At 51.6% G+C, this 69,368-nt stretch overlaps 2 protein-coding genes and 1 long non-coding RNA gene across 5 annotated transcripts; 1 reads left to right on the top strand and 2 right to left on the bottom strand.

Moving 5' to 3' along the window:
* Window positions 1-14,207: 14,207 nt before the first annotated feature.
* Window positions 14,208-17,927, bottom strand: RAN (RAN, member RAS oncogene family). Its single transcript, XM_080821561.1, has 8 exons — window positions 17,911-17,927; window positions 16,982-17,016; window positions 16,380-16,425; window positions 16,150-16,234; window positions 15,951-16,076; window positions 15,062-15,249; window positions 14,707-14,877; window positions 14,208-14,609 (listed from the first exon to the last, which is right to left on the bottom strand). The coding sequence occupies exons 3-8, from the start codon at window positions 16,413-16,415 to the stop codon at window positions 14,565-14,567; spliced, it is 651 nt and encodes a 216-aa protein (XP_080677687.1). The 5' UTR covers window positions 16,416-16,425; window positions 16,982-17,016; window positions 17,911-17,927; the 3' UTR covers window positions 14,208-14,564.
* Window positions 17,928-28,373: 10,446 nt separating this feature from the next.
* Window positions 28,374-29,835, bottom strand: LOC308354396. Its single transcript, XR_013967859.1, has 3 exons — window positions 29,792-29,835; window positions 29,080-29,567; window positions 28,374-28,848 (listed from the first exon to the last, which is right to left on the bottom strand). It is a non-coding gene; the product is annotated as an uncharacterized lncRNA (long non-coding RNA).
* A 328-nt stretch (window positions 29,836-30,163) lies between these two features.
* On the top strand, window positions 30,164-62,178 carry STX2 (syntaxin 2). Of its 3 annotated transcripts, none has more exons than XM_080821816.1 (10): window positions 30,164-30,317; window positions 39,489-39,563; window positions 43,089-43,188; window positions 49,121-49,195; window positions 50,658-50,731; window positions 51,324-51,432; window positions 53,063-53,136; window positions 53,247-53,384; window positions 55,412-55,522; window positions 60,140-62,178. In XM_080821816.1, exons 1-10 carry the CDS (start codon window positions 30,288-30,290, stop codon window positions 60,233-60,235), a joined length of 882 nt encoding a protein of 293 aa, XP_080677942.1. In that variant the 5' UTR covers window positions 30,164-30,287; the 3' UTR covers window positions 60,236-62,178. The 3 variants fall into 3 exon arrangements, with proteins under 3 accessions (XP_080677942.1, XP_080677943.1, XP_080677944.1); XM_080821817.1 differs by having other exon boundaries at window positions 60,079-62,178; XM_080821818.1 differs by lacking the exon at window positions 60,140-62,178 and adding an exon at window positions 57,137-57,312.
* Window positions 62,179-69,368: the final 7,190 nt, after the last annotated feature.

Below are 69,368 nucleotides of genomic sequence, written 5' to 3'. Positions count from 1 at the left end.
AGAACAGTAAGAGAATGTTCAAGTGTAGAATAAATGATGAAGGAAAATTAATCGCAGAAAGAAAATTAAATTGGAGAGGATAATTTGCTTCAATGTGTGGAAGTAAAGCAGATCTCAGTGAAGTATTTATTTTTCAAAGGAAATGGAATTTAACAAAACTGCTTTCCTGAGCAGTGACTATGGGTCGGGCAACGAGGACATCCCAGCATGACCCAACGGGACAAATGCTTCTCCCAGGCAGGTGCAAATGTAGAAGGGAGTGACCTCTTTGCAAAAGAGTTTGGTGGTTTCTCACAGAACTAAACATACCCTTAGTACAGGATCCAGCAATTGTGGTCCTTGGTATTTACAACAAAGGAGTTACAACTTTGGTCCACAGAAAACCCACACATGGATGTTTATAGCAGATTTATTCATAATGGCCCAAACTTGGAAGCAACAAAGTTGCCTTTTGGTGGTGCATGCCTACACAAGATGTGGTCCATCCTGCCCACGTGTCATTCCAGCGTAAGTGAGGAGTGGTTCATTCTCACAAACGCAAAATTAAAGCCATGCTGAATTGCCACTTTCCGCTTATCATAATGGCAAACTTACCAAAGTTTAATGGCGCACGCTGTTATCGAAGCCATGGGAGAATGGGAGCTCTCCCACCCGTCAGCTGTACGTCAGCCATGGAAGACCAGCAAGGAGCAGCCATCCACTCATCTGTGACCCAACAACCCAGGCTAACAGCGGCCCACGGGTAGGTCTGCACACACACAAAGTGATACATGTCCAAGGATATACCGGTAGCAATGTCTGTAATGGAAAATACTGTAAACAACCCAAGGACCCCAGGAGGGGACCCGTCACACAAATGCCAGCTCACCCACGCGGCTGTGATGCTGTGCAATTATGTAGAGAAAAATCTCAACATACAGAACGAAAAGATTTGCAGGCTACACTGCTGTGTGCAAAAAGCAAAAGGGATAATGTCTAAACAAGCTAACGTTCGTGTTTCCTAAATGGTAGTAAAACAGAGTGTATATTTCATTGATACATAAACAAGCAGGGTGGGTTACATAAGTAGCTGATAAAGGTCATTACCTACTGGGGAGAGGCCAGAGCTGCACAGAGGGGGTGACTTTTCACCAGTCTGCCTTGGAGTGCTCCTTCATTTTACGTATTATGCACGCTCTGATCAAATAAAGGTATTAAAAACTCATTAAATTTGAGTTAAACTAAATACATGTACACAATACATTAAAATGGAGAAAGCTATGGAGTGACAACCTATCAGTCTGTTGCCACTGGTTACCTGGGTGGGAAGAGGATGGAAGGGAAATAAAGCAATAAAATTTAAAAGTGCACGCAGAGAAGAGCACGGGTGAGGGCCAGAACCACGAGGCCACTCAAGGTGCTTCTCCCACAGTATATGACTGATTGTACATGGCCTTCATATTTGTATATACGGTCTAGATTTCTTAAAAAAAAAAAACTAACACCTACTGCTGCATAACCAAAACATGGTTATTTTCATTTTTTTTAAAGATTTTATTTATTTATTTGACAGAGAGAGATCACAAGTAGGCAGAGAGGCAGGCAGAGAGAGAGGGGAGGAAGCAGGCTCCCCGCCGAGCAGAGAGCCGGATGTGGGGCTCGATCCCAGGACCCTGGGATCATGACCTGAGGCGAAGGCAGAGGCTTTAACCCACTGAGCCACCCAGGTGCCCCAGTTATTTTCATTTTTAAGAAATTTCTCAGCAAGTCAAAAATACTATTTATTTTTCAAAGAGAAAAACCAAATGGATTTTATATCATGAAAATAAAACAACCTCCATTAGGGAAAAAAAAAGTATCAGAAAAATCAGAAAAATGAGTATCCTCTTTTTAAAAGGGATTTTTTTTTCTTACTGAAACAACATAATATGTTTTTAGGTGAAAATAACAAGTTTTGATTCAGTGGCATTGTTTATTCACCCTGAAATTTTTTAGTCTCCTAAAAACTTCTTGACACTCAATAGAATGCTCCTATTTTAGAGCAATAAGGAAATGCTCAGGGCGATCAGGCCTGAGATACAGTTTCAGGGCTTGTGAAAGGTCCCCTGGGAGCGTCAGAGGTTTAGAAACGTATTTGCTGTCGACACTTGTCAACACTAGATGGCGCTAGACAGGGCTCCTTACAGGGGATCTTGACCGTATTAACCCTACGTCATTATACCAACTGTACTAGTCGCTTAACATTTTCCATAACAGAAAGTTTTAAATGTTATAATACCAACTGGCTGTGAATGATTCAAAAGGAAAGGGTGCTGAGCATTTCCTTAAGACCGTTAAAGCTCCAAGTCACATGGGATCAAGGGACAAATTCATTGTTGTCTTATTACCAGTTCTCTGAAAAGTGATTTCTGACGGTTTTTCTGGATCCAAAAAGACATATAATTCTTGTGCCATCTCCCATCATAAAATTGTAAAATGGGAGATTGATAAACGTGTCGGTCCTGGTCACTGTGGTACCCACACCGGCATCAGGTGGTTTCCCGGGGTAGGGGATGGGGGGTGACCTCGCTCAGCCCCACAGGACCGCGTCCACCTGCACGGCCGGCAGATACTGCAGGAAAAGGTCACTCCTTACAGAGGGAAGTGTCCGGGCTCGCGGACGTCATGTGGCCTTGAAACCACGTCTTTCTGTATTTGAATTAGTGTCTCTTTCCTCCTTCCCCAAATTACCTTATACATAAAATGATTTATGGGAAAATCCTGTGGAATCAGTAAATGACGTAAATGGGCAATGGCTGGGACTGGTGGCCCAGTGGAGAACGCTCGTCGTGCATCCTGGCTGAAAACCCAGCCGGTACCGGAGTGGAAATCCTGACTCTCTGCTGTGTGGCTTGGCCAAGCTGCCGACTGTCTAACGTCCAGTTTTCATCTCTGAAATGGGGAAAGTGACAGCCTGAATCATGGCGCTCCTTCATTTTTGGACCAGGTGAACGTGAAAATGTTAAGCGACTAGTACAGTTGGTATAATAATGTAGGGTTAATACGGTCAAGATCCCCTGTAAGGAGCCCTGTCTAGCGCCATCTAGAATCATGACAGCCTGAATTATGTATCCGAGAGAGCGCGCATGAGCAGGGGAGGAGCAGAGAGAGAAGCAGATTCTCCGAGGAGCAGGGAGCCCCACACAGGGCTCAAGTCCAGGACCCTGAGACCACAGCCGGAGCCAAAGGCAGGAGCCCAACTAACTGAGCCACCCAGGTGCCCCGTCAAGTTCTTAACTGGGTTTGTCCCAGTATGCTGCACGCTCGGGGCCTTTTCTGGGAGCTTTCTCTATTTGCTTGAGTTTGGTGAAAGAAAAGAGTCAGTACAAGATACAGCCATTTGAATCCTTCGAATAAAATTCACACTGAAGACCATTGTTGGTAGAGCAAACGTCTTGGTCTTTCCAATGTCAGAAGGCAGGGCCAGGGGCGGGTCAGTGCTCCCTGGTGCCCTGTCCGCGCAGCTAAGCCTCGGCCGCTCCGGGGCTGCCCTGAGAACCACAGGCAGCATGGGAGGCCCTCAGCGTCCAATCCTCCCAGCCGAGCTTGCGATTGGAGGCAAACGTCACCCAAACACAGGATTGTTCCTTGAAGATCATTTGCAAAATGACTGTCCCGCTCGCCCCCCAGCCGTGTGCCTGGGAGCATCAGTGGCCAAGTCATGAGCCTGGCATCCATGGTGCTTGTGCCTCTGGCCCTCGGGGATGAACACAGCTGCAGCAGAAACCAGTTAATAAAGTTCAAGCGCGAAAAGAGACACAAGACTTGACAAACTGTATATCGGGCAGATGTGGACCAGCTGAAACCAAAGAGAAATCACAAGGATGGTCAGCGTTCCAGAGGGGATGATCTGAATACGAAAACACAAACAAAGGCCTCAGATGTGTTTATGTAAAAAAAAATAAGATTATGCTGTGAAAATCAACTGTGTGCCGAAGAACTTACTATAATTTCACCATGTAAACTGTGTTCTGCCCCAATTCACGCAAATCACTTTTGGTTTGTTCTAAGAATCAGCAAAGAATTTCAATTACGAGCTCAGTGACACTAAATACAAAACTAGCCATGATTTTTAGTTTCATTTCTCAAAACATTTTTCACTCTTCACTTGGAAATTTTGATGCTTATTTTAAACAGTTTATTTCAAGTGACTACTTTTAATACCAATTATCCTCAGACAACAAGGAGATGCATTGAAGAGCTCTATTATAAACTAGAGTATCGTTAAGGATTTAATACTCCAAATATTTGGTGATTTAATTTTCAGAGTATTGCCAACCAGCAAGATCTACCTCTTGTCAGCATCTTTCTCTCTCTTTTTTTTTTAAGATTTTATTTTTATTTATTTATTTGACAGAGAGAGAGAGGTCACAAGTAGGCAGGTGGGGGGGAAGCAGGCTCCCCGCTGAGCAGAAAGCCCGATGCAGGGCTCGATCCCAGGACCCTGAGATCATGACCTGAACCAAAGGCAGAGACTCTCACCCACTGAGCCACCTGGGTGCCCCAGTATCTTGTCAGCATCTCAGTGGTACTACTGTGACCAAAAACACCACTCCAGGCCTGTCCTCCAGACTCCTGGGGTCATTCTCAGTTGTTTGATATAAAATCTAGATTCTTCATTTGGATTTCAAGGTTAGGCCCAGGCCTGACACCTGCTTTAACCTACACAAATACCTCACTCTCCGTGCTGGCTTCTTATGAAAAGTAAAAGACCTAAAACAAAAGTAATGGTCACACTGTTTCAAACCCTACTCAATTTCTGCGCAGCAGAAAGTGAAAGAAAAAACCTCAGAGATAGATGTACAGGTTCAATAGCAGGTTGATTCCTACAGCTCTGCCCGGGCCCTGTCTGCACACCCACGTACACCCACATGCACACACGCACACACTCCCAGAAATGGACTTACAGTTTCTGTCTCACTCACGGCCAATGAAAATTTGAACCGTCAAGTTCAACTTGTAACAAGAATTCGCAGACTCAAACACCTACAGACCGACCTCTGGGCAGGGTGTAAGCAAACAGGCCTAAGGTTCTCAGACACAGGAGTCATGACAACCCGGAGAAGCCATCCCATTCCCGTAGGACTGGGGTGTCCCCAGGTCTCTCGGTGTCTCCAGAGAAAATGGAAATCTAAATTTTACATGACGTTTTCTTACGAGGTGTCATTTCTCTAAGAAAATTACTGCAGTCTACACAGAATACATTGCTAGGGTGAATGAAGATTTGCGACCCTTTGGAAAGGAAGATTTGTAGATTTGCAACCCTTTGGAAAGGAATTTGGTGAGATCCAGCAAAAGTGACCCTTGTACTTTCTCCTTCGACCCCCAGTCCCACTTCTGCAAAGATGCTACACAACACTATGAAATTCCATATGCTCAAGACTTTCTTTCTAGAGACTGTCCGTCAAGAGGGTCTGTGTGACTATAGCCTGGAATGGACGTCACAAAATAGACACCCACTGCAGTTGTAAAAACAAACGTGAGACATCTGACGTTGTTACGGAGTGTGTCCAGGATACGTGTCCCTTACAACGCAAAACATTCACAGTAGAAAAACTTCTGTGTAAGAAACAGAGAACAGAAATATATTCAAATACAGCCCCCCACACACCGGCTGACGTTATCAAAATAGATTTAAATGTCCATTTTTGTTCTCCAGAAGGCACAGTGGAAGGATAAACCAAAAAAACCTAGTGAAACTGTTTCCTATCGGGAGGGGAAGCAACAGAAATAAAATCTTGACCCCTCTAACCCATCCTCTGGTTGTGGTTTTAGAGTCACAAATGTTTCTCTCCCTTTAAAGCAAAAAGTAAGTTAAAAAGAAAAAAAAATCCTTTAGAAAAGCTGAAGTAAATGAACCTAACTCAGTACCAAGTCAATGGTATAACCACAGGGCATTATTTCAAGGGATTTTAAAGCGCCCCATTTGGACTGCATACAGTTTGTGGGAAAGAAAACACACACAGAGAGAAATCATCAACTACACTGTGTTCATCTCAAGTGGGACAATTCGTACTGTTATCCCAGATCTATGTTGTACAGTAGATAAAGCAACTACATGATTATATTAACATTGTCAAAAACCAGGATTTCAGCATTAAAAAAAAGATGTAACTATGAAGTCAAAGAAGTAAAGTGCATATTCTTAATTTTTAACCGAAAATAACAGGGTGGACTGATTTAATTTTTCCAACCAAATACCAAAATAGGTATTTCCTATCTCTGTCGACCACAAGTCTAGACACAAGGACCAGCTGGTAAGGACAAATACCCCAACACCCAGATTCTGACCTCGAAATAGCAACCTTCTGGGGCTTCCTGGGGAAATCTTTGCTGCTGGGTCTAAAGCAGGAATGATAGAATGATAAAGGGTGACCCCAGTACATTGTCATGTCCGTCAGCAAAAATGTGATTAAAAGAGAAAAGGGTCTGGGGACGTCTCGGGGGCTCAGTCAGTTAAGCGTCTGCCTTCAGCTCAGGTCATGATCTCAGGGTACTGGGACGGAGTCCAGCATCGGGCTCCCTGCTCAGCAGGGAGCCTGCTTCTCCCTCTGCCTGCTGCTCCCCCTGCTTGTGCGCTACCTCTCTATCAAACAAATATTTTTTTAAAAAAGAGAGAGAGAGAAAAGGGTCCTATTCAAATGATATGAAACTCCCCTGGTGAGCTCCCCACTGGCCAGAAAGAGCACGATTTGACCACCGACGAAGGCAACGGCGACCGTGGGGAGAGCACCGAGGGCCTCACGACACCACGAAGACAATCTCGCTGGTGATTCTGGAAGGCATGAAGTCTCCGCCCAGAAAACTGATCAAGGACAAGAATCAAGCATTTATTCTGTCTTTCCCTAGAGACCACTTTTAGGGCCACCAAACGGGTGACAAAGAGCAGTCATGCTTCGTGAAAGAGTCGCAGCCGGCCGACGTAGGAGGGGTGACAGGCTGGGACACTGCCGCCTTGCAGTCCCTCCCGGGACCGTGGAGCTGGCGGCCCTCCCGGGGCCAACGCCGAGCCTGGCGGGGCAAGGACGATGGGGAGTCTGTGTCTTTTGGGACACAAATGTCCACCTGCCGACAAAGCCGACTCATGGAAACCGTGTCGCACCAAGGCACATGGTCAGCACTCCTCCGTGTTGCCACACGTGGGCTCCAGGCTCCTCTGTTAGTGTCCCACAGCTGCGTTCAGACGATCAGAATCGGCATCTAACAGGTGCACGGATGGCTTCCACTCCGTGTTCCTCTCAGGCCTCTAAGTTCTAGGCCCGAACTTCCCCCTTGTTCTTCTTCCCCACACCAGGAGGACGTCAGTTGTTTCCGGTGTTTCCCATCTTCTGGGCTTTGCTGACGTATCTGGACTGTGGGATCTGGCGTATTCCTCCGATCTCGAACGTCCACAAATCGGTGGTTAAGTTTAAGAGCTGCCTCCCATTCAGGGTCCGTGTTTCGGCGGTCACGTTTCACAGGCTGGCAGCGGTGGCATATTTTCGTCCTGCCAGGACACCCGCCCCCCCCACCCCCGCCGCCACGGAGTAGAAAAACAAAAAAATCTTGTCGTCTAACCAAACCAAACCCAGGGACGAACCATGACGCCCAGAAGTCCCTCTCGGTACCGGCTTCTCTGAAGGGAAGGGGGCAAGAAGCCACGTGGGGGCCCACTGGAGGGTCTAAAATACAGAATGGCAACAGGGTCAGTGAGCTCCTCCCCGGGGCGCAGAGGGCGGCCGATCTGAGGACGCGCTGGGAGCCAGGGCTCCCGCACACCGGGGGGTGGTCGCCAGTGGGGCTCAAGGACCATCTGCTCCTTGTCAACCCACGAAACTAACGAGCCATGGGAACTGGATGTCTGGGTCCCTCAGAATCCCAGGTGGAAAGCCCTCCCCACCAGGGTGGCTGTTTCTGGAGCCCAGGCCTGCAGGGAGGTCACGGGGCTGGAGCTCTTGCAGGTTGGGACTGGTGGCCTGAGACCTAGCCAGCGCTCCCCTCCAGCGCGCTCAGAGGGAAGACCATGTGAGGACACAGGGCTGGCTGCAAACCAGTGAGAGTCCCCAGCAGAAAGGAAACCCTGCGGAACCTTGACCTTGGACTCCTGACCTTCTGGACTGGGAGAAAACCAATGTGGCTCATCTGAGCCGCCCCGTCTGGGCCCTGGTAGGCAGCCCCGCAGACACAGCCCGGAAGCTCCTCCTAGGGCGAGCCCCACATGGAGAAGTTTCTAGCAACAGATTCCCAAGTAGATGGGACGGGGAAGAAAGAAGCAACAGAAACCCCGAGCCCAGATAAAAGGAGAGAAGGGTAAGAACCGGGAATTTCCAAGTAAGGAGATGCTTCTTAAACATCATGCATACAACATTAAAGCAAAGGGAAGGGGAATTCCCGAAAACAAGCAGCAGGAAGGGGTTAGGATTCGGTCTAGAGAACATTTCGGGGAGATAGGACAGGGGACATAAGAGACAGAATGCAGACCACGAGCTGATGCCGAGATGTGTCCTCTTTAAAAGATCACAACAATAAGCTTACTATTTCAAAATAAGCTAAGAGAAATTATTAAAATAATCTAAGATATTAAAAAAATAAATCAGGTCCCCAAAGCATAGTTTGAGGAGACGCCTTTTGAAACACAATGCTTTCATAAACTCTGACCAAATAATATCCATTCCAATGTCTTGGAAAGAAAACATTGTTCATGCCATAAACACGGAAACACTCATTTACGTAAAAAATGTTCACAGTTAAGTGGTTTATTAACAATTATCTGAAAAATCCATAATCATTTGTAATCCAACGTGTGCCGGCTCAGTACTCATGGCCTCCCTGCTCGGGTGGAGCCCCCCGTCTGTGGGGCAGCCACGTGCCTGGAGCGGGAATCATGAGGGACTCGGGGGGTCAGCTCCCCTCCTGACCGCCACAGCCGGGAGTGTGAGACCCTGCCTCCCAGCCTCACCCAGCCCAGTCAGGAGCTACCGCGGAGGGACAGTGTTCTGGATCTCGGCAAGCGTGGGGACTGGACACAGAGACACCAGTGGTAGAGGGTCTGGCCCAATGTGAGCCTCCTGGTGGAGGAAGTGACACCCGGGTTGGGAACGAGGGTGTGAAGCCATCGGCATGCTCACGGTTCTGAGTTATGACAAAGTTTACCTTGTTACACAGCCTCCTAACCGCAGGACTCCGGTCACAGACACTCAGGTGACAAGACCCCAGGCTTAGTGCTTACCTGCCCCCGGTCTATTCTGGTGGGATGGCAGCAGTCGGGGTGAGCCCTGTCCTACGGGGGGACCGGCAATCTTGGCCACTCACACAGGGGCCGCAGCTACAGGCTCTGCGTGGGGCAGCTGGGGAGCTCAGTCCGCTGGGAGACCAACTCCTGGTTTCAGCTCAAGTCGTGATCTCGGGGTCCCAAAGGCGAGCCCCGGGTCAGGCTCTGCGCTCAGCAGGGCGTCTGCTTGAGATTCTCTCCCTCTCCCTTGCCCCCCCGCCCTCCAGTCACCCTCTAAAAAGAGCACGCGGCACGTGGAAACCCCGCTGAACAAGGGGCTGGTCAGCTCCTTCCTATTAACGCAGTGTTTTCGGGGATCTGCGCCGTTACCTGTTTTTTTTAGTTTTTAATTTAAGCTCTTAATTTCCACTGTATCGCCGCAGGTTTTCTGGTTGGCCCTGCTTTCCCCCCAGATCGTCTCCCTTTAAATCCAACCCCAACATCGCCAGTCAGTATCTTCCGAGCTCCGACGGGGGCGCAATCCAACAGCAGAACCCGCGGAGGGGTGAGCGTGCCTACACCCCACACCTTGTGTGGCTCGGAAACGCAAACTACACAGAGTCCGCGGCACCCGGGTGATTTGGGAGGACTGACTCGGCGTGTACTGCTGGCCGCATCTCGCACCGCGTCACCCACTGGGGACACGCAGAACTCCTTAGAAAGTAATTTCAAGTTTCCATCTGTGAGGATTTGGTAAAGCAGAACACGTCTTCAGAAGTTAAAATTAAAAACACGGCTGTCTGCGGGCGCCTGGTGGCTCTGAGGGCTGAGCACTCAACTCGGTTTCAGCTGAGGTCACGGTCTCAGGGTCCTGGGATCGAGCCCCGCGCTCGTCTCCATGCTCAGCAGGGAGTCTGCTTGAGATTCTCTGTCTGCCCCTCCCCCTTGGCGTTCTCTAAAATCAATCTTTAAAAAAAAACCGAAAATCAAAACGGGCGCCTGGGTGGCTCAGTCGGTTAAGCGTCTGCCTTCAGCTCTTGTCTTGATCCCGTGGACTTGGGATAGAGCCCGGGGCAGGGCTTCCTGCTCAGCCGGGAGCCTGCTTCTCCCTCCGCCCCTCCCTCTGCTCCTGATCTGATAAAATCTTAAAAAAAAAAAAAGAAAGAAAAGTCTACCTCAGTAGCACATGGAGGTGAAAGAGCATGGCGGTTCCAAGCATTTGGGAATATATTCCCCTTCTCTTGCTAAATCCACTCTGAGAGGTGCAGCGAGGGGCTGGTCACAGAAACCCGATCAGGCCAGGGCGTCCCCCGACACAACAGCCCCACACCCGACGGGCTCCTAGCAACTGTCGGAAGTGGTGTAAAGCTGCCTGGCATAGAAATGCCCATAATAAAAGGTGAACAATGATCCCCAAACAGTACTATGGCATAATCCTGCTTTTGGGGGGAAATGCCTCAAAGCGTATGTGACCGAACGTCCTCAACAATTCCCTCTCAACAGGAGGGAAAGGTGGTGAGTCTGTGTTTTAACTGTCCAAATCCCTTCACTTTCGATGTAACTTTTTTCACTTTGGTGGAGAACGTGGTCCGATGTCAGGAAACAAGCAGCAGAAAGCCAAGGCTCATCCAGACCTGCCCAGCAGCTCCCCTCGCCGGGCTGGCGTCGGGGCTGGGACTCAAGGGTGTTCCTCCCAGCGGTGTCGTTTCCCAGCTACCTGGCGCGGCATTCGCGTGTAACCGCGCGGGCAGCGTGGCTCGCGGGTCGGCCCCACGTCCAGGAAGCTTGGCCCGCGGCCCTCCTAAATGGCAAACCTGCGGGCAGCAGCCAGGACGTGCGGTCGGCCTCAGGGTGCACTGGCCGGTGAAAGGATGAGGAAAATGAGGTGTATGCGTACAGGGAATATTACTCAGCCTCCAAAAGGGAAATCCTACTGTGGATTAAGCTGGCGGAGGACACCATGCTCAGTGAAATAAGCCAGACGGACGAGTAGCCCGTGGTGGTAATTACATGGGATCTAAGCACGTCCAACTCCGAGAAGCAGAGAGGGTGCCGACTGTGGGGGACCAGGGAACGGGAAAGAGCTGGTCGCAGGGCACAGTCTCTGCTGTGCACAAGAATGGGCTCTGGAGACCAAACACAGAGCATGGAGACTCCAGTTACTACAGCCACGTACGCTGGGGTGTGCGGAGAACCGATCTGCAATGTTCTTACTGCACACAGACAACAGAGGTGGACACGGCGGACAGCCTGGTCGTGGAAACCAGTGCACTGGTATCAAGTATCGTGTTGCACGCCGTCAACATAAACTGGGGTTGCCCATCACTTCCAAGACGAGAGGAAACGGAACCATTCCATGATGGTGCCTGGCTCATTCGTTTCTGCTGCGCATTTGTTGGACATGTGGCTGCATAACCACATCGGCCTCCCCTTCCCTGCGATACTGTGCCGCAGAGAGGATCTCCATGGGCCAGCACGGGACGGCCACGGGTCCCTGAGTGCCAGCGCCTGCTCCCAGAACAAGCTTTAACATGCTCCTGACCCTTCAGGTGCACTGACCCATCGTGCACTGGACACTGGATCCGCCCCCAGCCTGCCACACCACAGGGCTCTGCTCTCTTGTCTCAGACCCTTCTCTGCTCCACCCCCCTCCCAGACGGGCGTGACTCGGGCTTCCCGAGCTGTCCAGTTCTGCAAATCAGCTCACTACAGTCCTAGCACTCCTTTCTGCAACTCCTGGACCGCCCATCTCTCCATGGGGACCGAGCATCCCCGAGCACGCAGCTCAGGATGTAAGCAATCCTCTACCCATGTCATAAAACACTTACCTGCCATGGTTTTCTACTCTGCTTCTCAATGGAGGGTGACTGAAAACCCACCAAGTCCAACGTTCCCCTTCCACCTCCTGTGGCTGAACAGACAGCACCACAGACCCTACCACTTTAATTCTGTGAATCCCACCAGGTAACGTTCCTCACTATGCACACAAGGAACCTGCAGCCCAACATGGTGAACGGGGTCACCAGAACACCTGAAGTTGGTCCCACGTGCGCAACCAGCAAGTCAAATGGAACTTGAGCCACATGCTCACCTCATTTCTTCAGACTGAGGTTTTCACAGAAGCCAGAAATTCTTGAGTTTGCTTCAGTTACACATGCACTTCTGAGCCAAAAAATCGGTTCTCTGGCAGTTTAATGTATTTTTGCAAACCGCTGCCCTTCCCCAGATGTGCTGCTAGGACAGAAAACCCACTCTGCACATTTCAGTGGGATCAGAACCCCATCGGACTCTGCGGACACCCTGCCCTTCCCACATCCTACCGGCCCTTCCCACTGTGACAGGTCACCGACCAGGACGAACACTGTCCAAAGGAACCACTGCCCCACACTGGATGTGTGAGCCAACCATGCTCGTTCCTATGGCCGGTGCTCTAACAGACCCTTACTCGCCTGGATTAACTCTAGGGCACAGGCTTCCAACACAAGGCTTCCCCTTAACCCATCAGATTTCAAAAAACTGAGGGAAAACATCCCCCCAGTGTCTAACCTGCATAGAAATGTACCCTCACAGGGAGGTGATGCATGCTGAACATTTCCCAGACTACTACAGAGGATCCAGAAAATCCAGACAAAAAGAAACAATATATTTTGCAGCAAATTTTTCAGTAAGACTTGTAAATTCTCTCCCACCCCATAATAAACAGGTAAGTGAAGCAACTTCCATGTGTAATTGGTTACATTCCAGATTCTGAGTAGTCATGTCACGCTTGCATTCCACACAGGTCACAAACACATATGCCTTCTATTAAGTATCTGAAAAAGGTTTCATCCCAATTATGGGAAGACTCTCTTTAAGTCCCAGACTTCATCTGGTTTCGAACAGAATATAGTGTAGCATGTAGAGCAATTCAAATCTGTGAGTCAGTCTAGGGATACACTTACTGAATGCTGAAATCTATTCACTTCTATCCTTTTTATTTCATTTTTCCCATATATTTAAGCAATTCCTACATTCTTTTTAGGTAGGAAAGTAATCATTTAAAGAGAAATGGACTTGTAAGAACTTTGGTAAGCTGAACTATAGCAGTGCCTGTATCAGCAAGATAGTTAAGGCTGACGCCCAGCTGCTACAGAGCATAGCATCGATGGGGTCAAACTCAAGCCAGACAGACCCAACTCATTTTTAAATGTGGAAATCATACAGACTTAAACGGTTTCATCCAATGAAGCTTCTGCAGTGTTTCACATTTACTGAGAAACCATTCTAAGGTCTACTTTTCTGTTTAGAACTTATTTAGTCTGTGCCGTTGAACTGGCCACAAAAATCCTTCAGAAAAAAGCATCAAAGCTGTGAGGTGTCCAACTTAATCTTCGGCATCTTTAAAGCTTGGGAATACTTGAAAGCAGCAGGTAAACATGGAACATCATTCTAGAATACCAATTTTACATTAAACATGTAACATTAAAACAAAAGCAAATAAATGAATAACTTACACTCATTTTTAACAAATACTTCATATTTGAGACTTCTGTCAAGTTCCTGCCATCATTTGTATGGTTCAAGTGGATTGTGAAAATCTCTATAGATAAAAGCATGGTTACTTCTGCCACGAATTAACCACAACTGTAATTCTTAAAATGCCTAGCAAAAGTCTAAAAACACACACTGATTTGTCCTGACAGGTCACAGAAGTCTCAAGCTCTTCCTCAGGTGACACCACCTAGTCAAAAGGCAGGTGGTAGGACTGACATTTCAGCGTAACTGCACTGACGCTCACACCTCATCGACAACTTACCAAACAGAATACTGCGGACACCAGCCTATCGCTTTCGTGAGAGGATTCAAACGTACAAGAAATAGACATAAAAGAGTTTAACTCGCAAGGCTTCAAATTAAGTGAGAAGAGCAAAGGCAATTTAAACAGTAACACTGTTAAAAGCACAACTTTCCCTGTTAGTGGTTTTAAAATTCTTTCCAAACAAGGGAGGAGTTCACTTGCTTAGATATTTGAAATACAACTTTATTCTGGTTCTAAACGAAAAGGAATGGGAATGACAGTGACAAACAAGATTTCACCACTGGATATTGTGACGGGACTATAGCAGTCTCATATCTGAAACTCAGGAAGGAAACAACTGCGTTCCAAAACAGCTAAATATGCAGGTCCAAAAAATGAAGGTACTTTTTAAACTGCCACATTCACTCCGAAGCCCATTCATCTCCTTCAGCATCCCAAAGATTAAGCACATGTTCTGCTCAGCTATATAATAAAGTGGCAAACACGCTGCACCACTGACATCACAGGACAGTTGCCTATAAAACTAGACTTCTGACGCTGGCCTCCAGCTGCACGTTCTCACAGGTCATCATCCTCATCCGGGAGAGCAGTTGTCTGAGCAACCTAGAAAAAGACACAGTGTGGTAGTACTCTGGACTGGAGCCATCAGCAACATAAGACCCCGAAAAGGACCACATGGTTGGACACTGGCACACCCTACCTCTAGATCGTGTTCATACTGTGCTGCCAAAGCTGGGTCCATGACAACCTCTGGCGGGGCGAGAGCGGGCATGGCGACAAACTCCAAGTTAGGGTCTCCGATTAGTTTTCTAGCAAGCCACAGGAAGGGCTTTTCAAAGTTGTAGTTACTTTTGGCAGAAATGTCATAGTACTGTTTAAAAAAAAGAAAGTTAGTTTTTAAAAATGTACTTCTTGCTTATTAGGATGTTCCAAACTAAAGAAATTCTCTCAATCCACACCATAGATGTTTATGAATCCCTTTAACGGATCTGTTCATTGTAATTTCACTTTTGACACAGCAATAATGCCGTAAACAACAAGCTTTATAAACATACCTGAAGATTCTTCTTTCGGTGGAAGACAATAGATTTTGCCTTAACTTTCCTGTCCTTAATGTCCACTTTGTTGCCACACAGCACAATGGGGATGTTCTCACACACTCGTACCAGATCTCTATGCCAGTTAGGCACATTCTTGTAAGTAACCCTTGACGTGACATCGAACATTATAATGGCACACTGGGCTGAAGAAAAATTCAGGAGAAGAGTTACACACCTAGGATTTCCCGCACACACAAGGAATGCCGAGGAGATCGGACCAGTCTTCAGGCTATCTCCGTTCCTTAACTCATTCCCAAGGTCTCTTCCAAATTGAAAAATCTTAGATCACTGGAATACACAGCGAGATCTGAAATTCCACCACGTGTGAATGACCAGCTGGCTGTATCGAATCTCTCTCCTGTACTGCATTAGCTCTGCCACATCCCAAAACCTCAAGTAGGTGAACGACACACCACCGTTCTAGACAACTTGCCTCCTCCGTTCTGAAGATCTAAGAACCTATTCTGTAAAAGATCCTACAAGGACGGAATAAGCTACTCTCTTGCTTAAGAACACTTAGGTCTCCGTCTTGACCCGTGAAAACCGTAAAACTCAGTGAACCACGAAGTAAGTACGACCTAACGCTAGTTTTCTAGCTCCACATCTATCTGTTATTCGCAGAAATGACCAAAGAAAGGACTCCCAGACGTTTTCGATCACAGAAGTGAGCTTCCAGATTTTTTTTTAAGAAACTTCATTTCCAATTTTGAGATCCTTTTGGGAAAAAAAAACCCAAAACCCCCAACTACTGCTGAAGCGACAGCGCGCGGCCCCCCGCGGTCCGCGCTCCGCGGCTCTCGATCATGACACAGCACGGAGGCCGGGGCGGCCGCCCGCCGCCTACCTTGAATGTAGTAGCCGTCCCGCAGCCCGCCGAACTTCTCCTGGCCGGCCGTGTCCCACACGTTGAACTTGATGGGTCCCCTGTTGGTGTGGAACACGAGCGGGTGGACCTCCACGCCCAAGGTGGCTGCAACACAAGCACGGCCGTGAGCCCGGGTCGGCGCCCGCACCCCGGCCCCGCCGCCTGGCCCCCCACGTACCTACATACTTCTTCTCGAACTCCCCCGTCAGGTGACGCTTCACGAACGTCGTCTTCCCGGTGCCGCCGTCGCCAACCAGCACCAGCTACGGGACAGCACACGCTGGCGAGGGGCCCCGGCGCCCGCGCGCCTCCCGCGCCGCCCGCATCCGCTCCCCGCGGACCCCGCGGCCCGCAGACCCCGCTCCCCCCAGACCCCGCGCGCGGCGCCCACCCCCGCCGACCACGTACTTTGAACTGGACTTGGGGCTCTCCCTGGGCAGCCATGGCGCTGGTGCTGCGGAGCGAAAAGAAAGACGTGGGGCCGGCGGCGCGGCCCGGGAGCCACATGGCCGGGCCCGCCCCACGTGCCCGGGCCCACAAAGGGGCGCCGGGCGGCCGGGCCCCACGCGCGCACACCACGGCCGGGGCGGGGGCCGCGGCGCGCTCACGGAGGCGGCGCTGCTCCGTCCGCGGGGCCTGGCGGCGCGCCCGCGGCGAGGGAGGCCGGGAGGCCGGGGCGCGGGGCGGAGGCCGGGAGGCCGGGCGGAGACCGGGGCCGCGTAGCGCCCGATCGCGCCCCGCTTCTCCGCCCCGGTCCCGCCGTCCGCCCCGGGGCCGCCCGCCGCCGCCCGCCCCGGGCCCAGCGCGGCTCGAGTCCCGACGCCGGCCTGCGGCCTCCACCGCGGGGGGAAGGGGAGAGCCCGCCGCCGCCACCCGGGCCCGCGCAACGGCCGCCGCCCCTGCCCCCGCCAACGCCCGCCCCGGCTTCCCAGTCCCCCGGAGTCCCCGGTACCCCCGGCCCCCGCGGCCCCGCGGCCCCCGCGGCCCCCGGTCCGGCCCCGCCGCACTACCTTCCAGAAGCGTCTCCGGCCCGTCTGACTGAGAGCTGGAAAGATGGCGGAAGCGCAATTCAAATGCCCGGAGACGCAGCCGACGCCGGCGCGCGCCGAGGGAGGGCGGGGCAACGGCGCCGCGGCGCTCCCACGTGGCCCGGCGCGCGCGCGCACGCACGCCGCGGGCTTGGGCGGCCACACCCGTCGGCCTGGCGCGGAGGGAAAGACTCGAGGGGCGGCGGGCGCAGGCGGGCGCGGGACTCAGGGCGCGCGCGCGCACGCACGCCGGCCCGCGGGGCCACGTGCACCGGCTCAGAGGGCGGGTTCCCGCGCGCGCATGCGCCGACGGCGACACGGCGCGCCCTGCTGCGGCCGCGCCACAGAGCTAGGAGGAGAGAGCAGGCACCTTGGGCGGGAAACTCGTGGGGCGCGGCGCACACAAAGCCCCTGGGCCTCCCGGGCGGGGGACTAGCCGAGCGAACGGGGCACAGCAGTACCCGGGCGGGCCCCACTTTGGGCTGCGAGCCACGCCTGCGCCCCCAGCCCCCTCCACATCCCCCTCTCCGGGCCACACACGGCCTCTGCCCTGCGCCCCCAGCCCCTCTTCTCTCCCGCTGCAACCCCAGGCCCTTCCTCCCACAGTCTCCTCCCCAAGCTCCCCGTCCCGCCCACTACCCACCTCCCCTAGGCTCCCGTTACCCTCCCGGTCCTTCGCCTGGGTCCTCGGCCTGGCCCCTTCCGTTCTCGCCGCACCCAGTCCCTTCCTCCCACACCCCAGTTCCCGAGCTCGCTCTAGGTCCCCTTCCCTGCGGCACCTATCGTCCCCCAGTCCCAGACCCCTTTCATTCAATGTCCCTTTTCCCCTCTGACCTCGACCCCTGGCCACTTCCCTACGTTCCCGGTCCCACTCCCGCCCCCTGGCGTCCCTGGCGTCAACCGGAACCTACTTGGGGGTAAAGGACGGATGCTTTTTCCCACCCTGAAGAGCCAGCCACCCTTTTCTTCAAGCATCTAATTGGTCAGCAGGCCTTGCGACCCTATCCTGCAAACAGGATGATGAAATCGTGTTTTCAGACTTGGCAGCTCTTCTCATCCCAGTTACAAACATGGATGCAGTCGATGAGTGTTTAGATTCCAGACTCTGGAGGGGATAAAGCTGTCAACAGTCCAGACGGGACTGCGCTCAGAAACCCGTCTGAGGGTCAGTGTAGGTAGAAAAGAAAATGAGCCTCAAGCTCAAAATGTTGATGGTTGTTACCATCCCCTGGCATTTAGCCAGGATGTGGGCCAGGTGGAACCCTCCAACCTCTAACCCTAAATCTAAGGCCAGTTTTTGGCATTTGTGTGGACAGCCACAGGTTCTCCTCTAACCCAGATCTTCTTAGTCCCCTCCGCAACCAAGCGTCCACACTCAGAGCAAGAGCAGGCTGCTAATGACCTGGTCAGAATAGTCAGGTTGCTCAGAAAGGATTCCACCATGGGGACTCCTCCTAGAGCAAAGAAAACCCAAATGACCAAGAAGTTAGCCATTTCGTCCTGAGTGCGCTTTGCAACCAAGCCTGTTGGGAACACAAGTGACGCAAATTGGGCACAACGTTTCTGTGAAGCTGCCTGCTGGGAGCTCACGTCTGAGCACCCCCAGAGGACCCTCAAGAAGACACCAAAGCAGCTCTCTATGCTGCTGGTGGGAGTGCACATGGCTTTGGCCTCTCTGGAGAGCAGAAGTTGACAAAACATCAGTACCGAGAGCTGGCGAGCCTGTACTTTCACTTCTAGAGAGAGTGCCTGGAGTTAAACTCCCACATACGCACAGGGAGACAGTATTGCCAGCGCTCACTACAACACGATAGCAACAAGAAATGGAACTTCCAGAAATATCCATTGATAGGCAAATGTACACACATACTTAGCTGGATTCCGGTATGGCATCTAAAAGGAAGCAAGTTCATCTGTATCAACAGGGTTAGGTGTCAAAGGGTAATGTTGAGAAAAGAAGGAAGTTCAAGAAAAATGTGATGATAGCTTTATACAGTCCACAGGATATACAATGTTTTACAGAGACGGTATAGTATAATGCCATCTATGGACATTTTTATAGGCACAAAACCATATTGTCTTAAGTGTATGTAGATAATTTTTTTTAATTGACTACAGTGATATAGGCTGAATTCGGAGGCTGTTGTTTCGAGAGGCAGTAGGGAGTGGTGTGATGGGGATGGGCAGAATGGTCAAAGAAGGCTTTCTGCAAGGTTCCCTTTCTTCTGTTAAAAGAAGGTGATTGAAGCAAATAGGACAACATATTAGCCACTGTATAACTCTAGGATGGTGAGAACACCAGTGTTTCTACCTTTTGGCATTTTTTAAAATACTTCTTCCCGCAAGAAAAGCCAAGGGGAAAGACGTCGAACCAAGGGTATCTGTTGTTCTCACACAGCGTTCCAGGACCTCCTGGTGGCTTGGTTTCTTCGTTAGTTGCAGATGGTGTTCCCTGGCTCTGTCCCAGAACTTCCAAAGAGGATCATCTCAAAGAACGCAGATTGAAAATGGGAAAACGTACCCTGGTTGGCACAGATAACATGTTTCCCCAGCGAGACTGCCCAAGCTCTTCCAGTCACCAGTGGCTTTGCAGGGTACCGGGGTACTTCCTTGTCTTCCCCACCCAGCATGGATGGCAAACCCATGCTTGCCCTGTGGTTTCAAACATGGCAGTCACGTGCTGGGAGAGGCAACAGAATTACAAAAAGTTTGTAGCAACAGTACAAGGAATTTCAGCTGTTGCCTCTAATTTCCTCAAACATCAGCACTCCTCATTTCATAGGTCCTCCTCTCCTTCCCTCAGTATAGATCTCACTATATATATGATTTTAAAATATATATAGGATTTTTGTCCTCTGGGATGTTTGAGAGTAAGCAGCAAGCGGGACGTCCCACGGTACGTATTTCTTGAAACCAAGGACATTACGTTACGTAACCACTGCTCAGTTACCCAGATCAGGAAATGAACCCGGCTGCAGTCCGATGGTCTCATCTACAGACCGGAAAGCTACGGGTCTCACTGCCGTCCTATAGCTGGTGCGGGATCCGTTCAGGATGACGTGTTACCTTCAGCTGTTTGGTCTGTGTAGTCACACTCCTAGATCCAGAGCAGTAACTTCATCTTTCATGACCTTGACGCTTGTGCAGCAGACTTTGCAGGACTGGTCTTCTGTGGATTTGTCTGATATTTCTTCTGGATGGGATTTGGGTTACACAGTTTGGGTTGGGATACCTCAGAAATGGTGATGTCCTTCTCGGTGCATCTTTTTTTTAGGAGTATAAACTGACCTTCGTAGAATATTTCAGACCCTCCTTGGGCTGTCTAACGCTGCAGCGGTTTGCCAGCTCACTTACATACATGACATCTGTGGCTCGCCAGGCCCCACGTGAGCTAAGTTGTGTCTCCTTTTCCACCCCATCTCCAGGTTCTTTCCCTGTAACTGTGTAGCCACATGAGCCTTTCTGAATCGTACCTCTGCCAAATTTGTCCCTGCCTGAGGGCCTTTGCACTTACTGGTCCCTCCGCCTAAAATGCTTTCCTCCACATTCTTGCCTGACTGCCTCCTTCTCACCCTTCAGATCGCAGCTCAAATGTCACCTCCTCAGGAAAGCCCACCCTGACTGCCCTCTCTACAATGGTGTCACCGGACCAGCCCATTTTCCATCTCAGCCCCCACTTGATTTTCTCCAAAGCACTAGCCACTAACTGAATATAGCTTGCTTAATAATTTATATGTTTACCTTTCTGTCTTTCTTTCTCTCACTAGAATAAAGAAAGCACATTGCCTGGCATGATACTCAAGGTGTCCACAGTGCCCGGCTCGTAATGGGTGCTCAGTAAATACATGTTGAATCATTGAGTGAGTTACTCTTATACCCATCTGAATACAGTAACAGCACCATCATATGCTAATAAAATAACAGTGACTTACATATGGAAGCTTATTAGAATTTTAATATGCTATTTCTCATCAAAAACTAATCATCAGGGGCACCTGAGTGGCTCAGTTGATTAAGCTTCTGCCTTTGGCTCAGGTCATGATCCCAGGATCTTGGGATCAAGTCCCACATGTGGCTCCTTGCTCAGCGGGAGCCTGCTTCTCACCCTCCCTCTGCTGCTCCCCCTGCTTATGCGCTCGCACGCGCGCTCTCTCTCTCTCTCTCAAATAAATAAATAAATAAAATCTTAAAAAAAAAAACAAACTAATCATTAAGCAAATAAACATTTAGCAAAAACGTTGCCAATCTTTCCTATTTGTGCACTTTCCATCAACTTCCTTGACTTTGCAAACCAGTAAGGAAGGAATTCTTCAAGATTCCATGATCTACTTCATTCATTGATCCAGCTGGCTATCAATAATTTGTCAAATGAAATATTTCCTTTATTGGACACTCAGTTTTGTACACCGGGAGCACGCCCATGCACAGATTACATGTTTCTCCTTAGCATTAGCACAGAAATTGTTTTCCCTGACTGCAAAATCAAGAGCCTCGTCACGTATTCATGCCCGAGATCCATCCGATCTCCTCCATGCGATGATCAGGCAGTGAATGAACTCAGTCCCACCCTCCGTGGTATTTGTCCTCTCCTGGGGTGGATCACCACATGATTTGTATCTAAACCAGTTCCAGCACTTTAAAATGTGGCGGCTTTTAAAGTGAGTCCACCAGTCCCTTGAAACTTCTCTCTTGAGAAAGGCTGAGCCTCCTTCTTGTGTGTGGGAGGGGCGGAGTGACTCACTTCCAGCAATGGGAGTGTGTCCGAAGGGACAGCATGTGATCTTTGAGACTGAAGTCCTGGAGGTTCTAGTGACTTCCACCATGCTTTCTCTGGTCACTTGCTGGTGAGGACAGTCAGCGTACTGCAGGGACAAGCACAGCCCCATGGACAGGTTCCAGTGAAGAGGAGTTGAGAGGCCTGTAAAGAGCCCAGGGGGACTTGCTGGCCTGTGAGGGAGCCTTCTAGAAAGTCATCTTGCAGTCCCCGTCCTGCCCCCCTGGCTGTGGTCTCCTGCACGCATCTTACCTGCAGTTTCCAGAGACCGAGTCACAGCCTCCCAGTGAAGCCAGTCCTGGATCCTGACTCCTGGAAAGCACGTGAGATTTATTATTTGCTGTTGTTTCAAACACTTTTTTTTTTTAAGATTTTTTTTTTTTTTAATTTGACAGACCGAGATCACAAGTAGGCAGACAGGCAGGCAGAGAGAGAGGGGGAAGCAGGCTCCCCGCCGAGCAGAGAGCCCAACACAGGGCCCGATCCCAGGACCCCGGGATCATGACCCGAGCCGAAGGCAGAGGCTCTAACCCACTGAGCCACCCAGGTGCCCCTCAAACACTAACTTTTGACGTGATCTGTCCTACAGAGTGGTAGGTCTACAGCACAAAGAACAAGGGTAGTTCACATAAAAATCCAAGCATCTGGTTTCTTTTGAGAATCAAGATTGACAGTCACTGGGCCTGCTTTCTTGTGTGGCCACCAGCACCTGGATTCGCCCCTGCCTCCCAGGGATGGGCGAACACTGCCATTGGCCTCAGGCTCTGCCAGTCCCTACTATGTCTCAGACCTGAGGCCTGCCGTTGGCCCTTGTCACCTGGCACTGATCCTGCTCTGCTCACTCACCTCCCTGAGCCCTGCAGGTCACCTGCACTCACAACCTCTGGTTTCGTGAGTCTGAGATGAAAAAATACACACATTCATTCATTCATTCATTCAGCGAATACTTAGTGAACATCTACCGTGTACCAGCCATTCCCTAAGGACTGGAGTAGTTAACGAAACAAACCCCAGAGGTCTTGGACTCCTAGAGCTTTCATCCTAGAAAGAAGAAACAGGGGTGAGACTTGGTAAGGAAGTAATACATATATAACATAGTGATGATTGCTAAGTGAAAAATAAAGCAGGTAAAGAAGATATGGAAGGTCAGAGGAAAGGGTGAGGGACCAACGGGCCTTCCTTAAGATAGGGACATGTGAGCCAAGGCCTGTAGAAGGTGAGGGACAAGTCACACAGATATTGGAGGAAAGATAATTCTGGGGACAGGGAATGGCCAGTGCAAAGGCCCTGAGGTGGAAGGCTGCCTGGAGCTGTCAGGGACAGCATGGAGGCTTGTGGCTGGAACGGAGGAGCAGCGGTGACGTGGGATCCCTGTGCTGACCGTGTTTCTGCGTGAACTCGGGTCTCAGAACTCGAGCAAGGAGCCTCTTGTCTTAAGAACAATGATTCTTTCTTTATCGCAAGAGGAACCTTTGAAATAGGCCGTTGACAGTCCGTGGTAGGACAGGATGCTCTCTGTGAAAGAAACTTTCATTCTGTGTCCCATGTCACTTTAGGGGAGTCTGGTCCAAGAAAGAAGCTAAAAAGGGCCTTAAAAAAACACAGACATGGGGCACCTGGGTGGCCCAGTCATTAAGTGTTTGCCTTCAGCTCCAATCATGATCCCAGCTTCCTGGGAGTGAGCCCCGTATGGCACCCTGCTCAGCGGGGAGCCTGCTTCTCCCTCTGCCTGCTGCTCCCCCTTGTGTTCCCTCTCTTGCGGTGTCTCTCTGTCATAAATAAATAAAATCTTTGAAAAATTAAAAAAAAAGCCTCACAGGTATGTAACAGAAGAAAACAGTTCTAAGAGGCTGACACAGGCCTGGGACCCTCCAGCCCACCGTAGACCTACACAACTGCATCTCCGTCTAGACATCAGCCATCTACACTCCACATGTTTTCATTTGCCTTCAGATGGTGAGACTGAGATCTAGCATCTACGTACCTGGTGGCCTAGCAGCTAAGCAGCATCTCTGTCCATATAGAGACAGTACCTGGTACCTATATCCGTAAGATATATCGGTATTTATATATGGATGCCTATACCTGCACCTTTTAAAGTATATACATGAAAAATTCCAGTATAGATTTGTCGCAGCGTATCTTTAAATGTATACCTCTATTTAAATTTTCGGTATATATGTTTGTCAGGGTTTCAAAAATTGTGGCACATTTTAAATGCTGACTTTGAACAAACCGGCTTTTCTAAGACGTGGAAATCTCCTGACACATAACGGTGCTATTTATAAAGTAATGACAGGTTGTACTGGGTTCTGGGGCTCCCGTAACAAAAGACCAGAAACGAGGTGCCTTGAAATCACAGAATCAGATTCTCTCACACTTATGGAAGCCTGAAATCGGGGTGTGGGCTGGGCCATGCTCCTTTAAAGGGTCTAGGGGCGAGTTTATTCCAGGCTTTTCTCTTAGCTTCTGATACTGGTGGCGATCCCTGGCCGTCCTTGGCTTTTGATGCCATCAGCCTGTGGTCCCCCGGGCTATCACACAGCTTCCTACAGTCTTCCCTCTGTGGGTCTGTGTCTTAATCTCCTCCTCCTCCTCCTCTTCTTCTTCTTCTTCTTCTTCTTCTTCTTCTTTTCTTAAAGATTACTTATTTACTTATTAGAGAGAGAGAGAGAGAGCGAGAGAGAGCATGAGCAGGGAGGGGGGATGAAGCAGACTCCAGGATCCTGACCGGAGCTGCAGGCAGTCCCCTAATCAACTGAGCCACCCAGGTGCCCCGTGTCCTAATCTATTCTGATGCCTCCCCCACCAACAACCCCCCCTTCACTTGCTGATGTCTGTAAAGACCGGTTTCCAAATAAGTTCCCAGGTACGGGGGTGAGGACTTCCGTGTATTTTTCTGGGGGACACAATTTAACCCTAACGCAGGGCTTATAAAAATTTTGTAGAATCACAGTCCGCTTCGGTAGAATGCTCAGAACTGGGGCACAATCCTCAGTTGCGTGATGTTTTCTTCGCTGGAGTCTTGACAGCGTGTCTTAGAGCTACCCGGGTGTATCAGGTCACTTACACGAAGGCTGGGTGTCTTCCCGAATTACTGTCTGATTCACATAATAAGTAACCTTCCAGCCTTGATAGATGTTGAGGTGTGTTTCAGCTTTTTTTTTTTTTTTAAGATTTTATTTATTTATCTGACAGGCAGAGATCACACGTAGGCAGAGAGGCAGGCAGAGAGAGAGAGGGGGAAGCAGGCTCTCCACTCAGGGCTTGATCCCAGGACTCTGGGATCATGACCTGAGCCGAAGGCAGAGGCTTTAACCCACTGAGCCACCCAGGTACCCCATGTGTTTTAGCTTTTTTTTGCCACTAAAACCACGCGGCGGTTACTATCTATCTATTCATCTATGCATCCTGGGGCTTTTATAGCAAGTTTAGATTTCTCAAGAGGAATCAGTAGGTCAGGGATGCCTGGGTGGCTCAGTTGTTAAGCGTCTACCTTTGGCTCAGCTCATGATCCTGGAGTCCTGGCTCAGGTCATGGTCCCGGGGTCCCAGGATCGAGCCCCGCATCAGGCTCCTTGCTCATCGGGGAGCCTGCTTCTCCCTCACCCACTCCCCCTGCTTGTGTTCTCTCTCTCTGTCAAATAAATAAATAAAAATATTTTTTTATAAAAGAGGAATTAGTAGGTCAAACGGATGTGTATCTCTGTTTCTGCTTTCCCTAGGCATTGGGAAAATAGTGTCACACAGTAGTTTTTTTTGGTGCGGTTTTCTTTAAAAGATTTTATTTTTCAGTTGTCTCTCCCTGCAAGGTGGGGCTTGAACTCACAACCCTGAGATCAAGAGTTGTTGGCTCTTCCGACCCAGCCCACCAGGCGCCCGTCGTCGCATTGCAGTTTTCATCAGTGTTTCCTGGTGATCAGGGATATGTGCATCTTTTCCTCCCCGTGGGCTGATGTTTCAGCCCACAGGTCAGAAGGGACTGGTCTGGTGATAGTAGCCCTTCTCTCAGATGACATCGGTACCAAACAAAGTCACTAGTCACCAGCGAGGAGGCATTTCATCCTGTTTCCTTTCCATTCACAGAAAGGAATGCATCAAATAGTTCTCTGAAAAATGGGCCAAGTGTAAGTCACGAGGGGCACAGTCACGGCCCCCAGGGATGTCTGCACTCCAGCCCCCTCACCTGTGACTCAGAGTCCCCAAAAGGGGCCTTGCAGAGGTGACCAGCACCACAGACCCTGAGAGGAGACACTGTCCGGGACATGAGGGGAGAACTGACCGTGGGCAAAACGTGGAAGGGTGGGAGAGGAATGAGTGCCACGTGGAAGGGGAAGGAGCTGCCCCCCACCCCCGCCTCAGGGGAGTGGTGACCCCAGGAGGCAGGAAAGGGGCTGAAACAGACCCTCTCCCAGAGCCCCCAGGAATGTCCAAATTGAGCCCAGAGAGACATTTGGACCCACAAAAGTAAGATAATAAATGTGGTGCTTTTTTTTTTTTTAAAAGATTTTATTTATTTGACTGAGAGAGCGATCACAAGCAGACAAGAGAGGCAGGCAGAGAGAGAGGGAGGAGCAGGCTCCCTGCCCAGCAGAGAGCCCGATGTGGGGCTCGATCCCAGAACCCTGAGATCACGAGCCAAACCAAAGGCAGAGGACCAACTCACTGAGCCACCCAGGCACCCAAGGATAGCCTATTCTAAGTTTAGCGTAATGATCAATTAAACAAGGCAACTGCATTTCCAAATACCTAAAAGCCTATCCTTGTTTCCAGTGACATTGCATTTGTAGGATCAAGTGGAGACAGTGAATTCTTCAACGTATGACCAGAGCAAGCACTCCAGGGTCAACAGACAGTCCTTCTTCAGGAATCTGACTTGGAATAGATTTTTAAAATTTCCCCTCGTCGGTCATTAAGTCCAATAAGGCACATTAATTTAGAATCACAGAATTTTAAAACAGGCAGGAACCTTGCTGGGTTCAAATCCAGACTCTTTGGCCTGAAGTTAGGTACCCTGTACTTTGCCATAACTTGCCCACCACAGTAATGAAGTTTACAATGGGTATGTGCACTAAGCAAATTTTGTGGCATAATTTTTTCATTTACTTAACAAATATTTATTTAACAACTCATATGTGCTGGGCCCCATTCTTGGTGTTGGAGATAATTAGGGGGTAGCAGACAAAAATCCCTGACCTCAGTGGAGTGGACATTCCAGAGGAAAGAGACAGTTAATAAACAGCAAACAAAATACATATGCACAAGATGTACCTCATTAGAGGGTTGTAGGTGTTACGGGGGGGAAGAAAGGGCAAGGGGGTTGGAGTGTGAGATGGGGGGTGCAGTTTTTAACAGGGTCATTGAAAAGATGTCATTGGATCAAAGTCTTGAAGGAAGTGAGGGACCAAGCTCCACAGATACCTAAGGAGAGAGCATTCAGACGGGAACAGCCAGTGCAAAGGCCCTGAGTTGAATGGGGCTGGCTGGGAGTGAGTGGAGGAAAAGGCACTGGAAAATGAGACCCTGGAGGTACTGCGGATGGTCAGATGGTGCAGGGCCTCCCAGGCCACTGGGAGGACTCTGGCTTTTACTCCAAGTGAGTCGATAATTTACATATAAAAATTATAAACTGTCCCATGAATCTGTTGTTACTGATGTACTGATGTACTGTAACCTCCTGAGCGTTGGCTTAAATTTCAGTGTACTGAAAAATCAGACATGCTGCAAGCAACTGTTTTTTTTTTAAGATTTTTTTAAAAATTTTTTTAAATTTTATTTATTTATTTGACAGAGAGGGAGACCACAAGTAGGCAGACAGGCAGGCAGAGAGAGAGGGGGAAGCAGGCTCCCCGCTGAGCAGAGAGCCCGATGCGGGGCTCCATCCTCTGAGATCATGACCTGAGCTGAAGGCAGAGGCTCAAACCACTGAGCCACCCAGGCGCCCCTTTTTTTAAAGATTTTTATTTACTTACTTGACAGACAGAGATCACAAGTAGGCAGAGAGGCAGGCAGAGAGAGAGGAAAGGAAGCAGGTTCCCCGCTGAGCAGACACCTCAACGCGGGGCTTGGGACCCCGGGACCAGGGCCTGAGCCCAAGACAGAGGCTTTACCCCACTGAGCCACCCAGGCGCCCCCAGGCAACCGTTTCTAACGGAGAAGTGAGTCATGAAAAATAAAAGCAGTGGCATAGAGGAAATTTCTAGGCTACAGAGAAGAAAGTTGGAGACAGTGTGTTAGGCTGTATTATATTGCCCTTACTGGGAGTCTGTGGTCTCTAGGGTTCCTACCTTCATTTCAGGAGGCACTGAGTTCTGTTCTGGCTCTACGAAGACACTTCTCACTCCCTGGGGACTAAGCAGATTGATTCACTCAGTTCCCGTAAACCAGGGACACGTGGGTAGGGGAGAGAGGATACGAAGATCGGCAGTCGGCAAAGTTGTCCTACTCATTTTTTCATTCATTACCCGTGACATTCCTTGAAAAGGGACACGTGATACAGCATAGATGCCCCTTCCAACAAGGGCTAAAGTCCTGATTTTAGGCAATCACTATTAGTTTCCTACCGTTGCCATGACAAATTATAAAAATCTAGAGCTTCTTTCAACAATACGTATTTATTGGCTTGCAGTTCTGGGAGTCAGAGGTCTGGGCTGCTTTCTCTGCTTTGGGGTTCAGAAGGCTGAAATCAAAGTGTCAGGGGTCACCTGTCATTAGGGGGCACCAGGAAGAATCTGCCACCAACCTCAAGCAGCGTGTTGACACAGCACAGGTCCCTATAGCTCAAGACCGAAGTCCCCGTTTGCTTGATGGCTGTCAGGGGGCAGCTGGCATCCTCCCTTAGCTCCTAGAAGTACTGTCTTCAGTCCTTGTATGTGAACCCTACATTTCAGAGCCATCGATGGAGTACGGACTCCATCCCACGGTGGGGGACTCTCTGTCGTCCTCTCTGCCGCATCTCCTCTTCCCGCTGGAGAAAAGCCCTCCACTTGCGAGGGGTCAGGTGGTGAGACTAGGTCCACCCCCATAATCTGGTAAAGTCCATAACCGGTCACCATGAGGTACCGTGGCCATGCTGCCTATATACGTACATGACAGAGAAAACGATGACGGAGTATGTACTATCCACACTTCATTCTTTCCCAGTCAGGGAAGAAAGCTCTGGTCGACAATTCAACATTATCCCATGAGTTGCTGCCCATGTTATGTGTTTAGGAGTAATAGAGGGCGGGGAGGAGACAGCAGGCAGGGCCAGCCCTGGCTGGAGAGAGCGGTTACCCCCAGAGCCTGAGAGAGTAGTGCTGACTCACCTGCAGGCCCCGGAGGCGGTGGTCCCGGAGGCGGTGGTCCCGGAGGGGTGCAGAGACCACGGGGTTCTGGGAACCGCAGGGCATGAGACACGGAGCACGGGAAACCATACAAAGAGGATTTTAAGAGTGATGCTGTGGACGCCTTTTACTGTTCTTTGGGATGCCTTGATCAGGATTGACCGTGGGCCTGCGTGTTTCTGCCGCAGCGCGCACGCCGGACGCTCGGGTGCCGCACCCGGGACCCAGGGGCGCCCGTGGTGGACATCAGCAGGTTTCCATGGAGGAGGTGCTTCCAGAAGAGCCTTTGTTAGGGTCATTCGGGGCCCGGAGCCTGTGCGCATCACCGCCCCACGGGGCCCTCCTCCAGCGCCGCGTACATCCCCGGTGTGCGTCCTGGAGGAGACAGCCCCTCCCGGGTGCGCGCGTCCGAAGCTGCACCCAGCGCTCTTCCACGGCCTCGCTGAAATGCTCGCCAAAACGTTCGCGATCTTTAAAAATAATGAGTGTGAAAGCACAGAAACAAAAAAGCAAATCAAGAGGGGACAAAAGGCACATCTGGCTGACCGAAGACGCGTCGCTGTACAACCCTGCCGGCCCCCAGGCCCCTGCCCCCCACAGACCCCCGCCCCGCCTCCCCAGGCCCCGGGCCCCCTCTCCAGGCCCCCACCCCGCCAGCCCCCAGACCCCCGCCCTGCCAGCTCCCAGGCCCCACCGCTTCCTCACGCGGGCCCCGACCTCCCCGCCGGGCCCGCCCCCTCCCCGCCGGGCCCGCCCCCTCCCCGCCGGGCCCGCCCCCTCCCCGCCGGGCCCGCCCCCTCCCCGCCGGGCCCGCCCCCTCCCCGCCGGGCCCGCCCCCTCCCCGCCGGGCCCGCCCCCTCCCCGCCGGGCCCAGTCTGTTCCACACCATGCAGGCCCCGCCTTCCTTCCAGGCCCCGCCCCTCGCGGCCCGGCCCCGCCCCTCCGGCCGCGGCCTCACCGCCGAGGCTCCCGCAGGCTGCGTGGGCCAGGGTGCGGCGCGGCCGGGCATGCGCAGAGCGTGCAGGCGCGGTTGCCGGGGCAGCGCCGGCCCGTGGGGAGAGCGGTGGGAGCGCGCGGCGCGGAGCCGGCCACCCGCGGGCTGAGGCGGCGCGGCCACTGAGAGTCCGCGGCGGCCGGAGGCGGCGCCGGGCAGGCCTGGGCGGCGGGGCGAGGCGCCCGGGCCCGTGGGGATGCGGGACCGGCTGCCGGACCTGAGGGCGGTGAGCGGCGGACGGGCGGCGGATAGCGGTTCGGGCCGGGCGGGGCGGGGCGGGGAGGCGCGGGGGCCTGCGGGGCGGGTGGGGGCGGGACCGGCGGGAGGCGGGCGGGGGTCGCTGTCCCCACCGTGTCCTGGACGCTGCCCAGCGAGAGGCGGGAGCGCTTGTCCCCTCGCGGACAGACGGGGAAACTGAGTCTTTGAGAGCGCGGTCGGCCCGGGCGCGCGGGGCAGTGGCCGGGCCTCGAAGCCGCTTTCCTGCGCCGCTCGCTGCTCGCCGAGGCTGAAGGCGCTTCGGGGCATCAGACGCAGCCCTTGGGACGACCAGAGCCCACCGACCTGTGGTCGGTCCCCCCCCGCCCCCCGTGGGCGGGTGTGAGCGCGCGACAGCAGGGCCTTGTGCCCGTGCCCACTGAGACCCGGGGTCTAACACGGGACGCGCCCGCGGAAGGAGGAAGGCACGCGAGGCCACCTGCCTGCGGGCGCGGGGTGGGCGCGGGGGCGGGGGCGGGTGCCGAGCCCGCGGTCCCGGGGAGGAGCCGGCCTTCGGAGAACCGGGACCGCTGCTTGCCCTCTCTTCGCCGCCCGCGCTCCCAGCTCGGGGCAGCCAGTGGCCCTGGACTGAGCGCGGCAGGGGAGCTCCCTCAGGAGCCGGGCGAGTTGTGATGCGTGTGTTGAGGACGACAGCTCGACTGCTCAGGGGCTGAGACGGCGGCCGTGGGACCGGGTTGGGTGTTTGTAGAATGTGGGAGACGTGAGACATTTTAGGCCAGGAGTTAATGATGACCTTTTCTTCTTTAAAAATGCGAGTCATCGATGCCGAGTGGCTTATGTCTTGTATCCCACTGCACGGGGAAAGCCCCTGCCCTGTGCTGGGCCCCCTGCCCGAGACATGCATTGCACGCAGGGAGTGAACAACTCTCCTTTGCTTCTAGAGTGCCGCTGGTTATAGGTCGTGCTTACGAAAGATCAGGGGATATAGTCCCTTGAATCATTACCTGTGTTCTTGTGCATCCAATGAGGAAGCCTGGTTGGGGAAGGCAAAGGATGACCCTCCCTTGGGATCATAGAAGTCATGCTTTACATTGGTTCCTGGAGCCTTTCTTCATAGTGATTTTCTCCTTCCCGATTTGTTAGTGGCGGAATATTCTGATCTCTGCAGTTGAACTCCTGTTAAAAGTAGCAAATTACCACTCTCTCACCCGGTAGAATGTCTTTTCTGTGCCATGAGGAGCTCAAATACTTGTTGAGTGAAGAAATGCTGAGTTCAGGGGCACCTGGGCGGCTCAGTGGGTTAAAGCCTCTGCCTTCAGCTCGGGTCATGATCCCAGGGTCCTGGGATGGGGCCCGCATCGGGCTCTCTGCTCAGCAGGGAGCCTCCTTTCCTTCCTCTCTCTCTGCCTGCCTCTCTGCCTACTTGTGATCGCTGTCAAATATATAAATAAATACAAATCTTAAAAGAAAAAAAAGAAATGCTGAGTGCATCTGAACAGGAGAATTGTAACAGTGTTAGCAAACAGAAGATCTCCGAATAGATGTAATTCTGGGGAACAGTAAGAAAAATCTGTCAGTAGACTATATAAACAGCTTTTCTTGGCTTGATTAACCAAAAAATAATTCGGGCAATTATTTACCACTGCTGAAGCTTATGTATACGCAGCTGTCTCTGCTGTAGGGTGAGGAACACATATGACCCATTTTGATCTAGAATTTCAGAGCTAGCAGTGGCCTTCTCTAGTCCAGTACCATCCTGCTCTAGATCAAGACACTGAGCAATTGTAGAACAGACTGTTGGAAATTTCTGCTGGTGGAGTTGTCTAATCTTGGGCAAATTATTTTTAAAACTCTCAAAACCTTAATTTTCCTGTATATAAAATGGGGATAATAATATCTGTCTTGTTTACTAGTAGAAGGAGTTATGAAACATGAAATTATCTCCTGCGTGTGACACTCTGGGAGAAGGTGGGAGAAAATGCCATGTAATTATAAGTGCTATTAATATTTATTAGCTTTTTAATGGTTACAGAAAGTTATAAAAAGCAATTTTTATATAAAATATTAATTTAAAATCTAGTATAAAATATTAATTTAGAATTGACATATTTAAAGTTTAATAACTTTTAATATTTAAAAGCTCATCTGAAAATTGTCAGATCTAAAAGTCACACTTTTATTTTTCCTTAAGGAAATGTATCCTTTCCAAGTAGTTCTTGAATGAAGACTTGGATGTCCATACATGATCATGTTTCTAAACAGTTGGTGTTTTTTCCCTACCTAGGAGAATTTTAATTTGGTAGTTAACATGCCTCATCAATGATGTCCAAGCTGGTAAAATAGTTGTTTTGGGAAACCTCCAAAAATTTCCTTTATTAGCTGTTAGTTCTTTCTCCTGAGAAGATTATCAATGATAACCCCTTGGAAAAGACTTAAATATTAGTGTGTTCAATACAATTCATCAAATTCAGGTTTAGCTGCTTCTAACCAATGTTTCTCTTCTTGAGCAGCCAATCTCTTTGGGTGCAGAAAGTTAGTGACTTGTTCAGGATGATGCGGTTTCTGATTTCTAGAAAGTAAAAGAGCCATGTGTCCAAGAGACCCGTGAGTGCCAGGTCTCTAGGACAGGGTGTGCAGGATGCAGAGAGGTGGGAGCACACATGGAGGCAAATGGCCGAGGCAGGAGGAATACCTGTTCTCGGAGACAGGGACCCTAGATGTGTTATGATTGCCTTTTTAAAAAAGTTTGTGTATGCGAATGGACGTATTCTAGTTAAGAGTAGAGAAACTGGGCGCCTGGGTGGCTCAGTGGTTTAAAGCCTCTGCCTTCAGCTCAGGTCATGATCTCAGGGTCCTGGGATCGAGTCCTGCATCGGGCTCTCTGCTCGGCAGGGAGCCTGCTTCCTCCTCTCTCCCTGTCTGCCTGCCTCTCTGCCTACTTGTGATCTTTGTCTGTCAAATAAATAAATAAATTCTTAAAAAAAAAGAGTAGAGAAACTATGATTTTAATTGTGGGTATTGTTTACAGGATAATAAACACAAACACATGGTCATTCTGTGTCTTCATTAGTAGACCTAAGGGAAATGAGAAAATGAGTATTTTTAATCCCTGATTTAGGGTGCAAATATAGTTTATTAAAGGGCAGGAAAAGCTGCGCAGATATTTTGAAAGTTATTTTTTGACAGCTCCACTTGTGCGTTATAAAGATTCAGATTCCCATTTGTAAAATAAAACGTTTTTTCCTAAATACTTCACTGTCACTTAAAATGCTAAGAATTTTAGAGTGTATTTATCATTTCCTGTATGTGTATGTTTATAGTTTAGAATTTTATGGCTTATTTAGTTCTGCTAACTTTTTATATTTCATTTGTCGAAACCGTTCCCTCAGTTGGAATCCGTGGGTTCTCTGTTCTTTTTTTTTTTTTTTTTAAAGATCTTACTTATTCATTTGACAGAGAGAGATCACAAGTAGGCAGAGAGGCAGGCAGGGAGAGAGAGAAAGGAGGAAGCAGGCTCCCTGCCGAGCGGAGAGCCTGATGTGGGACTCGATCCCAGGACCCTGAGATCACGACCCGAGCTGAAGGCAGAGGCCCATCCCACTGAGCCACCCAGGTGCCCTATGGGTTCTCTGTTCTTAACTGTCATAAATATGTTCATTTGTAGGCATGATGTGTCTTTTTAAGACAACAAAACTTCAGCATTTCCACAGATTAATTCTTGTTTTGGACCTCAAGTCTCTTGTGAATTTAAGGAATAGAAAACCTAAGAGAACCAGTTCATGAAAGGCAGTTCATAAGAGGGTGTCCTCTTTGGTGCACGCTTTTCCTGGGCCGCCTTGGTCCCGTCATTGTCTGCTGTTGCCGATGTGGCCTCCCCCTTCCCTGCCTTTATGCGTGCTGCTCCCCACGTCCCCCTTCTCTGCCTGCCTGTCACGCCCTCATGGTCTCAGCGCATGCAGGCATCACCTCTGGGAAGTCTTCCTGCCCTGCTCTCTTCTTATGTCCCCAGAGGTGGCTGTCCTCCTGTCTCTGAGCACGGACAGTCCTGTTTTCTTCCAGACTCTTCACCCTTTCCAGGGCCGACTGGTGTGGCCAGTTGTGTTTGGAACTGCCGGGTTGAGCTGGTGTGTTTCCGTTTCAAGATCCCACGGTGAGGAAAATGGAGATGACAGTGGAATGTGTTGTCCTCAAGGCTCTTTGGGGTGCAAAGGACAGAAACCCATTAGCTACAACAGAGAAGGGAGGAGATTTATTCAAAGTAGAATGGTGGTGCCTCAGAACTGGGGGGCAGAATGTGCCACCTGGTCTCCCGCTGTGGGGTGGGACCAGGGACCACGGGTAATGCCCCCGCCCAGGTCACACCTGCTTTGTCTCAGCCCTGTGTGCATCTCTGCTGCTTGTGTCCTCTGTCCTCTCCATCTGCACCTCGGTCTCCTCCACCTTCTGTTCATTTGCTCCGCTGATCCCTCTGAATGGGACCCTGGTGCAGGGGCTGTGAGAAGGCAGATGGTGTCCTTGCTGCCCGGCCACTTGTGGGGGGCAGGCAGGAATGAGTAAGTTCCTGCTCTGAGGGAAATAGAGCAGGGAGGATGGCTGTGGGTGGGCTCCTTGGGGCCAGAATGAGAAGGAGAAGCCGGCAGGGGCGCGGGCCCGCAGAAGGCACAGCAGGCCCCGAGGCTCCAAGGTGGGGTCAAGTTGGTGTGAAGGACGGAAAGAGGGCTGGTTTGTCAGAGTCGTGGTGAGAGATAAGGAGAAACCTTTAAAGGGGTCATGGGGAGAAGAAGAGTCAAATTGCAGAAACGTCTCTGCAGTAGGGTTCTGTTGATGTAAAGTCTAAGTACCTGTAAAAGGTCTGTGTAGTATTCAGAGTGGAGACAAGCGCTCAGGCAAATACACCAACGTGAAACGAGGTGACATTCTGCCGCAGGGCGTCAGCCGCAGTAACGTAAACGCAGCAGGAAGGCACGTCACATACAGACGCCGGTAGACGGCTCTCCCTGTATTCAGTTACAGGCGTTCTTTGCTTTTACTTAAATGATCTGAGTTAATGTTTTCTAGCATCAAAGGTATCACGGCTGTATGTGTTTCAAGAAAATGTAACTTACGTGCCCACAGTTACTATCTGTGCAAGTGTTTTATCCAAGTCCAGATTCTGCTAACTTGGGATAGTTCGGCTTCTGTTGAAATCTTAACAGCATTCCAGTGGCGGATTATTCGTGTCTGTTGAGGAGTCCTTGCGCATGGACACTGCTCCGTGTCTGCTCCTGACAGTGGTCACTCAGGGAGAATTTTTTTCTCACTCAGGGAGAATTTTTTTATACGCCGCTTCGACGGAGGTCTCTTTTAAAATTTAACAGAAACGGAATGTTGATGTTTGAGTGTTTATCTTGCACTTTGACACTTTGGAAATCAAGCCCGTCACACTGGAGAGTATTCCCACTGCTTTTAGTAAGTGCTTTGGCACGAGTTGTTTCGTTATTCAGGGTAAAGCCGCGGCCAGGGCTGGGTCAGGGCTCGGACTCCACTGTCCTGGTGGGAGGGACTGGAGGAGGCCCTCCTGTGAGTAGCAGTGTTCTGTCTGCGGGGTCTCGCTTTCCCCTTTCCCTTCCTTAGGAATGGAGGACCTAAGACAGTGATGGAGCCCATCTCCAACTACCTGATAGCTTTGTGAATTCCCATTAGAGATAAGAAGTAGAGGTAAAGGTGGTAAATTAAGGATAAAGAAAGGAGACGAAGGAGAAAATGCATTCCAAGTCCTCTGGCTCTTTCCCGGTTGCAGGCAGAGAGGGCAGCCCCTTGCCTATAGGGCTGGCCAGAGATCAGGGGTGCGGCACGGGTCGGAGGGTGGAGGCAGCATGGGGCTTCCTCGGTCTGGTTTGCCGGTGGGCGCTGTGCATGGGGTGCAGTCAGCGCCCAGCGTGGAAGTGTGACGGCGATGTAACGTGCTCCCCACAGTGGCTTGAGGTTGGGAACTGTGTCCCCGAGCACCGCAGTGGGCCGCTGTGTCTCCTGGAGTGGCAGCTGGGGTTTTCTGTGGCATGGAGCCACCGGCAGGCGTGTTCTCTGTGTTACTCACCTGGGGTGACCTAGTGCCGTGGGGGTGGGGGGTGCGGGTGAAGCAGGACCGGTTGCAGGGAGATGGTGGTTGAACCATGTGGTGGATGCACCCAAGGCTCATTGTCGTATTCCTTCTCCTTGAGCAGCTTTGCAGCGTTCCCCAACGTTCCCCAGCAGGCAAAACCAAAGCGCCCTGTGTGAGTCTGCAGTGACTTTCAGAGCCGAGAGATGGGAGCGGCCCTGCGAGAGTCCGGGAGTCCGGTGGGGCGGACGCCTTTCTCATCTTTCTGGCCCCGGGCCACAGTTGGAACCGCCGCACTCACTCCTAAGTCAGGTTCACGTCCATTCACAGGAAGCCAGCTGGTTGCGTGGTGCTGTTTCACTCTTGCTCCTGACTCGAGCGGGATGTGACATAACTGTTTCCTGCTGAGACCCTGCCTTGGAGAAGGGAAGACGGATAGCCACCGTAGGGCGGTACAGGGCCAAGTCAGGATGAGTGGGGTGCGGAGTACACTCTGGGAAGCGAGGGGCAAGGCTGCCGCCAGGAGTCTGGAGGAGGGCCTGGTAGCAGACAGAGGACCTCTGGGGAAGCTCCTTCCTCTGAGGTATGGATGGAGAATTTTTAAGAGCGAGGGTATTTGGACTCAGATCGACAAGGGCAGCCCCTCTGTCCTCGGCGCCTCGGCCTCTGGCAGCATGGGGACAGTAGAATGAATGGGACCATTGGCCGAGTGTTGGAGCTGGCAGTGAAGGGCAGCTCTTTGTGGCCAGAGTCAGTGTGGGGGAGTTGTTGGTGGTGAGCTTTGTAAAGTGGGACAGATGGGGGGGCACATGCTGGCCCAGGACTGCTCTGCTCTGAGGACCTGAGCACAGCCCTGCACCGTGTGGTTTGTGTTCCAGCGTGTGACGCGGCGATGCGGACCCGGGCCGTGGGTGGTGGTTGGCGAGGGTGCTTCCTGCAGCCCCGGGTGCACCAGCAGCAGCGCTCTGTCTTCGCGAGCCAGGCCCGCCTGGTGGGGTTGAAGTACCCGGGGCTCCCCTTGACGTCCGTTGCGGTGGCGTGCTTGCTGGTGCCCGGCTCAAGTGTGGCTCTGCTCACAGCCGAGACTAGAATGAGCTGATGACACAGCCCTGTGACGCAGAGACCCCTTCGGTCACACAGGGGGACGGAGGTGCTTACAACCCGTCTCTGAAGGAGGTGGGGCCGGGAGAGCCCATGGTTCACAGACCAGGAGACAGACCTCGGAGGTTCAGGTGCTGCGGGGAGCAGTCTGGAGCCCACATCTGGGGGACGCTGCTTTCTTGCTGTGTCCCTTGTTCCCACCGAGGTTCACAGGCTGACGTCTGGGGTTAGGCCTTCTACGTCTGCTTTCCTAGGGACACATTTCAACTCGTCACACTTGTCCTGTTAACACAGACAAACCCAGCATTGTAAATAGCCCTCACCCAGGCGTCTTTCTCAACAGCTGTCGTCATGTGAGAGCAAGGTGGTGGCTCAGTGTGACTCAGGACGCTAAGGGGAGTCAGGGCACAGGGAACAAACAGGGTTATCACAGTGTGTGGCCACGCCTGTCTGAGGGGTGCCAGTGGGTCCCTCCAGCGAGAGAGAGTGTGTGCAGGCTCGTGCGGTGGTGCTTCTGCTTCCCCTTGCCCACTGCCCCCCTGGTCCTGTCGTGCTGGTCCCGCCCCGCTCCTCTGGTCCCCGCGCACTATGTCACCCTGCGATTAGGGCTTCCTCCCGTTCTCCTCCCGCAAGCCGCTCCTCTGAGCGAGCTCTTCCTCTGTATCGTAGAGAAACCTCTCTTTTCCCTTTGCCTCGGCCAACAGACGTGCCTTATCTTCGCCCAGAAGAGGCCCCAGGCTGAGCGAGGTGACCTCCAGAGATCTCCTCAGGGCGGTGGGAGAGTATTGGTGACTCTTAGGCCAAATCTCCTGGCTTTTGTGAGGGCCCCGGATGGTGCAGAGGGAAGGCCTCCTATGTTTTCTTAAACATTTACGAACTTTGCCGATGTTTCTTAGCTAAATTCTAGTGGAATTTTGTCTGCTAGTTATTCCTAGGCTGTAGATCAGTAACGCTGCAGTGCAGACTTGGAGTGGGTCACGACTTCCATTTTGCTAAGGTTCTGAGAATTCCCGCAACCCACGGCCGCCTCGGCTTCTGCAGGGCTCATCTGTTGTGTCCTCAGGCACATGGTTCAGAGCCGTTCCCCCCATGGACTTTTTGGCAGGTTTTCTTTCCTTGTCCTGCAGTCCCGCCAGCCCCACTAGGGGATGCTGCAGACACGCCTTTGATGCCCACGGTGAGCCGCCGAGCAGTCCCCTGGGCTGGTGGTGCTCTGCGCATGTGCCTTGCACGGCTGCCTTCCCAGGGCTGGCTTCTGCTGTACAGGCTTAGCCTCCCTGGAAAGTGGCTCTTCACAGGGGGTCCCGGGACCAGCAGCGGCAGGAGACCGTGTCCGACGTACTAGAATGCTCCGAATGCTCCACCCTGACCTGCCGAGTCAGAGACCCAGCCTTCCCACGACTCTCCTGCACCTCAAGTTTGAGAACTGCCCTAGAATGTTCTCCGATGGGATTTAAACATTCAGAGCCTGGTTGCTGGTGCAGCATCCCCGGTTCTTTCCAGTGGTCAGGACAGTTGCTTTTCTGCTTCCTAGTAAGTGTTTCCTTATTAGAGTGCCCACAGAGTGTTTGTGGACGCCCCTGGGAGTCACTCACGTAGGGAACAATGAGGACCGCCGGCTGCTACAGGTGCAAGTTCCTTGAAAACTATGTGCTTTAGAAAAGTTAGCCCATGCTGTCAGCATTTTTCATCTTTATAGAAAATATGCGGTACGAGGGGTTTGCTTCTTGAGGATAAAACTTGGGGTGTCACGTTGACTTCCGTGGTGCAAATGAGCAGCTCCTTGTCGCCAAGTTCTGGGAAGTCCCACCATTGCTTCCAGGAGGTGGCTGTGCTGCCCCCAGGGCTGTCTGCTGCCTCCACCCCGCCCCACCAGTCTGTCGCAGACAGCGCTGGCTTGTTAGAGTTCGCGCTCCAGCTGGTCGCTTTTCTCTTTGACCTTGTGGGCCTACATGAACATCTCTAAAATCTGAATTTTCCTTTTTTTATTTTCCATTTTAGTGTAGAAAAGATGACGATGGGGATACAAGTGTTGTTGTTGAAAAGGACCATTTCATGGATGATTTCTTCCATCAGGTAAGAGCCATTCGATGAAGCCCAGCTAGACTTTCTTCTTTAAACACAGTTAGTGTAACTGTGTGTGTGTGGTATTTGAAATAATGCTAAATGTAACATTTGCAAAAGTTGTTTCTGTTAACGGACATTCTCTAGAATTTTTCATGCCCTGAACATACCTGGTTGTATTGAGCCATTCTTCCTGGTAAGAGGCTTGGGGAGGGGCTGCTGGGAGTGGTGGTTTGCAGCCCTGGACCCCAGGTCCCCTGTCCTCCCCAAGGAGGAGCTCTACACTCCCGCCTTGGGCGGCGCTTCTCTCAATGTGGAGCTGGGGCCGGGAGATAGCTCCTCTGTGGCTAGGCTGGCTCTGGGAGACCTGCCACGCCCTGTAGTAGGCCTGTGTCTCACAGGTCCTCACCCCAGGGCCCCCTCGTCCTTTAGAGAACGGCATGCCAGTCCTGGTGGCAGGGGTGCCCCTTGGCTGATGCGTGCACAGGATGCTACTTCTCTTGTTTCTCCTGGAGCAGCAGCAGGTCCCTGGATGGTGACCGTATGTGTCCTAGAGCTCATAACGCAGAAACATTTCTGAGATCATTGAACGCATCTTCAGTTCTTCTGCAGAGTGTAATGCGTGAACAGGTATATAACTGTGGGAACACTGCCATCCGTCCGCTTGGCCTTTCTCCGAGGTGTCGGCCCTGGCCCAGCAGCCTGGGACCGCGTTCCCTGGGGCTGACCGCGACGCTTGTCTGCTCCCACGGGCTTGCTGCAGAACCTTTCCTCTCCCTTGTAGCTCCCCAAGGCTGGTTCTGGGCTTAAACCTAAGTCCTATTTCACCAAATTTTCCATGATTTCACATTTTTGAATTTGAGTCACAGAACAAATATTTTGACTTTGTTAAACATGAAGAAAGATGTCCGTTACCGTTATTTAATGATGAAAACTGCCCTTGCATGGTTTGCCGTGGTTGTGTGAACCTGGTCTGATAGTGTCATTGGCTCTTGAATGCTCGGACAGTCTGAACGGGCCTATAAGTGTGCAGATGTGATTAAAAAAAAGTAATATATTGGGGTGCTTATATGGCTCACTCAGTGAAGTGTCTGCCTTTGGCTCAGGTCATGATCTCAGGGTCCTGGGATCGAGTCCCACATCGGGCTCTCTGCTCAGTGGACAGCCTGCTTCTCTCTCTGCCTCTGCTCCTGCTCATACTCATGCTCTTGTGCTCGTTCTCTCTCAAATAAATATAAATAAAGTCCTAAAAGTGTACTGTTTTAATACAAATATATGAAAAGTTAGCAGTTTTCAGAGTTTGCTGAATATCTAGGATTAGTGTAGCTGTGGGGTTTCTTGTATTTATGATGTTAGCTCCTGATTGTACCTAGTGGGAAAACCATGAAAGTCATTGTTTGATACAGGGACTCACTTTAAAGTGCAAAGCAGTTACGATATTGCATTTCCTGGTTTCCCTTTGGAAGTGAGACCCTCGTATTGTCTTGACTTTACCTATTCACTTTGTGAAATTATTTTTGTATTTTACCCCCTTTACCTGCTTAATTCTTTCATGCCAGTTCCTTGTGAAAATGTAGTTCTTAAAGACTCTCCTGGTGTTAATGAAATGTTGCTGTTATGTCTGATGCAAGACTCGTATACCACAGACCCGGCTCTTGGTTTCTGGGAACCACGTGCTGACCCGGCTTGGCTGTGGCACCCCAGAAGTGGGAGAACGGTGTGTGGGCTCGGGGGCAGCAGAACCCAACTGAAGTTAGGTTCTCACTTGTTAAATAGTTGTTTCATTTCACAGTCAAGCTTCGTGGAGTGACTTCTTAGACAAATAGACAACGATATTGTTAACACAAACTTGTTTTTAGAGAGCGGCATTCAGATCTTAAACATCACAAAGAATGTTGTAAAAGATAGGATTTTGTACCTGGCTGGTGTTTGGTTAAGGACTTAGGATGGTGCCCTACTGGGTGACCAGGGAACATCCCCTTTGTGAAGGTGATTTGTAAGGGACAGAAAGAGACCCCATGCCATGGCCCTCCTGGCTGTCGGTGGGAGTGGGCACCACCGTGACTGCGGCGTTGCCCCCTGGCACTGTGCGGGGAGTGTGACAGCCTCCTTTCCTTTCTGGGCCACACTAGGGCTGCTGTTGGGGAGGCTGAGGGGGTGTCTACTGCAGAACTCTGCGGGGGCCAAATGGTGTCTTTTCTCCCGATGACTGTAGTTTCCTGCAGAATCGGCACTTTCAGGGCCGCTGGTGGGGCTGCCGGTCTGCACACTGAACCCAGAGCATCGCTGCATGTGTTTACACCTTCATGAGGAACTAGCAGATGTTTAAAAGAATCAGCTTTTATTTTATTAATTGTTTTTGCACGTGAAGTCCGTAAAGTCCTACAGGAATTATGTGTGGCTGGAAATCGCCTCCAGGCCCCGTGGTAACGGCCGTGCTCCTTTCTCGGAAGGCAGCGTTCTGTGTTACCCTCTCCTCCAACACTTGGGTTTTCCAGATGTGCTTTCCAGCTGGGCCCTGGGGCCTCTGGGGAAGCCAAGACCCCTTCATGGAGTCCATGTGGTCAAGACCATCTTTATAGTGATACGAAGTCCTCCTTTCCTCTCCTTCTCTCACGAGTATATATGTGGACTTAGTCTCTCCCCGCTGCTGTCACAAATTAGCACGATCGAGTGGCTTTTCCCCCGACATGCATTCGTCATCAATCGGTCCCCGCCGGACCTGAAAGGAGCCTGCCGGCAGGGCTGGCTCCTTCTGGAGGCTCCAGGGAAGAGGCTGCTCAAGTTGGCACACCCCCGTCTTCCAGATTTGACCCTCCGCCTCCTTTTTGTGAGGAGTCCTGTGGCTGCTTGGGGGCGACTCAGACAGTCCAGGATAATTTCCCATCTTAAGACTCTCAGCCCCATCCGCAGAGTCCCTTGTAAGGGGACACTCACGGGACTGGGATGTGGGCTACTGCCACAACATGCAGTGGTTTTGTAATTACTGTTTTAAAACAAATCAGTAAATATTTAAGCTATTTTTCTGGTGTGATAATTATGGATGCATGGATCCATTTGGATAAATCTCACTGGTGAGTACCTTACATTTTGAAACAAGCATTGAATAGTTTAGATCATGGGAGGTGAAAACGGACTATGAAGGCTTGGCCCTGTTGGCTGCGAACACCTCCCCACACGGAGGCGTAGCCACCGCCTCCTCGACTGCTCAGAGCGCTGGGTGCGTGGCCGTGTGCCTCCAGTGACCGTCACCTATGCTAACGCTTGGCTATTGATTGTTAAGGTTTTTCCCACCTGATAGTTCTGTTAGTGAATGTTGGTTGATATCGCCTTAGTCATGGGAGTATGGATCTTAACATGATAATTTTCTTTATCTTTAAAATAAGTAATTATCAATGTGAGAATTGAAAAAGGCTGGTATTTCTTGATGTGATTGTTCATTTCCTTCCTTCCTTTTTCCTTCCCTTTCTAGGTAATAGGAAGGGGTAGCAAGTTGGAATTTGCTACAACAGTGATGGCTGTTTGTATCTGTCCTAGGTTGAGGAGATCAGGAACAGTACAGATAAAATAGCTCAATATGTTGAAGAAGTAAAGAAAAACCACAGCATCATACTTTCTGCACCAAACCCAGAAGGAAGTAAGTCACTGGCTTTAAAAACTGTGCCCGTCTCTCTCTCACTGCCTGTGAACCAGGCCTCAGCCCTGACTGCACGCGCGCCGTGGCGCAGGGAGCTTGTCAGGATCCCGGAAGTCGGCAGCCGCCCTGCCCCGCCCCGCCATTCCGACGCACTTCTCTCCCTCTGCTCCTCTCCCTGCTCCTGCTCACTCTCTCTAGGATAAAGTAAATCTTTAAACAAAATAAAGGAAAGTTAGTAAGAGACTGAGTTGGAAAGCAGCATTTGTTAGGGCAGGTTTACGGGGATCTTAAGTGTTCAGGAAAGGTTGTTCTATATGGAGTGTGCTGTTCTGGATGTCTGTTCAGAAACGATTTTAAGTTAACCAGGACTGAGGACCTTGGTAATTATAAGGGAGTGTTTCCTTGATCTGGAGAGATAAATTTTGAAAACTTTAAAGGTAGGATGGTTGGGGCCCCTGGGTGGCTCAGTTGGTTAAGCATCTGCTATTGGCTCAGGTATGATCCCGGGGTCCTGGGATCGAGCCCCGCATCGGGCTCCCTGCTCAGCTGGGGGTCTGCTACTCCCTCTCCCTCTGCTGCTCCCCCTGCTTGTGTGCGTGCTCTCTCTATCTGACAAATAAAATCTTAAAAAAAAAACAAAGGTAAGATAGATCTGGATAAGCCAGAGATTGTGACTTGGAAACCATCCATCATTTTGGGGAAGAATTGGTATCTTTACAATATTATATCTTTTAATCCGTAAAAGGGTCTGTCCCTCTACAATTTTCATTTCTTTGATCTCTCTCAGTCGTGCTCACAGGGTTTGGTGTAGGGACCGCACACACCTCGCACTGTGTTTCTTACAAGGCGGCTAGTGTAAACAGTGTAACAGTACCTGCCGCAGGTTGTGTTCGCTGTTTGTTTCTGTGTCTAGAAGTACGGTGGGTTCTTACACGTTGACCCATTATCTCACCTAATTACCTATTAATGCGGTTAATTTCTGTGTAGATCCACGTTGGGTTGGCTCTGCGCCCAGACATGTGATCTGCGAATAATGACGCTTTTCCCTTCGCTTTGTGCAATTTTTAGTGGACTTACTTCAGTGGCCTCTGATACGGGGTTAAGTGGAAGTGGTGGTGGGGACACTTGTTCTCAACCTCGGAGGAAAGCTGAAAGCAACTTTTTGTTAGAGAATTATTTGGTATATAGCCTTACGTTGACAAAATAAAGATATTACATGGAAAATGAACACGTTCTTAATTTTTTTTTAAAGATTTTATTTATTTATTTGACAGACAGATATCACAAGTAGAGAGGCAGGCAGAAAGAGAGAGAGATCACAAGTAGGCAGAGAGGCAGGCAGAGAGACGGGGAAGCAGGCTCCCGGCCTAGCAGAGAGCCCGATGCGGGGCTCGATCCCAGGACCCTGAGATCATGACCCGAGCCGAAGGCAGAGGCTTCACCCACGGAGCCACCCAGGCACCCCAGCATGTTCTTAATTTTAAGATTTTGCGTGTCTTGTAAAATAATGCTTTGACCCTCAGTAGGTGCCTTACCTTATGGTTTAGAAGGCCGTTTCCTGAAACGTGTTCCGGGGCATGAATGTCGTCACCAGCCTGTGAGACAGGAGCTGCGGCCCCTCGTCACGCCGGACCCCCTCTTGGGAGGTTCATGTCCTCAGGAATAAAGACCCCGAGCAGTACGGCCTAAATAAAGTCCCGTTTACCTTAGTAGTGTGTTCCACGCACTTATTTGCCCACAGAACTTTTCATGTAACATCTACTAATATCTTGATTCTTGGGGAAAATTGAATTTGAATGAATATTAGCATTTTTTCTTTCTTTTTCTTTTGAATAATTTACCTCCAAAGAACTTACACGGGTAACACTGCCCTTTGAATGCAGACAGAGCTCTTTTTTTTTTTTTTTAAAGATTTTATTTATTTATTTGACAGACAGAGATCACAAGTAGGCAGACAGGCAGGCAGAGAGAGAGGAGGAAGCAAGCTCCTGGAGCAGAGAGCCTGATGTGGGGCTCGATCCCAGGACCCTGGGATCACGACCTGAGCTGAAGGCAGTGGCTTTAACCCACTGAGCCGCCCAGGTGCCCCACAGGCAGAGCTCTTAATGCTTCCCAGTAGTCCCTTCTGGGCTGTGAATAAAACTATTGCTCTGGTCTTTTGTCTGTTTCATGACAGAGTGTGAACCAAAATGTGGGAGGCACTATCCTAGTGCCTACTTAGTTGACCCTTGAAAAGAGAAGCACAGTTGATGTCCTGTGGAACTGGGCCCTGGGAGGGGGGAGCCTGGGGCGATGCACAGGCTGCCGGCCCCTGGCAGGCGGGGGTGCCTTGGCACTCTCCCTGCCCAGCTCCGGGGTGGGGTACTCGACGGGTGGACGGGCTGCCCAGGCCCACCAGGCCGCACCCTAGTGTCCTGTTCCTGGGCCTGTTCCTGCTGGATCAAGGGACTGGCACCATTAGACATGCTCTCTATAGTTTCAGCGTGAACATTTTCAAATCGACGGGAAGGTTGCAGTGACGGTGCGTGGGCCTCAGCAGTTGTCCACATTGGCTACGCTGACCTTTGTGTGTGCGCCTCTACGGACACACACTGTAAGTGCTGTCGTGTGTGATGTGTGTGTTCCGTGTGTGCTGTTATTTGTGCTGACTCCTTTCAGAGTGACCATTTTGGGGCTCATCTCCGAAGGACACTCTTGCTCGCTGGCACTATTCATCTGGCTGGGGACAGTAACGCTGACTCAGTGCTGTTGCCTGATGGGCAGCCCTGTTCTCGCCCCAAGCCTGGTCCCGTGACACCTTCTGTAGCCAGCTGTTTCCCTCCTTCCAGGGCTGGGCCAGACGCATGTGCGGCAGAAAGCTGGGGGTCAAGGCCTTCACAACTGGAGGACTGGGCCTTTCATCACGGGGGGCGTCCCTCCCACTGCCACTAACGGATGCTCTCTGTGCCCTTGCAGCCACATTGCCTGCGTGAACAGAGCTCTCTGGTTTGCCTTGATTTGTGGCTGTGGGATCGCTTTCCCGCCACTTACTTTCTTTCTTTTTAAAAAGGTTTTATTTATTTATTTGACAAAGATCACAAGTAGGCGGAGAGGCAGGCAGAGAGAGAGGGGGAAGCAGGCTCCCCGCCGAACAGAGAGCCCGATGCGGGACTTGATCCCAGGACCCTGGGATCATGACCTGAGCCGAAGGCAGAGGCTTTAACCCACTGAGCCACCCAGGCGCCCCTCCCTGCCACTTTCTGATGATCTTCCCATAGCTGTGTGCCTAATGTGTTTCTCTCATCTTTTATACATACAGTATTACAGGGTTTGTCACTTTTCCAGTCTGGTCATTTTTGGTCTCTACGTGCTTGTAGGCTGTTACCGAGCATTACTGATATATTGGGGTGGACATTCACAATCATGTTTGTTTTTCATTTTTCTTGCTTGTTCTCCGTTACTTCTCTCTTTTTTCAGGCTTTCTTTTGGCTTAGGTTTTAAGAATTTTATCCCCTCCACCGCTGGCTTGTTTATGAGTCCGATTTTCTGTTGTTGGAGTGCTGTCCTCTGGAGTACAGCGTGCATTCTTGACTTAACGTCCAACAGGAATCTGTGTTTTTACTACTTTCAGGTGATACAGGGACCTCAGAAACTTTAACCGCATCTGTTCTTGTATGCACATATGGTCGTACGTACGTGATGCATAAAAGTAATGTAAACGTTTGTACCATGAACGCCCATTCAGATCCCCCGTGTGCATACCCCAACCAGTGCGCCTTATTTTTCTTTGAGTCTCACAACTTCCATCTGAGATCGTTTCTTTCTAAAAAGCACTCTTAGGGGGCACCTGGATGGCTCAGTTGTTAAGCGTCTGCCTTCTGCTCAGGTCATCATCTCAGGGTCCTGGGATCGAATTCTGCATCGGGCTCTCTGCTCAGCGGGGAGCTTGCGACTCCCTCTCCCACCCTCCCACTTGTGTTCCCTCTTTTGCTGTTTCACTCTGTCAAATAAATAAAAATAAAAAATCTTTAAGAAAAAAAGCACTCTTTGTTACTGCTTTTAGTAGGGAACATGCAGTTATCTGCAATTTTCCAACTATAATCTTGTTCTTGAAGGATGTTTTCACTGAGTGGTGAAAGTAATTTTCTTTGACCATCTTGAAGATTCTTAAGTAATCTTTATGGTGCCTTTTTTTTTCTTTTTTTAAAGACAGCTGTTGAATTGTAGCTTTTAAAACACTTGGTCTTTGGTCTTTGGTTTAGCGATTTTGCCCTGGATGCGGTTTTCTCTCCGTTTGCGCTGCTTTTCCTGTTAGCCTCCTGGGCCCCTGGGTCTGTGCCTCCGGCCGCCTGGGCCACTTTGTCCTCACGAGCCGTCCCTCTTCGGGAGACCCGCAGTCTGCGTGTTCAGGCCTTTTCCCTGTGCCCGTGGTTCCCCTGCCCCCCGTTCTGTTCTCGCCCCCGTCTCGCTGTCCCGTTGGGGAGTCTGCGGTTCATCTGCAGACCCCTCTTCACCCGTTGAGTGATTTCTGGGTGAGATATTTTCAGTCCTGGAATTTCACTTGGTTTCTTTCTGTACTGATTTTCTGACAAAATTCTTAATCTTGTATTTCACCCCTTTGGACGTAATGATCCCACCGTGTCTGATGATCCACGCCCTGGTGCCCCTGGGGTCTGTGTGCCTCCACTGTGGTTCTTTGTGCGCCTGGCTGTTTGGGACTGGGCCCCAGGTTTTGTGCATAAAAGCTTGTGGCAGTAATTTGAGTCCTCCTTTTCTAGAAGATGATCTTTAAACATTTCTGACAGATGGCCAGGGGCGGCAGCAGTTCTGGGTGTAGTTTGGGAGGGTCGGATGAGCTGCGCCACGGTCCCCTCCTCCAGAGCTTTGCGGCTCTCCTCTCCTCTCCCCTGCCTCCAGCTTCAAGCTGCTCCAGTCGCTGGCTCCCCTCTCCGGGTGTCTTCCTGCCTTGTTAGCTTTAATGCCTTCAAGCAGATTGAAACACATTCTGTCCAGCTTTCCTGACGGTTCTCAGCAGGAGTGTTTATCGTGCCACATCCTTTCCCCAGTGGTTTGAAATGCCACCTTTGCCACGGATAAACTTATGGCTCTTCTCTGTCCCTCGGAGGGATCAGATCTGGTCATGCCTCGTCCATTTCCCTCACGAACACCTGAGCCCCTGCCTGCCTGTGTGAGCGGGGAGTCCGGGATCCGTCCTGGAACAGCCCAGGGCTTTTGTATCCAGAGTGGGGTGCTCCTGGGGAGTACCAGCTGGGGGACGGGGCTCTGATCCATCCGAGGCTCCAGGCTCGGTTCTCAGTTACGGAGGCTTTGGTGCCCCCCTCCTCCCCGACCGCGGCTCGTAGCCGTTTCCCAAGTCTGCCGTGCCGTGTCCTCAGCAGGGCCGCACGCCTGCACATGTTCTGCCCCGAGTGCATTTTCCTGTAGACTCCTGCACGGCTCTCCCTCTCCAGACACAGTGGCTGTGTCTGGGGGCTTAGCCTCAGCCTTCCCAGTGCGGAGACAAGCACTTCCGGGAGGAACCTGCTTCAATCAGGCAGAGATGAGCACAAAGGAAATCAAACACATGGGAGAACTTCTTTCCAGAATATGGTTAAATTTCTGCTTCCTTCCTTAGGTCTAGGTGTTAGCAACAGAGTCAGTGAACTGTTTCAGCAGTTAATTGCTGTCATCCAGCTCTTCCGAAATGTAGGTGTACCTTACAGTCACCTGCGGGCTGGTTAGGTCGGATTGCAGGCCGCAGGTCCCACCTTGAGTAGGTCTGGGCGGGGCCCAGGAATGTGCATTTCTACCAGGACCCCACCTAGTGCTGAGGCTCCTTGGTCTGGGAGCCCCACTTTGAGACCCAAACACTTGAATATTTACCAGGAGTGTTGTTCCATTTAAGTTAATTGTGTATTATAGCTTAGATGTCCTTTTTTTTTTAATTTTAAAGAAATAAAAGAAGAACTTGAAGATCTGAACAAAGAAATCAAGAAAACTGCTAACAAAATCCGAGCCAAGCTGAAGTGTGAGTTTACAGCTTTGACTGTGTGTAATGGGTGATGGGGGCATGTGGGTAAACTGTGTTTCCCTTATAATCTCTGATTCTTGACATTTTTACAAGTCATAAGTGTGAGTGCTTTAATTTGTGTGAACTTGGGGTAGTGGCCTTTGCGTTACTCATTGTTCTAGAATTCTTAGCTGCTGGCTCTAAGGACTGCACGCAGGGAGCTAAAGCTAACAGTGTTAATCTGCAAATTCAGGATAGAACAGCTAGTTCGTATTCATCAAGGTTAATTAAACATTTGCTTATAAGTTGTTAATCTCTCATCGAGGCCTATTTTTATGACATTTTTTGCTGAATTACAGGTATTTCAGAAGGTGAGTAGCCTTTCATACTAAGCTCCAGTTCTTAAATAGTTTCCTAAGTGCGTAGGAGTTTAGCTTCCTGTGCTCGGGTTCAGCTCCAAGAGGTGGTTTCTGAGAGGTTTGGGCATAAACAGGGCTGCCAGGAAGACACTTTGTATCTGATTGTTACAAAGGAGCATTCAAACCCAGGACATCTTGGCGGATCAGGAAGAACTTTTGTTGGCGCATTGCAGACAGGTGGGGGCAGGGAGATGACCGCCCCCAGCCTTTGGCCACACCCTTCAGCGCTGCACCCCTCGGGCTCCACCTGCCCTGGTGGCTTCATCAGCACGTGTGTCAGTGTAGTGAAGACCAGAAGGATTTTCACCCCAAAATACAACCATGGGCCATGATCATATCCACACAGTTTTTTTTTTTTTTTTTTAAGATTTTATTTATTTATTTGTCACAGAGAGAGAGAGAGACCGTGAGAGAGGGAACACAAGCAGGGGGAGTGGGAGAGGGAGAAGCAGGCCCCCTGCGGAGCAGGGAACCTGGTGTGGGGCTCGATCGCAGGACGCTAGGATCATGACCTGAGCCGAAGGCAGACGCTTAATGACTGAGCCACCCAGGCGCCCCAAGACACATTTATTAGGAAATATCCCGTCAGAATTTACGCTTCCCCAGTGTTCTTTGAGTTTCTTTTTACAGTGTGCTGGGACTGGGTTCCAGATGAGGGCCATACCCTGTGATTGGTGGCGTGTCACGTGTCACTTAAAGTTTTTAAAACTCAGACTCTCCTTCCATCTTCCCCTCTTTTTTCTTTTGGTTGGAGAAACCAGGACATTTGTCCATCAGAGTTTGCCATGCTTCAGGGTTTGAAAGCTCTGTATCTCCTGTAGACGGATGGTTAAGTTCTCCAAACTCCAACAGAGTCAGGTGATTTCTTTTGTTTGTTTTTCTTTTCAATGTTAAGATAGAACATGTGGTTTTATTTTGTGGTGTTACCACGGACGGATGATCATTATTAAGACCCGTACACCTATGAGGAATTGGAAAGATAAGAAAAGCAGCTGGAGAGTTGGCTTGAGAAACTTCTGTGTTTTAGTTTGAGAGGTGACTCTTTCCCTGTCTGTCTGCAGCGATTGAGCACAGCGTCGATCAGGATGAGAGCGGGAGCCGGGCTTCGGTGGATCTTCGCATCCGAAGAACCCAGGTTTGGCTGTCGCCCTCGCCCAGACGGCAGCGATGTGTGGAATAGGTCTCTTTACTGCTTTCAGATTCGAAGTCGTTCATCTTTCTGTCCATTAATCCTTACAACATCTCTGCATACAAGGAGGGGATCTACAGATGTCCTCCTTATTATGAAGGAGAAGGGTATTCCATCCGTCAACAGGGTTCTGCTCTGAAGAGCAGTGTTATCGGAATTATCCGAGTCCCTGGAGGGTGGGGGGTGGGGTCCACACCTTCTAAAGGTTTGTGGTGCGGACGGTGGTGTCCAGTATGCTAGCTTCTGCTTGACAAGGGGGTGTCCGGCGCGCAGGCCCAGCCGCGTCCGGTGAGGCGGGAACCACGGGTGAGCTCGAGTCCCAGCGTCCACGTCTGTGCAGTGGGGGCCCTGAAGGGTCCGGGCCGGTGGCGCACGGGAAGTTGTCGGCATGGGTTCTGTCCCAGAGTTGGCTGCTGGTCCTCTCACTTTCTGTCTGAAGGACTCCCATGACGGCTTTAGTTTTCCTGGTGTCATATTTTGTATGTCACTTTCAGCAGAAGAAATGGTCATTATATATTAATTTCTTCTGTGTTAATAGCATTCTGTACTATCTCGGAAATTTGTGGAAGTTATGACAGAATATAATGAGGCACAGACTCTGTTCCGGGAGCGGAGCAAAGGACGGATACAACGTCAGCTAGAAATAAGTGAGTAGAGGAAAATGCTTTTTGTTAAAAACATACTATTCTTAAGGTCTGACATCAAAGTACTGTAACTTCAGAAGAGTTATTCCATCTCTATTTTGGTCAATATTGCAAAACCTAAAACCTTTTCATGGCTTCCTGTTCACTGAATCACCAGAACATTTTCTTTATTTACATCCTTTGGAAAATCCTTGGTGACTGGACTTTAAATTATTTTCTAATCAGCTTTACTTTTAGAGTGTTAATCAGATATGGAAAACTTCCAGCCGTTGTCTCCCCAAGTACTTTTCTGTTGCTCCCAACCCACTGTGCCCTATCTGGGGAGACAGTCTCAGAGGGCCTCACAGGGCTGTGTGTCTGGCGAGCAAGTGTGGGCGGCCCTTTGCTCCAGTCTGCCTTGCAAGGACCCGTGCATTGCCGTCAGCCTGGGATGGTAGGGCTCCAGTTTTCCTCCAGGCAGAAGGCACTTTGCTGACCACTTAAAGGTCAGTCAGCTGTGCCCGCTCCCCGTTAGCGAAGACCAACCACCTCCTCAGCTGTGGCGTGAGCTCACGACGGGCGTGGCGGCCACCAGGGCTGTGGGCTTTGTGCACCTCCTCAGGGACTTGGGGAGCCCAGGATAGCCGCGAGTGTGAACCTTGTCAAACAGCATTTCATCGTATTTACAGAGACTCAGTTATATCTCACACCAGTGACATGCAGAGTGGACAGGTCAGCGGCTCTAGTGGGTCACAAGGCCAGTTGTACAACATCTTAGCCCCAAAGATGTACACCTACATCTGTCACTCCTCGGGCCTCTTCCCCTGAGCCCTAGGCAGCCACTGACCTCTACCAACTGGCCTGTTTTGGACACTTCATATACATGTAGTCACACAATATGTGCCCTTTTGTGACTGGCCTCTTTCACTTAACACAGATTTTTTGAGACGCAGCCATCTGCTGCCTGCTGGCTCAGGCACCATCGTGCAGATGAGCCACACTGTGTCTCTCTGGGGCCCAGATGATGGACTTTTGGGTCATTTCCTGATGACAATATGGATAATGCTATTGTCAACTTTCTCTTTAGATGAGATTTTCATTATTATGACGTTCATTTAATTTTGTCTTTCATGGCACAAATTGAAAAAAATAAGAATTATCAATTGCGTGTTTTCGAAAACCTGTGGATGTATTTCTTAGAGAGCATTAATACATTTAACTCAAGGAAAAAATACCATCAGCCAACACATAGCGAGTATTAAAGCCCCTGATTCTAATTGTTCAGTCTCTAGTTGTGACCTTCTAGTCTATGCTGATAACACACCCTTTATCCGTAAGCCAGAGGTAACTTTTAGAAAAACGTGTGGTTCCAGATACACGTGACGTCCTCCTTAGCGTTGGTTCTCATTCTTACTAAAGTTAGGTTTTATGACCCGTCCCAGTGACGAGGCTCTTCTGAGAGTTTTCCGGTTTTTCCCGTTTCTTAGTCTTAGGTCAGTTTCTCTCCACATTAACACTCATTTAAGAAAATACATTTGAAGGGTCCGAAAAGCCCTTAAAAACGTAAACTCGGGTGGTAGTTGGTGACGTCTGGCTGAGAGGGTCGTTTACAAACGTGGGCGCGTCCTGAGTGGAGTCTGTGTTCGTCTTGCAGCCGGGAGAGCCACGACGGACGACGAGCTGGAGGAGATGCTGGAGAGCGGGAGCCCTTCTGTCTTCACGGCGGACGTGAGCGCCCGGGAGGCCGCGGCCACGTGCCCGCACGCGTCTGCCTGCGCCTCACTCCCGAAGCAGCCCCGAGTTCATCAGTATTTCTCTTTTGTGTTTGTTTTTCAAAGATTATATCAGATTCTCAAATTACTAGACAAGCGCTCAATGAAATTGAGTCTCGTCACAAGGACATCATGAGGCTGGAGACCAGCATCCGGGAGCTGCACGAGATGTTCACGGACATGGCCATGTTCGTGGAGACCCAGGTAACGGCGCACAGCTCCCTGTCTCCCAGACGCACAGTGGCCCTCTGTGGAATCTCCTAGCAGGGTCCCGCGTGGCCAAGAGAGCCGGAGCTGTGGGTCCAGTCTCAGAAGTCAGAAGTGGCTTGCGGCGTTACTGTGAGGCGGGAATGCTGGCAACAGCTTCAGCTTGCGACAGAGAGGGACTGGCTTCGTACTCGAAGTCTGTGTGTGCACAGGACAGCCTGTGACGCAGGCCCGGGCAGACTTTGGTTCAGGAAGATTTTTAGTGAGACGTACAAATATCGAGCTGGAATTGTGAATGAAGAGGGAGATACAAAGTCTTACGTGTGTACATACCCATCTGCGTAAGCGTAATCCTGTAGCACGCACGCACGCCTGTGTGTGTACATGGCATGAGCGCAGCCGCGCACAACAGTGTTCACAGAGGGAAAGAGATCTATCAAGTGAGGTAACATGGGACTGTAGGAATTTAATTTTCTTCTCTAAAATACATGTATTTCTCAAGTGTTCTACAAGGAGCACGTATTAGAACGGTAGTTGGAAGAAACGTTTAAAAGAGTGAGCCCTAAATTTAGGGTACTGTCTGTGACACACACACAAGCCTGTGCCCACGGCATGGTGGTCTAATTCTTGGTTTGTCCAGGACACAGGTGGGGAGGGCAGGCCACCCCAGGGAAGAGGGTGGAAGGAGTGTAGACAGTTCCTCACATAATGTAAAATCCAGTGTCGAATACAGGCTGGTGTGTTCTGACTCCTGGGACCTGAATCAGGCCCTCCCTGATGTTTCCAGTACGGAGTGAGGCCTGTGCGCGGCTGCTCGTTGATTCAGGGGTTAGGATTCTGGTGACATCCACACTGTGGGAGGGTCCATGTCACACATCTTCGGTAGATCGTGTCCTCATGCCCCCGGAGCCTGGTTTCGGGGTCTGCTCTGGCGGGAGCAGTCTGGTGCGAAGTTTCGAACCCGACCAGCTTATTTTCTGGATTACGTGAGCGGTGACGAGAAGCCCATCCTTGTATGGGATTCATTCTCCATGTGTGTCCCTGAACTTTAGAAGAACACTGTTTATTTTGAGGACGTTTATCATAAAACGTGGAAAGCTCAGGTACTGTGTGATTGGCAGGAAAACCCAGCAGCCCCAGGGAGGGGGTCCGGGGGTGGGGCATGGGCTCACTCTTGTTTGGCTTGGGTGGGGCCCTTGCCTTCCCACACCAGAAGTTTCTGCCAGCTTCCTGTCTTCAGGGAGGGTTCTGCAGTAAGGGTGCTACACTGTTTCTGTAATTACGGAAGGTTTCAGAGCACCTTCGACTAACTATGATGGTTCTACAGCAGATGTGTTGCATCAAGGTCCGTTAGGAAAGGGCTGTGTTCTTAGCTTTGTGTTATGGTCTCCTTGTAGAAGAGTGTTAGTAACGCTTTATGTCGGCTCCTCAAGCTCAGACTGTTGCGTAGTCAGAGGTGCTAGTGAGTGCGGGAGGTAACGGTCGTCCTTTTCCACTGCTGCCGGCGTTGCTGCAGGTTGTCTGCCGTGGACGGAGAGCAGGTACTGTCCCCTCTCCCCTCGCTCCTCCCTGCGCTCGCCTCGCCCCACGCACTTCCTGAAGCTCGTCAGCCTAGTGTCACACATACGCTGCTCTTGGTTTTCTGGTGTTCTAAGGAGACCACGGCAGTGTGCCGCCCACTCAACCCGATGTCGTCGTACATCGCGTATGTGCGCGCGTCAGGAAGGCGCTGGGCTGCGCGCACACGAGAGCACATCTCAGAGTGTCCTTGACATGCCTTTCACCCTCAGCCTTGCTGCCCACCCCTCTCATCTGTGCTCATTCTTCTTAAGACATAAATTCTGATCATTTTGTATTGGCATGTGTACAGTGGTTTCATCTGTCCGTAAACGTGGAAAACATTCGGTGTCTATTACATGCATATTATGTCCCGTGAAGCCTTTGTCGGTGCTCCGTGGCTGTCGTAAGATACGCGCTCAGGTGTTTCGGGGATGTCCTCTGAGCCTGGAACTTTCTGTCTTAAGGGCGAAATGATCAACAACATAGAAAAGAACGTGATGAACGCCACAGACTACGTGGAGCGCGCGAAAGAAGAGACGAAGAGAGCCGTTAGGTACCGCAGCAAAGCTAGACGGGTGAGTCCGCCTCCTAAGACTTGGAGTGCACGCTTCTGTTGTGCTGGCTTCGAGGGTGGTGTGTTGAGGTAGCCCTCCTTAAAAGGGATTCCAGGAAATAAATGATTCCTTAAATTCTTATTTCACTCTCAAATGGAAGTGGTTCTGTTTGCTGAACAGTGAAGGTTGTGTAGGGAAATGTGTTGACCATGAGCTTCTATGTTCTGCGGCCCCACGTTTCTCCAGAGACCTCCGTGTCTGGAGGGGGCGTAAAGCTAATGGGACCGGAATTCTAGAAGCTGTTGGTCACACATGTTGTGCTGCAAACCCTTGATTCTTCCCTCGAGTTACTTGCTGATTCTCTGGTTTGGAGGAGGAAGAGCGTTGCTGAGGCCGGACTGCGGCGTTCTGTAGCCACGGCCGTTCAGGCTCTGTGAAGGGGTTGTCTGTACCCGAATCCTGTGTGAGTTGTGAGCAAAGCTCTTCCAAGAAGACAGCGACACGGTGGAATTAAGTTCTAACTCAGGGAGAAGAAAGCTCTCTCCGGGTTTCACGGGTGTCCTTGCCGGCTGTTCTTGCTGTCCTTGTCCCCAGTGTGGGGAGGACCACACAAAGTCCCCGCTGCTGCCTCCCGTCCCGGGAGAGGGCTGTGCGGCTTCACCGTGCCTTTCTGGTCGGGGGTTTCCATGCGCTGCCCGCAGAGTGCAGGCAAGAAAGGAAGGGCGGGGGTGTGTGCGCAGAGGCCGCGGTGCTCACGGTACGTGGGCCGCAACTCCGGGGCCCCTCTGGGCTCTCCTCGCAGCCTGCATCTCCCGGGCCTATCCGAGCGCGCTCCTGTCCTTGAAGCATGACGTCAGTCTGTGTCACCACTCTTTAAAATACTCCTGCGTGAAGGAGGTGATACGGTCCACGTGTGAGTTCTCAGTCTGCTTCCAGGCACACTGTGGACTAGTGTGACAAGGTCATTAGCCAAGCGCCGGTCCCTTCCTTTCCCTAACCAGCACAGCAGTGCAGTGAGAACTTTCGTGAAAAGTTGGTTTTACAAAGACAGCAGGCCTCCTGTTAAGTGCAGACTCCGCTGTTGATGAGGCCTCCCTGTCTGGTGTCAGCTGCTCTCCGGCACTGTCCCCACCTCTCCGGTGACACAGCTGACCCCTGACGTCACACGGCTTGTCCACGCTGCTCACTCCACTCCCAGACGCCCCGCTGCCGCATCTGCTCAGCCCTCAGGGCGGGGGGCGCAGCCTTCCTCGGGGTCTTGTGCTTTCTGGGGTGGGGCAGGGGCAGTGGAGGGTCCCCGGCGGACGGCAGACAAACGAGGAACAACAGGGCGGGGCTCCTTCCGGAGCTCTGGCTGCTGGAACAGGGGTCGGGGCCTCCCTCTCTCCAGACTCGCCTGTGGCGCTGATGGAACCCGATAGCCTGAGTTCTAGAACCGTTTATCTCCAAACAGCCTCACCTCGTGCGATTAAAAACCACGCTTTTAAAGAGCTAAAAGCTGTCAAACAATCAGGTGTCCTGTGACTTGGATTTTAAAGCGGCTTCCCGGGGATGGTTCTACTGTCACTGAATGATGCCTTCTGACATGGTGCTAGGAGAGCCCCGTAATGTAACTGACTTGCTTTTCTTTGACAGAAACAGTGGATGATTGTAGCCGTGTCAGTGCCCTGGTTTCCGTAAATGCTCTGATTATCGGTTTATCAGCCAGCAGACGCCCATGCGGATCACGTCCGTGTGTGTGCCCCCGCTGGCACGGCGGAGAGGAACTGACCGCTTGTCCACGCGGCAACCGTCCCGATAAGCTATGCGGCTTGCCCAGTCCCGCCAGCCTGTCCGCGGGGCGGGGCCCAGCGTGTCGCCTGCGGTGCCCGTGCCTGGCTGCGGAGGCCAGGCCGGCCGCCACGTGCACTGGGCGTTACCAGGTGGCTGAGGGTCATCATTCAAGGGCGGCCTTCTCACGTGGCCTGTGAAAGCCTTGGTGTGCAGGTGTGGCAGGGATCCCCTTCCTGCCCGCGGGGAGCCCGCAGCCCAGAGGCGCTCGCTAAGTGAATTCGCACTTCCTGCGTTCATGGATCTTTTCAGGTTTCAGCTTTGGGAATAATTGCAACAACTGAAAGTTGCTTTGTGAGGTCTCCCTACTGCGGGGGTTCCCGGGGGCCGGGGGGAGTGGGAGCAGGGTCTCCGGCAACGTCCTTCGTGTCACACGCGCCTGCTGTGGGTGCTTTGCCCACGCCCCCTCACTGAAGCGAAGGCCGTCAGGTCAGCCCGCCCGCTCGTGAAGGGTCCTGAGTAGAACACATGGTTCTACTTCATGGTAACAGAGGTCTCTAGATCTCTGTTTGCCTTGTTCACCGCTCTCCAAGCTGCAGTACGTTTTGTGTTTTCACTCTGGTCTCTGGTGCACCTGGGACCCTCCTCCCCGCGGGGGCGCTCGGCTGGCATGCGGATGGCGGGCTGCGTCCCTCATCCCGGGCCGGTTGGCCAGCTCCTTCCGAGGGCTGCGGGGCAGCGCCCGGTGGCAGGGTGATGGCAGGTGGTCCTGGGGAGCCCCCTCTCCGGCTGTGAGGGCGACTGCAGACACAGGATGGACATCGAGTGGAGAGGAGGCCTGCGCTGCCATGGGGGCCGGGGGTCCTGAGCCCGAGTTGTCCACGTGCCCCAGGATCCCACGGGAAGTGATTTCAGAAGAGGCTCCGGCTACGGAGCTGGTCGTAGGTCATTCTTCAGAAGGAAGGAGGCTTAGCGCTCTATATTGAGACATTTATGTGATCTTCACGATGCTGTCCTGTTAGCTCTGCTGGAGCTAATATGGTATCTGTGATTTTCTTTGCTAGTATAATTGCATTTAAAAATATTTTTATAATTGCTTTAAAAATATGCATTTTCTTAGTTTTTTCTGGTGGTTGTAATATGGTTGTTTGAACATGGTTACGCTAAAGATTAAAGTTAATGTTTAGGTTGGACCTAGAGATGCTGTTTGGTCATGCTATTGGGTAAAAGCAGGCTTTTCAATGTGATTTTTGGGGGAGCAGTGGGCTTATCGTGGGCCTTGGGCCCAGTTTACTCTAATGTCTTCAAATATGAATACAGAACAGTCCTCATTAATAAAAGCATGCCAGAGTGCGTGTCAACAATTACTACTTTTATACAAATGCAGTGGTTGATGTCTATAATTATACTTCTGAAAATTTATGTTTTCAGCAGAGCCTTCCGGGGGGCCAGGCACCGGACTGTAGGCACTTTGTGGAAGTGAAGTAACACTGCAGCACAGGGGGACACTTGATTCCTGGTCCAAGGAGACAGGCAGAGAGTGCCTGGCCCATGGTTTGTGTCTACGAGTTGGGAGAGCCATGCCTAGAACTCAGAACAGGATTGGCACCCTGGGTGTGCTCTGCCCACTGAGAGAAGGGCGCACGTGTGGTTTGAGCTGTTGGCGGGGTGTTAGACAAGAATGGTGGTTCTATCTGGAGCGCAGGGGATTCGGGGGAGTGCCATCTTGAGCCGGTGGGGAAGGAAGGACACAGGTGCACAGAGCCAGCCCCGGGGTGCAGAAAGTCCGAGCTCATGTATAGGGTGGCCGGGTCTCCCAGGGGCCCCAGGTGGTGGCAGCAAGTGCTGGAGCTGAAGTGTGCCCGCCGATGGGAAGGAAGAAGGGACCCTCCGGAGGCCAGAGGAAAGGTTGTCATCAGATCATTGTGCTGAGCAGAGTTCACGGGCATATGGTGGGATGCGGCTGGGGCTGCAGTCCTCACGCCAGGAATGTGGGGACCTGAAGGTGGCACTCCCTGCCCTCGGAGTGACTGACTGAACGTTTCCTGCGGGCCTGGCACGCAGCGTGGACGGAGCTGCTGCAGGCCGGTGCTGGCTCAGAGCCGTGCCATCTTCGCAGGCGTGTTTCTTAGGCACCGGTGTGGCCTGTGTGTGCGAGCTGGCAGTGCAGGTGATGAGTCTACTGTCCACAAAGGGAACCCAGAGTCATGCAGGACTTCCTGCCTTCTCCCCCGGACGAGTCCCCTGGATGAGACCAGATGCCCTAAGCCAAGGGCGGGCTAGCTTCCAGCTATGCAGGGATGCTTGTTAGCTGAGAACAAAGCTGGCTGTGCTCATAGCCCGGCCTCTGCGCTGCAGATGCGGCGGGAGAAGGGTCAGCGGCTTCCGGTTTCTCACGCATGTGCACACACCTCAGTGCGAAAACACGGGGAGGTTGGAGGTCGGCAAACGAGAGATTCATGTAAGGTTTGAAGATGTGCAGTGCGTCTGGGAATAACAGTTTGTTGTTTCCGTCTGACCACTAGGGAGTGTTCGTTAAGAACCCTCCCGGTGCCGAGTAGACATTGCCTTTCCCTCCAGGAGCATGTGTCGTTGTAACAACACCCGTTTTAGCTACATCCCCTTAATTTAATAGACGTGTGTGTGTAGCTCACAGCTTCGCCCCTGGAGCTTTCCTTCCCCACTCCGTCCTTTTCTGTGACCCGTGGGACTCGTATTTAAACTCTTTCAGATTTTGTTAAATGACATTAGTGATTTCTTTCTTTTGATACTTTGCAAATTAATTAATGTTTTTCTTTATCTTGCAGAAAATGATGTTCATTATTATTTGTGTAATTGTTTTGCTTGTGATCCTTGGAATTGTCCTAGCAACAACGTTGTCATAGCAACCATGTCCCGAGAGCCACTCTCCTCGGAGTCAGACCACACCTGCAGCAAGTCCGCCGCCTCCCGTTCCATGACTGAGCCCCAGGTGCTGTGACCTGTGGCGCTGGGTGCTGACTGTTTCTTAGTGAGGCGAGGGCAGATCTCGACAAGATGCATCGTTCAGGGAAAGTCTGAGTGGGATGGGTGTGACAAGTTGCCCCGAACAGCCCTGGACTCTGAACAGCACATCACAACAATGTAACAATGTGAAACTTTCTTCAGTGGCCTTAAAATAAGGAATTATTGAAAATTTCAATTTTTTTTATATTTCAGTGTTAAAAATACATGTGAAGTTTAATTAGGAATACTTTGTGTTAGGAAGCTAGTAGATCTGAGGTCTGAGCTTTCCTTCTCCACCCCTCCCAGCTAACCTGCTAATTAAGAGACGTTTTTGTACTGTGTTTAATTCGTGTGTGTTTGTTGTTTGCAACAAAAATGTTTATCATCACAGCTGTTTTGTAAGATATCTCTAACTTTTAATGTTTATAAATTGTTTAATATATTAACATCTTAATTCGCTCCATTTTTATATATCAAATATCACCTTTTGAAAGAATGTTCACGACATCGTCAGAGCTGCCTTTACAACCGTTCAGTTTGCCTTCGGCATAGTCCTTGTTGGGTGCCAAGGCCCCAAAATGCCTTTAAGTGCCTTCTGTTGGTAGTGATATGTAGGGCGCTAGTGCCCTTGACACCCCCCAGGACAGTCCCCATTACTGTGCTCGTCTCCACGGCTCGAGATAATAAATCAGTTCCTGCACTGTGAAAGCCCACGGCCTCTTGCTTGTTCATTAGAAATAAACCTTATGTGTCCCTGTTTACATTCCTAAGGCCTGAGCTTAGGATGCTGAGAAGACCAGGATTCAGTCCTTGCTAAACTTGTGGAAATTATTTCCAGACGTTAATTCTTCTAGATGTAAACTGTTGTAAGGAGTCCTCAAATGCTCTTGTTAAGTACTTACTACTCTGCTGAACTACAAAAGTGAATTCCCAGTGTTTACAGGGATCGCTCATTAAAGATTTTTATTGCTTATTCATGTTTAGTATAATAATACAGTTGTTTTTTTGACTTGTAAAGTGTACGCAGTCTCACTAGTGAGTGGACTTCTGAAAGGTAGCAGCTAGGCAAACTGTAAATGAACATGAAGGATGGTCACAATGTCGCTAACTCCGGTGACGGCCGTCGGTGACCGTGTCAGCATGTCTGTGTTCTGATGTTGGGCCGGAAGCGGATGGAGACATTCTTGGTTCCACACAGTAAGTGTGAATGATGCTGAGCGGTTTGGAACTGTGTTCTTTGTGTCCTACAATTAGGAATCCCACTCGTTCCCAATTTATGCATGCGGCAGCTTAGCTTACACTCAGATCTGAACGGGGCATTGCATTTGCTGGCTGATCGTCGCCGCGGTCTCGGAATTACAAGAGGAACCTTCTGGCCGTCACGTGTTTTTAAGAGTCTTGAAACCGCCGGTCAAGGGGGTGTGCTCACTGCCGTGTGCCTACGTCGAGACTCACCTCGAGGGATATTTAAATACTTAGCGATCATGCTTGTATTCGTATAGCTTTTGGGCACCTGTTTGTATAATTATGTCCATGTGTCCATCTGTGTCGTCGTGGTTCTGGCTCTGCTCGTTCAGGTCATCCTCCCTCCTCTGAAGGCCTGACTGAATGTGTGCTGCTGTCGTCAAAGTTACGGAAGTGCCTTTTGATTTCTGTTTAGATAAATAATCCAGTTAGTTATCACATAGCACGTCTGTATGTGTAAGCCTCAAGCACCTGTTTGAGATGGGATTTTTAAAAATATATTTACAGATTCACTTGTTACTTTTTATCATTTTTCCAAATATTTTATGTTTACATTAAAAAAAAAACTGCCAGAGAACTGAAAACAAATTTACTTTTAGTCTTGTCATTTCTGGAAAGATTTTTGGGGACATACTTTATTGCATATCCATTAATAAATTGTTCTACTGAGAAAACTACTCTTACCTCTGTGGCCATTATTATGTATCATAATGTGAGTTAATGGTGTTAGCGGTTTTGATAGGTTTGGGTTATTTGTGTCATTATTACAAGCCTCTATGACTTGTGTCTCAGGGCCCGTCTTTCTTGCTGCTCACAACAAATGCTAATTCAGGGGACTTGGGGTACATTTCAGAGTTACTGACTGCCAGTGCTTATGTCCATTCGACAGAGTCTCCTTTGTTAATGGGGTGGGCGGGGATGTCCTTGTGCCCCCAGTGCTCTGAGCTGTTTATCCTCTTTTTTTTTTTTTTAAAGATTTTATTTATTTATTTGTCAGAGAGAGAGAGCATAAGCAGGCAAGAATGGCAGGCAGAGGCAGAGAGAGAAGCAGGCTCCCCACTGAGCAAGGAGCCTGATGGGGGACTTGATCCAAGGACTCTAGGATCACAACCTGAGCCAAAGGCAGTGGCCTAACCCACTGAGCCACTCAGGTGTCCCTATCCTCTATTTCTTAATCCTCTTTTAGAATTTTTCTTTTTTTCTTTATTTAAAGGATTTTATTTATTTATTTAACGGAGAGAGATCACAAGTAGGCAGAGAGGCAGGCAGGGAGAGAGAGAGAGGAGGAAGCAGGATCCCCACTGAGCAGAAAGTCCAATGCAGGGTTGGATCCCAGGACCCTGAGATCATGTCCGAGGCAGAGGCTTAACCCACTGAGCCACTCAGGCGCCCCCAGAATTTTTCTTAAGTGGGATAGTGGAATTTCCTAAATTAAAAACCCTTAAATTCTTTTTTTTTTAAGGTGTTATTTATTTGGTGGAGACGCAGCGAGAGAGGAAACACAGCAGGGGGAGTGGGAGAGGGAGAAGCAGGCTCCCCCCTGAGCAGGGAGCCGGATGCAGGGCTCCATCCCAGGACGTTGGGATCATGACCCCAGCCGAAGGCAGACGCTTAAGGACTGAGCCACCCAGGCGCCCCACAACCCTTCAATTCTAACCATAGTGGAAAGTGACGTTCAAACCCAGAATTGTGAAGAAGCAGGAGCACTCAGTCCTGGGAGGGCAGGTGGTGGAGCTCGGCTCCCACGGTCGCTCCGGGTCTCCCCTCCAACTGCAGCCTCGAGAGGGACACGCAGTACGTTAGCTCCCAAGTTTATACTTTTCATACGTAGTTTAGATGATCAAGTCATGAGTTTTGTTAGTGTGAAACCTCGCGAGCCCCGCGTCCCGACGGCAGGGAGAGGCCAAGAAGCAGGCAGAAGGCCCCAGGCGGGCGGCGGCCGGTGGCGCAGGGGGCAGCGCCCACCCAGGCTTGTCGGGGCCGCAGCCCACCAGCACCTTAGGTGCCTGGAAACGCGCGGACCGGGCCCCCCACCGTCAAGGGCAGCCCAGCCCCGCCCCAAGCGCCACAGCCTGAGGGGCCGCCCGCAGCCCGGGGGCAGCCGGGGTCGCGTCCTCTCCGTGACCTCTGCCCGCAGCGTCCCATCGCGTCCGCAGCTGAGGCCCCGGCCTCCCGCGAGCTCGACCCGCGATGGACGGGCCGCGCGCGCCGTCGCGTCTGCCCAGCCGAGGGGGGCCGCCGGCGGCGACGCCCGGGTGCGCGCGGGGCCCAGGCCCGTGCGGGGGAGCCGGGGCGGCCGGGGCCCCCTTCCGCGGCCGTCTACAGGCCAGCCTGCACCTGGCTGACCCGCTCCTCCCGGGGTGGGCCCGGGCCGAGCGCCGGCGCGGAGGGGACGGGACCGGCTCAGGGCTGAGCGCGAGGGGCCAGAGAGCCCCGGTCCCCCTCCACCTTGACTCAGGGCCGCGGGCAGCCTGGCGGCCTCGTCCTCACCGCCGCACCGGGGCCGCGGCCGGGACCAGGCGCGCTCCCACCGCACGCGGCGGCTCGGCCTTGCCTTCCTCACGGGGTAGGTTCCAGAAGGGCTGCGGGGGGTCGGCGCCTGCGAGCGAGCGAGGGAGCGGCGGGCGCTGGGGGGACACGCGCACGCACGCACGCGCACGCTCGCTCGCACATGCACGCACGCGCACGCACGCGCACGCGCACACCCTGTCCCCACGGGCCCGCCCGCTCTGCCCCGCGCTCGCTCGCCGCCCGCCGGGCCCCACGGAGGGCACCGCGGGGCTCCCGGCAGGCGTGGGGGGGGGCGCGGGGCGGGGCGGCCTCCGCGCCGCCTGTCCCCGGGTGCTGGGGCTTGCGGTCGGGGGGCTCCGAAGTGTCGCTGCTCTCGGGGACGCGCCTGGCTCAGTGGACGTGTAGCTCGACGGAACGGCCAAGCCGTCGGTGCCGCCCACGCCACGTGCGGGGACCCCGGGCCGCACGTCCTCGGGGACCCCGCTGCCGGCCGTCTTTCCGTCGCAGCGCCGCTCCATCCGCGGCCGCGGGCGGCCTCCCTGCGGCTCCGTCGGCGTCGCGGCTGCGGGCAGGAACCCTCGGGGCCCGGGCCGATCGAGACCCCTCTCCGCGCCGGCCACTCCGACCCGCGGCACGCTGAGGCCGGGCTGGCGGCGTACGTTCGAGTCGTGCGAGCCCTTGGTAGGACCCGGACGACGCTGTGGGCGCCCAGCGTGTCTTCCGGAGGCCTTAGGAGAAGAGAAGAGAAAGCCGCCCTGACCGTGCCCTTGACGTCCGTGCTCCCATGGACATTTCTGGCGCTTTTCCTCCACACCCCGCCACTCCCGAGTCCCTTGGTTTCCGCTCAAAGGACTCCCTTTATGTATCTTGGAAGACGGGTCTGGCAGAAGCACCTTCTCAGTCTCTACGAGGCGGGAACGTCTCCGTTTCACCCCCAGTTTTGAAGGGTGGCGTGTGGACGGTGAACTGCTGGCTCCTGCTCTTCCGGTGCCCGTGGGGGACCTCATCCCGGCCACGTCCCCCGGCTGTTGTCCTGTGGCCGCTAATGGTCCCAGTGCTCCTCTGAACACGGTGAGTCCTTTCTCTCTTGCTGCCGTCGCAGTTTTCTCCTTGTCTTCTGAGAGCTCGACCAGGATGCATCTAGGTATGGGTTGGTGTCCGTGTATTTTGTTTTTCATCAAATTTGGGAAGTTTTTGACCCTCCGTTTCGTCTTCAAATATTTTTTCCTGCTCCTCCTTTTCTCTCCTTCTGTGACTCCCCTTACAGGTATCTTGATATTCTTGTTGCTGTCCTCCCCGTCTCTGAGGTTCCGTTCGTTCTCTTCCGTATTTTTTCTTTCTGTTCTGCATGTCAGATAACGTCTATTGATCTCACTTTGCATGCTCTGAGTCTTTCCTCTACTCCCTGAAATCCACCATGGAGCCAATCTGTTCGTCATGATGCTGCACTTTTCAACTCTGGAATTTTCATCTAGATCTTTTTTTTTTTAATCTATATTTTCATCTACGTGATCCCTTGATTCATTACTAAGGATGGTTTCCTTCAGTACTTTGGTCACATACACAGCAGCTGCTTTGAGTCTTTGCACATGGAACGTCTGAGGACACAGTCTGTATCCACTGCTTTTTTCCCCGCATGGGGACCTATTGACCTAAAATGAACGAACCTCTAAAAAAAAAGAGAGAGAAAGGAAAAGCGTTCTATTCGAGCCCCAGTTAGGGCAGCTGTCCAGGATATACGTCTCATCATTAAGGAGAGGGTGCTCTGGGGAAGGAGCATTTGGAGCAGGGTTCTATAGGTTTTGTTTTGTTTTTAACGTAAAGTTACAAATCATCAAGGGGAAAGACATTTGGAGGGCTACGGACATTCTTGTGCATTCAGTACGTGAGGCTGCCTGGCTCCATGTTTTGTAGACGTATGGAGGTCTTACATGTATCTGTATGTTTGAGATGTCTTTTTTTTTTTTTAAAGATTTTATTTATTTGACAGACAGAGATCACAAGTAGGCAGAGAGAGAGGCAGAGAGAGAGGCGGAAGCAGGCTCCTTGCTTGTGGAGCAGAGAGCCCGATGCGGGGCTCGATCCCAGGACCCTGAGATCATGACCTGAGCTGAAGGCAGAGGCTTTAATCCACTGAGCCACCCAGGCGCCCCGAGATTTCTTTTTAAGGTTATTTGCTAATGAAGCAGATATTTGATGTGAGCTCCGTGATGGACGTGAATGTCCACCTTTCCCGGGGTGGGGGAGTGGGGGCGCTGCAAAACCTAAAATTGAAAATTTCCTTTGGGGACGCTTGGCCAGCTCAGTCCGAGGAGTGTGCGACTCTTGATCTTGGGGTCATGAGTTCGAGCCCCACGTTGGGTGTAGAGATAGTTAAAAATAAAATCTGAAAAAAAAAGGAAAATTTATTTTATCAGAATGCACCTTAACTTTGCTTCACATGTCTCACAGTGATGTGTTAAGCCTGGACATTTCGGATAACACGTTCTGTCTGCATCCGGCTGCCCCAGACAAAGCTCTGTGTGCGGCCCCTGCCGGAGGCTGAGGCTGCTTTGTTGGTTCCTTCCTTGCTTTGTCTCTGTGTGGGCCGACTGGCATTAAGATCGGTGCGTGCTCCCTCTGGGCTGCACCCGGCCTGGTATCACTGGTCCATTCTGTTTCCTCACTTCCTGTTTGGATTTCCCGCCTGCCTTCCTCAGGGTTGTCCCTTTGTCCACATAGGTCAGGGTCAGCCAGTGACTTCGCAGAAGCATCTGGACCACCCCTGGCCGGGAGAGCTTTCCTTCTCCACTGAGGAATCTGAAGAGGGGGGTGTTCCAGAGTTTAGGCTGGTTCTCAGCCGCACCCCTCACCCGCCCGGGGCCCCCGTGGCAGGTTCTGTGGCTGGCCACGGCAGGCGGGGTGTGCGTGGCCAGGTGCAGTCCCCGAGCTGCCAGCCCCCTTCTCTGCCCTCCTCCTACCCCACGCCCTGGGGACCGACCCCTTGCACCACGGCACCCAGCCATTCGTGCTTGGGTTTGTGGCTGGGCTGATGGATGGGGAGGGAGCACGAGGAGGAGGAGGCAGGTGGGGTGTGTGTTTGCCGCGCTGACCTGTCTTCAGGACCACATCTCTGTTAGCGAGTTTGTAACAGAGGCCCATGGACACACATGCCGACCCGTGTTGCCCCCAGCTTTGGGGGCTGGACGGGGATCAGGCTGCTGGCACCGGAGTGTCCTTTTGTGTCCTCATGTGGCAGGAGGGCTGGGAGCTCTGTGAGTCTCACGTGAGGGCACGGATCCCATTCACGGAGGCTCCACGGTCATGACCTCATCACCTCCCAAAGGCTCACCTCCTGACACTGTCACCCCAGGTGTTAGGATTCCAAGATGGGAATTTGGGGGACACACTCCTTCAAACCACAGTGGCAGGGTTGTCACGTCCGTCCAGGTCACAGTTCCCACCACACAGGGTCCTAGCTTCCCTGGCCTCTGAGAACTCCACGGTTCCCTGCCATCTCTGTGTCCCTCGGCCCGCAGCGTCTGTGTGCGCCCTGCCCTTATCTCTGAGAGGCGCTCTCTCCGAAATGTCCCTCACGTCAGCTGTTAGAAGTTCTGTTTCTTGTGGGGGCCCTGGCTGGGGCAGAGAGAAGCAGGGGTCAGAGGATGGGGGAGGGAGGGGCCATCTGCTCTGAGGGGGAGTGGGGAGGGGATGTTCGGTGGCCAGTAACCGAGAGCTGGGCTTTGTCGGCGGCGTCCAATGTCCCTGTTAGACACAGAATCAAGAGACTAAGCTGGCCTAGAGACTGCAGCTCGGGGGAGGGCGAGTGGCCTAAATTGGGAAGCCATCGGCGCACGGGGTACTTAGGAGGAGGGAATAGGACAGGACAGGACAGGACAGGACGGGGAAGGTCTGTCCATGTATCCCACAGTCTGTTCTGCAAACCCTGTGCCTGTGATCTGTCATCCACCATTTCTAGCCCAACGGGTGTTGGAGGCAGCTGGCAGCAGGACCTTAGGGCTCCCTGTTTCCACTCGCCTTCACTTTGGTCACTCACGCCAATGACCTTGTTGGTAGCCTGACACTTTGCACATCTGAAGCTGGAATGTCCAGGAGGAGGCGCCTCACCAGGCCTTTGCCACTTCCCCGCTAGGTGGTTATGGGTGCATTTAAACCTCGAGGTTTGTCTTCCTCATTGGAAAATGTGGGGATTGGAAAAGTTGACCTCCGACCCCCTGCTCTGTTAGTTCCTGGAGGCGCCAGCAGGGGACGCTCGGGAAGGCCCTGGGAAGGCTCCCGTGGAAGGAGGCAGAACCACTATATTGTTCAGGACACTCATAGCTGCAGCGATAGAAAACCTGGCTGAAATGCCTTGAAGAAGGAAAATCTAGGATTCCACCGAGTAAGAAATTTGGAGATGAGACCATTCCAGATGTGGTTAATTCTCTGAGTCTGTATCTCAGGCTGGTTATCCTCATGGCCACAAGATGGTTGCCAGGGATCCAGGCATAGACTGATACCCGGTGTCCACACAACAGGAGAACGGGAGGATTTTCCTCAATGTCTCTTTTTACTAAATGTCCAGGCCTCCCCAGCCCTGCCCCTGGAGACTTTGCCAGTGTTTCAGTGGCAGAATTGGACGCATGCCCACTCCTACTCAGCCTAACAGGGGGAATGGTTGGCTTTGATGAAACACGACTGAGCCAGGGGCCGGCTGCCGGCACCGCGTACCGCGTCGTGTTCTGACGGTGGCAGGGGAGCCGGCAGGGACCTCCATCCCGTGGGGATCGCAGGAGTGAGGATATAGGAAGGACATGGGACCGGACCCCCTGTACGCCAGCAAGCACTAGACCCCAACAGCACAGATTCTTTGGTGACTTGTTTTCCTCATTAAAATCCGATTTCTTCAATTTGTTGAAATATTCTTGGTGAGCTTTGTTTTGTCAGAGTCCGTGTTTAGATTTTCTAAAAAAAAAAATTATCTCTGTTTGCAAATTGGTAGATTTTCACGCGGCCAGATTCCTCCTCCCCGTCTGCACCTGAAGGTCTGGGCACGTGGGGCCGGCCGCTGGAGCTGAGCTTGGACGTGCTTGGGCTTTCCTGCGGGCTGCACTCCCCCTGCTCCATGTGGTCCGTCGCCTTGCCTGCCTCACTGGGGTGCATGTCCCGCCGGGCCCCCCCAGGGGCTGAATTTTGCAAATGCTGGATCTGGCCTTGGCTTTTGGGGGGGCGGTGTGGGCCATGGGGTGGGTCCACACGGTAGCCACTCTGCTTCCCATGGTGCCGCCATTGTGGGGGCTCGTTTACCCACTGCCAGTGGAAGTGCCCTTGACCGTGGCCTTGGCAGTGCAGGCCCCCAATCCCAGGGGTGAGCCCA

The sequence above is a fragment of the Martes martes genome (assembly GCF_963455335.1).
Source record: "Martes martes genome assembly, chromosome: 13".
NCBI lineage: Eukaryota > Metazoa > Chordata > Mammalia > Carnivora > Mustelidae > Martes > Martes martes.
Note: the sequence above shows the minus strand (reverse complement) of the source record. Positions and strands in the feature narration are given on the sequence as shown.

What these genes read in the sequence shown, in the direction of transcription:
- STX2 (XM_080821816.1), top strand. Translation starts at nt 30,288, where the DNA reads ATGCGGGACCGGCTGCCGGACCTGAGGGCG. An exon ending in GGCTGCCGGACCTGAGGGCG is followed by an intron (nt 30,318 to 39,488) that starts GTGAGCGGCGGA and finishes TTTCCATTTTAG; the next exon opens with TGTAGAAAAGATGACGATGG. An exon ending in AATCCGAGCCAAGCTGAAGT is followed by an intron (nt 49,196 to 50,657) that starts GTGAGTTTACAG and finishes GTCTGTCTGCAG; the next exon opens with CGATTGAGCACAGCGTCGAT.
- RAN (XM_080821561.1), bottom strand. Translation starts at nt 16,415, where the DNA reads ATGGCTGCCCAGGGAGAGCCCCAAGTCCAGTTCAAA. An exon ending in AGCCCCAAGTCCAGTTCAAA is followed by an intron (nt 16,235 to 16,379) that starts GTACGTGGTCGG and finishes GCTGTCCCGTAG; the next exon opens with CTGGTGCTGGTTGGCGACGG. An exon ending in GGACGGCTACTACATTCAAG is followed by an intron (nt 15,250 to 15,950) that starts GTAGGCGGCGGG and finishes ATTTTTCTTCAG; the next exon opens with CCCAGTGTGCCATTATAATG.